The sequence below is a fragment of the Carya illinoinensis genome, chromosome 7 (genome assembly GCF_018687715.1).
Source record: "Carya illinoinensis cultivar Pawnee chromosome 7, C.illinoinensisPawnee_v1, whole genome shotgun sequence".
In the NCBI taxonomy this organism is placed as follows: Eukaryota; Viridiplantae; Streptophyta; class Magnoliopsida; order Fagales; family Juglandaceae; genus Carya; species Carya illinoinensis.
The window spans coordinates 34,811,825-34,883,913 of record NC_056758.1 but is presented as its reverse complement, the minus strand read 5'-3'; the positions used below and the strand labels follow the sequence as shown (position 1 = coordinate 34,883,913).

The following is a 72,089-nucleotide window of genomic DNA, read 5'->3' as shown; positions in this document are numbered from 1 at the left end:
GGGGATGACAAGATCTGGAATGAATGGTAACATTTTTGTTTTATTACCCTCATGCTTAAGGTGGCTGCACTTTGTAACCGCACTGGAATGGTCTTGCTGGTTACTTGTTATGATGTTTATTACTGATTAAAGGATGTCTGTTTAATGATTTTTATGAAACTTGATATTAATAGGATCATTTTGTGAGGTATATAGTTGAAAAGTATGTATGCAGATATCCTTAAGAAGGAAGCCAAGCGGTTAACTGGCATACGATGATACTTTTTTAATAGTCCATCTGTAGAATTCCTTGGTGGAGTGGGCTCTGGGTTGATTTTTTTATTTTTTTGGTCTATTCTCTTCCTTATTTCTTCCCCGAATAGAAATCTGATTAACACAGGTGAGGTAAAAATTGTTTTCTGATTATGATATTTTAAAGTTCCCAAAGATGATTTAATGCCTCAGCTAATGTGGGAGAGAGAACAACAATAACAATGCTTTCCTGTTTTTGGCCTAGTGAGAAAAATGGTGACACTCAAATTAGGCAATGCAATGCCCTTCTTAATGAAATTAGGTTATGCTGTCAATACAATATGTGAAAAGCAGGAGTCGTCTTCGCATTCTTCTTGTTCACATACCTACCTCGTCAGAAGCACAAGTTTTTGCGTGCACGCGTTGGAGTTTGAATACCAATAATCCAAAGTGTTCACTACCGCTACTCCTTTTGACTATATTTCTGGTTAAATTTAGTCGAAGAGGAAACTATTTCACGTCGGAGTGGGGGAATGCTTCAACTAAGGCTGATTATTCCCTTGGAAAATCACTGCACATATCATGTTAAAAAAATAGATTGAAGAGATTTATTCGTTTATTTATCTTAATCAATCTTGTTCGTAAAATTTTATAATATTACACATACAAATACAATGATTCTTTGGCTACAAACAAACTGCAACTTTCAGTTAGGGCTGAGCAAAAATATAAAAATTCGGCTCCATTTTGATTCCGAGAAGTTGGAGGTGAAGTCTGATTTTTTTTCCCACCAAAAGTTGGAGGCACACAAACTCTGACTAGGGGGAAAAAAATCAGTGAACTGGTAAATTAGACTAAATTCACAAGTTGGTCTGATACCAGGTTTGGTTCAGTCTGGTGCTAATTTCATTTTTCTCAAAATTGGCCCGGTTTCCATTTTTTTTCCTAACATCGGACTGAACAGTTTTATATATATATTTTATTGTATAAAACATTTTTATATGATTTTTTATATTATATATAATTTTTATATATAATAATTTGTATTGTATAATAAATTAATAATTAATATAATATTAAATTTTAAAATCATATATTAATATATTCTATATTATAATACAACTATAATATATATTATAATATACTACATAATATATTGGAAAAATCAGACTGAATCGGACTGAAACTGGAAAAACTGGAAGTATCGGAATAGGGGCGTAATTGATGCAGTATCGATTCTTCAAATTTTAAGACTGGTATATACCAGTTCAGTTCTAAAATATGTCCAAAATCAAACTAAATCAGACCAGTTACAACCCTAATTTCGACTCTGATTTTACCCTCCGACTCCAATATTTTACATATTTTTATAAAAATATATGTATTTTATATATATTAATCTAATGACATTAACTACGAATATATAATAAGTAATCTATAATAACATTTAATACTAATGTATTATGTAGAAACACAAATATATATAAATTTATAATAAGTTATATAACATGTAATACTAATGTATAAGAGCAAAAGTATAATAAAGCTTCTTAAAAAAAGTATAATAACATGTAATGTATAATAATCAATGTATAATAACATATATCACTAATGTATAAATATTAAAGTATAATAACATGTAATAGTAATGTGTAGTAATCAATCTATAATAACACGTAATATTAATGTATAAGTGCTAAGCCACTAATGCATAATAACATATTAACACGTAATACTAACATAATAACTAATGTGTAATCACATTTAATACTAATGTATTATGTATAAACACAAATGTTTAAATTTATAATAAGTTAATCACATGTAATAATAATGTACAAGAACAAAATATATAATAACATGTATTAGTAATGTAATCAATGACTAATGTATAAACATTCACATATAATAACATGTAATGGTAATGTATAATAATCAATCTATAATAACATGTAATACTAATGTATAAGCACTAAGCCACTAATGTATAATAACATATTAACATGTAATGCTAATGTATGATAACATTTAATACTCAATTTAGTATATAATTAAATTAGAAATAAATTAGAAACTAATATAATAACATGTAATTAAAACTATAGTATAAGTTTATAATAAGAATAAGTTAAAGATTACTATAAAATATTATACTAAGTTAATATTTAATAACATGTAATACTATAGTATAAGAACATGTAATTAGATATGAGTTAAATGGTAATTGTTAATAATCAATAATAAGATTTAAATTTAGTAATAGAAAGATTATAAAAACCATAAATAAAGAAATTTATGATTAAAACAAATATTACAATTTGTTTAGAATTTGATTTAAGGTTTAGGAAAAATGAAAAGAAAAAAAGAATGATCTCGAAAGGGCTAAAACAGAGTCAAAATGGTATCGTTTGACTATGTAATCGTTTTGACTCTATTTTAATCACAAAACGGCAAAATGCCACACTCAAAGCAAAATGATGTCGTTTTACTTATATTAGACGTTAAATCACCATTGTACAACATCATTTAACATTTGGCCATGCTTACTCTCCCCTCCTCAAAATGCGAATCTTCACTAGTTCACTTCTCTTTAGTGTCTTCAACTCTTCAAACTTTGGGCCCACAACCTCCGATCTCTTCTCTCGTCTTCTCTCTCTCTCTCTCTCTCATGGAGACAAGGCTGAAGCTCTCGCAATCTCTGATCTCCTCTCTTGTCGCCTTTCTTTGTCCCTCTCTTAATTGAGTCAACTGTAACGAAATTCGAGTGAGTTTTTATAATTAGTTGTTGAAATGTCATATTGATGATTAGTCAGTGTTGGTAATTATGTGTTGGGTCTATCTATATACCTGAATGTTCTTCTTTGCGTGGATATTGATCAAACACAGAACAATGAGGAATACGGGGAAAAGGGATCTCTTATATATATTGGAGAAAAATAAAGTGAAGTCATCATTAGTTCTTCTAGCTATATGTTAAGCAAATGGTTAAGTATATAATATTTATATAAGATATATATTCATGTACTTAATATTGTTGGGTGTATTTTTTATTATATTTTTAGAATATTTCACTATTATTTATTATTTTATTATTACTTTTCATATATTTTTTCTATTTTATACTTTATTTATTACTTTTTAGTACTTTTTTATTACCATTCATAGAGTATATGACATCATCTCACTGCCTAAACACAATAAATTCACTTAGATTAGATGTGAAGAGACCTGAAATTGGGGTTAATCCAAGTGCATTCTAGTAGTTCCGTAGAGCAAGCAACCAAACTCTTGATTATTTCATTTTCAAAGCTTCAGAGAAATAGCAACGCCGGATAGCACTAATAAACGAAAAATTATTAAGATTTTTTATCCGTGTGAGAATTTTTTTGAAGAAAATTGGAAACTTGTTACGGCTTTCATATTACGTGATGATCTATATTCAATCATGATATTGTAGCTCGGGAGAGAAGTTTGCATGTGAATTAGGATATAACTTAAATAATTACACTTTGTCCCTTTAAACTTTCATTTAATTTACAATATACTTCCGAAACTACTAATTGAATCAAAGTGGATTCTCGAACTTTCAAAACTTCTCAATTCTCCATTCTGTCTACCAAAAGCGTTAAATTTAACGAAAATTCATTGCACGTGTTACTTATGTGTATAATATTCACTGCAAAGATATAATTTTCATTTAATTTATTATCATTGACCATATAAAATATAAAATAATATATGCTATCAATTAATAATAAATAATAAACCATTAAATAAATTTTTTTATTAATTTATATATGGTTAATGAATATAAAATAATTTAATTGTGTACATAAATCATTTATACTTACTTGCAACTTAGGTATAAATTAATTTTATATATGGTTAATTATTAATGATCTATTATTAATTAATAGCATATATTATTTTATATTTTATATGATCAATGATAATAAATTAGATGAAAATTACATCTTTGCAGTGAATTTCGTTAGATTTAACACTGCTGGTAGACAGAATGAGGGATTGAGAAGTTTTGAAAGTTTGAGCGTCCACTTTTATGCAATTAGTAGTTTTGGATGCATATTGTAAATTGAGTGAAAGTTCGAGGAGACAAAGTGTAATAATTTCTAACTTAAACCTATAAGTCGGTTGACTTTACTCCCGATAAGCAACTTACATTAATATTTGTTTAAAAAAAAAAACAAAAACTTACATTAATATTTAACAAAGAAAAAGTTTATTTATCATCTCCATATACCACACATCACATATAATTTTTTAATTTTTAATTCTTTTTTTACCAAATATGTAATGTATGGAAGATAAGTAGAAGAATTCAATTAGTTTAGAAATAACAAAATCAATTTTAAAAAAAAATGTGGTGTGTATAAATGATGAGTAGAAAAATCTGTATTCATCAGTAACATTGTGCAATTTGAAATGAGATGGTTTTAGATGAAAATTAAAAGTTAAATAAAATATTATTAGAATATTATTTTTTAATATTATTATTATTTTATAATTTGAAAAAGTTGAATGATTTATTATATTTTGTACAAGAATTTAAAAAAATTATAATAATAACATGAAAACTCTATGAATCTAAACTAACCCTTCGTTTATAATTAAAGAGAATGAAGTTCATTAATAAAACACCTATATAGTGCTTTTGAAGAGAGGTATTGATAACCTGAAGGGGTAGTCAAACTAAGTTATAAACCTAGACCCACGCTAGGGTTGCCGCTGCTCTCTCTCTCTCTCTCTCTCTCTCTCTCTCTCAAGTTTCACCTCTAGCAAAAATCAAGCCAGAGGGGTAGCTCCCTCCTCACATCTGTTTAGACTAGACAATGTATAGTGGTTGTATTTTTTTATTTTATTTTTTCCCAATTTTTTGTTGTATTTTTCGTTCAAAGTGTGGCGAAAAGCCTATCCGATGCTCTTTAGAGCCCAGTGACCACCACATGCCCTACAACAGGATTCCCAAGTCGTTGATCCTTCAGATGGGTGAAGAATTTCGTCGAACAGAGCATTGTGTGAGTCACACTCGTGGGTCAAAGTGAGTGAGTTCCACGCACCGTCATATGGGGAAGCTCATGCTGTCGCCACGCACAACAGGGACCAAGGTCCTTGATTTCTTCAGAGCCAACCGTCAGCTACACTTCTAGGATAGCACGTGTCCCTCACACGGTCACGTGCCACCACGGTCTATTTGCTTTTGTATTTTTTTCCTGCAAGGCTGAAAATGTGGATCTAAAATTTTCAAATTAAATTCGTTATTTTCACATCTATCTGTTTATGTTTGTTCTTTACTTTCGTTTAAGTTTAAAAAAATAGTCTATTGGACATTTTGTCTATAGAGTGCAAGTTCTCTCTTCCTCTGGAGGGTGGGGTTTGGAAGCCCTTTTCTCTTCTGGAAGGTAAGTGATGAAATCTCTACTTTAGTCAGAGTGTTGTCTCTCAGACGTTTGTCTGTAGAAAGTTATAAAAGTTAAGATCATACTAATTATAAAGGAATTTGTATATTGGGAGAGCCTCAACTGTGAGTAATTGGCTTCTAATTATATCAGGTTATAGATGTAATTACGTGTTTATGAATGAATGAAGTCTATTTCTCAAAAAAGAAGAAGAAGAAGAAGAAGAAGAAGAGAGCTATTGATGGATTGAAATACAAGGGTGACCATACACATCATCACGATTAAAGGAGGTAATAATAATTAATCTGAACATTGAGAAATTATAAAGCCCAAAGCCGAAATCGCCCGATTCTTTTTGGTGGGTTAAGTTGGTTAACACTCACAAGTCACCACGGTCGGCTCTAACATCTCATTGTCGTTCTCTGCTTCTCAACTCACACCGCCACCAAGCAGAAAGCTCTCATCACGCCGCCCTTCTCTCTCACGTTGCCAGCCTCCCTCACTCCCACCTCTCGGCTCTCTCAGTCTCCTTCTCTGAGTTATCTCTTACAGTCTCAAATCGCACCCTCAATTCAAATCACGCCACCCCCACTCAATCCCACCTTTCAGAGTCTCACGCCGCCCCCACTCCCACCTCTAAGGCATATATAGTTGCTAAATACTCTTTGATTTGTGATTAATGTATGATATTGGTGTTGGTTTTGGTGTGGGTTATTTTTTAAATATTTCGATTGGTTGGCTATAGATTTTCCTGAGTTGTTTTTGGGTCTTTGCGGACGTGGGTTATTGTTGATTTGTTGTTTCCAACTTTGAACTGATGTTTTTTTTTTTTTTTTTTTTCAGTTTCAATTGATGTTTCATGAATCATGATTCGGGTGTTTGGATTTGTATTACAATTTGTAAAGCGGAATTCTAGGCTGTGCGAAAAGCCTGCTTGCACTTTTGAGGAGGTTTTGATCGCTTTTGTTTTGCCTAAACAGATACTACAACTAGGAATGGCTGATGCCTTTGATGGTTGGTAATAGAAAAATTCCAGGAGAGTAATGCTTTGGTTATACAATTCAAATGAAAATATACGAGATGTTTTGTTAAAAAATAAATAAAATAATATTATAATATAATTTTTTTAATATTAATTTTGTTTTGAAATTTAAAAAAAAAATTGAATTTTTATTATATTTTATGTAAAAATTAGTAAAAATTATAAAAATTATATGAGATGAAATAAGATAGTTTAGATTTAGATATCTAAACTAGTCTTAATAGTAGTTAAAACAGATAATTTATATTTTTTTAAAGAAGTAGATTGAAAGTGTTGTTTTTGTGCTCTAATTGTGTTTGGCCACAAGAAATTTTCATCTCAAATATAAAATTGCCATCTCATCATTACAACTTTCTCAAATCTCCATACAAAATATAATAAACAATTTAACTTTTTCTTAACTTTTTCAAATTTCAATACAATAATAATATTAAAATATTGTTGCCCAGATGACTAACAAAAGAGGAGGGGTGAATTGAGTTGTATTAAAAAAATAACAATTATAAATCAAATATATAATATAAAATATAAACAAAATATGAAATAACAATAAATATAAAGAGTAAGGGTAAAAGAGAAGCAAACTCAGTATATTAACGAGGTTCGGCCCCACTGCCTACGTCCTCGCCTCAAGCTACCCCTTGAGGATTCCCAAATTCACTATTCAACCTCCTTCAGGTGGAGATAGAAACCTATTACACCTTTGAACAACACCGCTACAAAGGATCCGTGTAGAACACTCTCTACACTTGCAATCATCTTACACGTGGTGATTCAACTATTCCCTGTGTAGAATACTTTCTATACACACAAGGGTTATACACATCATTTTTCTGATACAAAAGCTGATAGTGGGTAGGTTATTAGAAAATACTCCTCAATGAGTGAAATAAGAACAATACAGCGCAAACTATATCTCTCAAAATGAATAAAGATTAAGGCTCAATGTTTAGAGAAGAGAGAATGAAAGTTTTGAATGAATATTATATGCTCTTGGTGTTGTGAATGTGAAATTCTCAAATGATCTATTTATAGGCATATGAGACTTCATATTCAAATTTAAAAAGATTCACATATCAAAGACAACATCATTCACTTTTTCAAAAAATTCAAATAAAAGGTTCTTCTTTTTCAATTGTCAAAGACAACATCATTCATTTTTTTTCAAAAAAATCAAACCTAATCTTTTACTTTTGGCATATGACAAAATGAGCACACTTTTCTTTTCAAAAAATTCAAACCTAATCTTTTACTTTTTGATATGACAAAAGGAGCAAACTTTCCTTTTTAAATTTCTCAAACAAAATCATCTACCTTTTGTATAAGTCTAAAAAAGCATCAATTACTTTTGAAAATATTCAAATAAAACATGCACATGTGAAAGATGACAATCAATCATCTTTAATATTTTCAAAGTTCAACCCTTTAATCAAGGCATGTACATGTAAAAGATGACAATCAATTATCTTTCAAAATTTTCAAATTTAATTTTCAAAAATATTCATGCACATCTGGAAAATGTATTTTAATACTTTATGATAAAATATTAATTTTGAGCATTAATCCTAATTTCGAATTTTAAGAGATTTACAACATTACTCTATGAATTTAATGTGAACTTATTTCCTTCTTGCTCATGCTTGGTTCTTTGATGTGCTTGATTCCATTGTGTGAACAACTTGAGATTGAAACTCCTTTATTCTTTGAATTCATTTGTTATCATCAAAATCCATGTGTAGATTTATAATCACATGAAACTTGAAACCTTAGATTCAACAATCTCTTCCTTTTTGATGATGACAAATACTTGATAGAACTTGAAACCTGTATTAATACTTAAACTCCCCCTAAAAATATGCGTTAGTTTTTCAAGCAAAAGTATAAATATAATTCCAAATATATATAACAAGTTTAGCAATTTAAATAATGTTAATGTTCTAGTTTAAAACTTCTCCCCCTTTTGGCATCATTAAAAAGGATCGGCAGCAAGCAAAATGGATTGAAGAAAATGATGCGTTTAATAGTCACTGTAGATAGTTGAAAAAGGAGCCGTCCGTGACCCGACAAATGCTGCAAAGTCTCGAGGCCTAACTCTATGAATTTAGTGCGGTTGGAGATTTAAACAATCGTCTGATGTTGTTGACAAACGTGATTGAAGGCTCTGAGTTGCTATAAAAAAATGATCATTTTCATCTATCAGATGCCAAAAAAATAATCGCTTCTTGACCTGACTTCTGTTTTTCCACAACGATAGAATGACTGAGCAATTCTCTTCCACTAATGTTCTAGACTTGAATCAGGAACCCTTGACGCATCAATCATCAATCTTCTCTCTTGAGGCCGTCAATACCATGATAGGAGCAGTGAACCGTTTTTCTAGTAAGGCTGATTCTGATATTATTGCAGAATCAAGAATGCTCAGTAGTCAATATGCTGTCTCTGTTACGATCATGTCTCGGAGGTTAATGGCGAGAGTGAATGAGATTGATCATCTTAACATGCAAATATTTGAGTTACGACAGAAGCTTGCTAATAAGGATAGTGAGAATAAAAGGCTAAAGCAAGTAAACCAAGAGTTGAAAAAATTTACAGATTGGTATGCTCATGATCTGCAACCACGAATAGAGGAGCTGGAACGAGAAAGGGTTCAGATACAAGGTCAACATCGGCAGATAACAGCAGAGGTTCATCGTTTACTAGAAAAATAGGGACAATCTACTGTTAATCTCGCTGGCTTAGTAAGAAAACTTTTGACAATGTGTGTCCAGCATATCTTGTATTTCTTTTAACTAAATAAGATTTGAAGAGACAATAATTTGTCTTATTCTTTATGCTATCTCTATAAAATCAGTCCTGAAGTTCATCCAATCCGCATCAAGTTTTCATCTCATCTCTATAACTCATCTGCATTTTTTCAGCATTCTCGTTTTAAGCCTTCTATTATTTTCTCAATGGCTCATTCTTCTAACATTTTTCTAGATCCATTCATGAGGCATTCTGCATCTCAACCTCCTGTCCTTTCTGCAGCTGCCATTGGTGCCATGTTGCAGCAAGAAAATAATAATCTGACTAATAAGTCAGATTCTGATGCTATTTATGACTTGGTGAGTCTTGGGACTCGCTACTCTTCCTCTATTGTTGCTTTTTCTCAGCGGCTACAAGCCAAAAATCACAAAATTGAAAAGGTCAAAGAACAAATTGTTGTATTTCAACGAATTATTCAAGAGTCTCACACAAGGGAAAGAATCATTCGGCAGAAGAATAAACAGTTGAAATCTTTATTAGATTCTTCATTTCGCTTGCCGGTTCCCATGGATAAGAATGACATGATATTGTATGAAGAAAATGAGCGTCTTAAATATGAGGCTAAGAATCTCAAGTTTATGTAAAAGTATTTAAAAAATCTATCTCTATTTTTATTAACTTTGTTTTATCTTTTAAGAGATATTCATAGCATGCATCATATCTATTTATCTCCTGATCATACATAATCTATCTTCTGGTAAAGGTTTTGTGAAAATATCTGCTTAACTGATCGTGTGTGTTTGTGAACTCTAATATTATATCGCATTTCTACACATGATCTCGAAGAAAATGATACTTTATTTCAATATGCTTAGTTCTAGAATGTTGTATTGAGTTCTTTGAAAGATTTATAGCACTTGTATTATCACATTTGATTGGAATGTGATTATACATGAGTTTAAAATCTTCAAGTTGTTGCTTCATGTAGAGAACTTGAGCACAACAACTACCTGCAGCAACATATTCTGCCTCAGCAGTAGATAGTGCAACAAAATTTTATTTTTTACTAAACCAGGAAACTAGTGCATGACCTAAGAAATGACATGCTCCACTAGTGCTTTTTCGATCTATTTTACAGCCAACATAATCTGTATCTGTGTAGCTGATTAGATCGAAAGATGTGTGCTTAGGGTACTATAACCCTAGGTTAATTGTACCACTAAGATATCTAAGAATGCGCTTAACTGTAATTAAATGTGATTCTTTTGGAGATAATTGAAAGCGTGCACATAAGCACACACTAAACATAATATCTGGTCTACTGGCTGTTAAATATAATAAGCTACCAATCATACCTCGATATATTTTCGAGTCAACTGGCTTACCGGATTCATCTTTATCACGTTTAGTTGATGGGCTCATTGGTGTTCCAATTTCCTTAGCATTTTCCATCCCAAACTTATTCAGTAATTCCTTAATATATTTTGATTGATTGATGAATGTCCCACTTTTTGCTTGCTTAATTTGCAATCCGAGAAAGAATATAAGTTCTCCCATCATGCTCATCTCAAATTCTTCTTGCATAGTTTTAGCAAAAACTTGGCACATATTTTCATTAGTAGCATCGAATATTATATCATCAACATAAATCTGAATTAAAAGAATATCATCATTTTCATATTTAATGAAAAGAGTTGTGTCGATTTTTCCTCTTGAAAAACCTTTTTCAATCAAGAAATCACTGAATCTCTCGTACCAAGCTCTAGGAGCTTGTTTAAGTCCATATAGTGTTTTTGTGAGTTTGAAAACATGATTTGGGGAAATATGATTTTCAAAACCTGGAGGTTGCTCAACATACACCTCTTCATTTATAAAACCATTTAATAAAGCACTTTTAACATCCATTTGAAAAAGTTTGAAATCTTTATAATAAGCATATGCAAGTAGCATTAGAATAGCTTCTAATCTTGCGACAGGTGCATATGTCTCATCATAATCGATTCCTTCTTCTTGATTAAAACCTTGGGCTACAAGTCGAACCTTATTTCTAGTAATGACTCTGGACTGATCTTTCTTATTTCTAAAAACCCATTTTGTTTCAATAATAGTATGATTTTTGGGTTTAGGAACAAGTGTCCAAACATCATTTCTTTCAAATTGATTCAACTCTTTTTGCATAGCTAGAATCTAAGATTCATCAAGAAGTACGTCATCAATATTTTTAGGTTCAATTTGAGATAGAAAAGCAGTATGATTGCAAATATTTCTAAGAGATGATCGAGTACTTACACCTTATGAAGGTTCTCCTAAAATTTGTTTCATTGGATGATCTTTCACAAATTTTCACTGTTTGGTTGCACCTTGTATTAAATTTTGATGATCTTTCCTGATGGCTCCATGTTGAACTTCCTCTATTGTTTTCTCTTTGTTGAGATTGAGACTTTTCGTGTTATTTATACCTCCTGTTTCTTCATCAATAGATTTCTTGGAGAGTGGAGAATTAGATTCATCAAATACTATATGCATAGATTCTTGTACAGTCAAAGTCTTTTTATTGAATACTCTATAAGTTTTACTATTAGTAGAATACCCGAGAAAAATACTTTCATCAGATTTTGCATCAAACTTGCCTAAATTATCCCTGTCATTCAAAATAAAACATTTGCATCCAAATACATGAAAGTAACCAATGTTGGGCTTTTTCTCATTCCAAAGCTCATATGGGGTTTTATCTAACTTAGACCTTAAAATAACTCTATTTATAACATAACATGCAGTACTTACCGTTTCGGCCCAAAAATAACTAGGCAAGTTGTTCTCATTGAGCATTGTTCTTGCCATCTCTTGAAGAGATCTATTTTTCTTCTCTACTACCCCATTTTGTTGAGGAGTTCGAGGAGCAGAAAAATTATGCACAAAACCATTTTCATCACAAAATGTTTCAATATTTTTATTAACAAACTCTTTTTCCCTATCACTTCGGATACTTGAAATAATATAGTCCTTTTCATTTTAAATTCTCTTGCATAACTTGGTAAAGACATTATGTGCCTCATCTTTATGAGCAAGAAAGATGACTCAAGTATATCTAGAGAAATCATCAACAATAACAAATGCATAATATTTTCCTCCTACACTTGCAACTCTATTTGGTCCAAAAAGATCCATGTGTATCAGTTGCAATGGTCTAATAGTGGAAATATATTTCTTAGTTTTAAAAGAAGTTTTTGTTTGTTTACCAAATTGACAGGCATCACAAATTTTGTCTTTAAGAAAATTTATTTTTGGTAAACCTCTCACAAGATCATTTTTTAAAAGTGTGGAAATAAGTTCCATGTTGGCATGACCTAATTTTCTATGCCATAACCAACTAGTTTCATTTTGAACTGAAAAGTAAATAGTATCTTGTGAAGTAATTTCTTCAAAATCAATTGTATAAACATTGTTACTTCTAAAAGTAATAAAACAAATATTACAATCATGATCATTTAAAATAATGCATTTATCAATTTTGAAAGTAACTTTAAATCATTTATCACATAATTGACTTATGCTCAAAAGATTATGTTTTAGACCTTAACAAGTAGAACATCTTCAATTATGAGAGAAGATTCATTACCAATTTTACCTATTCCCCGATCTTCCCTTTCGAGTTGTCTCCAAATGTCACGTGTCCTTCTTCTTTAGAACTAAGATTAAAGAACTTAGTCTTATCTCCCGTCATGTGTTTTGAACATCCACTATCTAAAAACCATTTGTTTTTGCTTGTGGAAGACTTCATGCATACCTATAAAAACAAATAAAATGATTTTTCTTGGTATCCAAGTTCTTTGGGTCCTTTATTATTTTTATGAAAAGAATTTTGAATATTAGTTTTTGATGTAGAATGATTATCAAAGAAATTTTTATAAAGTTTGTATTTTTGTTTTGGCATATATCCCAAACCTGCATTGTCAAAAACACATTTTTGACTACCAAGAAGTTTTTCAAAATTTCTTTTTCCATTCGTAAAGTTTTCAACAATATTTTCTAAATCGATTTTCTTCTTATTCAATTCAAGATTTTCATCTTTCAAAATGATACTTTTTTTCTTAAAATTTCAATTTCATTTGTTAAAAAATAATTTTTCTTTTTCAAAGCAGTATATTTGATACTCAATTTTTCAAATTCCTCATAAACCTCTTCTAAAACATTTTGCAATTCTTCATATGAAAGATTTTTAATATTATCAAGATTTGTTACCTCAATGTCATCTTTAGCCATAAGACAAAGATTTGCTGATTCTTCATTGCTTGCTTTACTATCTGAGCTACTTGAATCATCATCCCATGTAGCTTTCATTGTTTTCTTACCCTTGTTTCGATCTTTCTTTAGTAGAGGACAATTTGGCTTGATATGACCAGGTTTATTGCATTTATAACAAATTAAAGTGTCATTTTTATCTGAATCTTTCTTGGAAAACTTTTTGAAGGATTTCCTCGGAGGAGTTCTATTTTTCTTCAAGAACCTCTGAATTCTTCTTGTTATCATCGCAACTTCTTCATCTTTATCGTCATTTTCCTCATCTTCATCACTTTCACTTTCATGAGGAACAACTTTAAGTGCTAAGCTCTTCTTTGGCTTTCCTTCTTCTTCTCCTCTTTTCAATGTGTACTCATGGGTGATAAGTGACCCGATGAGTTCATTGACTTCGAGCTTCTTGAGGTCTTTAGCTTCAAGAATCGCTGTAACTTTTGATTCCCAATGTTTTGATAAAGAGTTGAGAATTTTTCTTACTATCTTCACCTTGGAATAAACTTTGCCAAGAGCTGTCAAGTTGTTTATGATGTTAGTAAAACGAGTATGCATACTAGAAATAGATTCATCATGATTCATCTTAAACATTTCATATTCATGAGTAAGAATATAAATTTTTGATTCCTTGACTTGCGAAGTTCCTTCATAAGTTACTTCCAAGTTATCCCAAATTTCCTTTGCCGCAGCGTAATTTATTATTCTATTAAATTCATTTCCATTAAGAGCATTATATAATAAATTCATAGCAGTTAAATTTAAAGTATAAAGTCTATCGTCTTCACGATCAAACTCTTCTTCTTCCTTTTTGACCTTTACTCCATCAACCACTTTTGTTGGAATATAAGGTCCATTTACAATACATTTCCAGATTTCTCTACCTTGAGCTTGAAAAAATATTCTCATTCTAACTTTCCAGAATGAGTAATTATCTCCACAAAATAGTGGAGGCCGACTGCTAAATTGACCTTCACCAAATGAAGCTGCAATGTTAGCCGTAAGATCTTAACTCAAAAGATAGTTAATCTTATAATAGAGCTCTTAGCTCTGATACTAATTGTTGCCCAGATGACTAACACAAGAGGGGGGGTGAATTGAGTTATATTAAAAAAAATAACAATTATAAATCAAATATATAATATAAAATATAAACAAAATATGAAATAACGATAAATATAAAGAGTAAAGGTAAGAGAGAAGCAAACTCAGTATGTTAACGAGGTTCGGCCCCACTGCCTACGTCCTCGCCTCAAGCTACCCATTGGAGATTCCCAAATTCACTGTTCAACCTCATTCAGGTGGAGATAGAAACCTATTACACCTTTGAACAACACCGCTACAAAGGATCTGTGTAGAACACCCTCTACACTTGCAATCATCTTACACGTGGTGATTCAACTATTCCCCGTGTAGAATACTTTCTACACGCACAAGGGTTATACACACCCTTTTTCTGATACAAAAGCTGATAGTGGGTAGGTTATCAGAAAATACTCATCAATGAGTAAAATAAGAACAATACAACGCAAACTATATCTCTCAAAATGAACAAGGATTAAGGCTCAATGCTTAGAGAAGAGAAAATGAAAGTTTTGAATGAATGTTGTATGCTCTTAGTGTTGTGAATGTGAAGCTCTCAAATGATCTATTTATAGGCATATGAGACTTCATATTCAAATTTAAAAAGATTCACATGTCAAAAATAACATTATTCACTTTTTCAAAAAATTCAAATAAAAGGTTATTCTTTTTCAATTGTTAAAGACAACATCATTTATTTTTTTTTCAAAAAAAATCAAACCTATGCTTTTACTTTTGGCATATGACAAAATGAGTACACTTTCCTTTTCAAAAAATTCAAACCTAATCGTTTACTTTTTGCATATGACAAAAGGAGCACACTTTTCTTTTCAAATTTTTCAAACAAAATCATCTACCTTTTGTATAAGTCTAAAAAAGCATCAATTACTTTTGAAAATATTCAAATAAAACATGCACCTGTGAAATATGACAATCAATCATCTTTAATATTTTTAAAGTTCAACCCTTTAATCAAGGCATGCACATGTAAAAGATGACAATCAATCATCTTTTAAAATTTTCAAATTTAATTTTCAAAAATATTCATGCACATGTGGAAAATGTATTTTAATGCTTTATGATAAAATATTAATTTTGAGAATTAATCCTAATTTTGAATTTTAAGAGATTTACAACATTACTCTAGAATTTTAATGTGAACTTATTTCCTTCTTGCTCATGCTCGGTTCTTTGATGTGCTTGATTCTATTGTGTGAACAACTTGAGATTGAAACTCTTTTATTGTTTGAATTCATTTGTTATCATCAAAATCTATGTGTAAGTTTATAATCACATGAAACTTGAAATCTTGAATTCAACAAATATTTAATCTTAAAACTTAAAATTCTCATCTGAGAATTCTCAGTGGCCAAGCAAAAGCAGTGTAGTGGGCTAGTTAAAGTTAAATTTTAGTCAAAGAATAACTAAAGTGTTAAATAAAATGCAATAGTGGGCTCAATAAATGAATATTATTTTTAATTTCAGATCATATGGCTGACCAAATTTGTCGAGTTGAATGTGCTAGCCAAATATTATTTTTAGATTAAAAAATGATCTTCCCGAATGCCAATACTAGGATTCAGTTTGATTTTCTTTTACCACTAGTTTGTTTGGTGGCTGAGTAAGATATTGGTACAATTATTTTTTTTAGTGGGCTGTGATTTTTTTTTTCTTAATTTAGTGCGATTTTGTTTGCAATTTTTTTATTGGTATTTTCCCTATCGGACTATTAATCCTTATAGACATAATTTGATTTTGCACCTTTCTAATTTGATGTAACTACCATGGAGTGATTACAGTCATTAAAATAATGAAAAGTTAAAAATTAATATTTTAATAAAATAATGAAAGATTTGTTGAGTCTATTATTTAGTTTAGTAAAAAGTAACTAGTTAAAATTTGTAAAAGTAAATTTTCTAATCAAATTTTAGCCAAAATTTATTGATGCCACTACTAGTGCTCTAGGAGCATTCACATCCCATTCTCTATAAAATTTCTTATAATTTAGTTAAAAAGTACATTTCCTAAAATGTTTCTCTAGATTTTACTCATCTTTCAAAAATCTCATACATTCCATTCTCTATCCTTTATCTATTTTATTAAAATAATATTTCTCTATTATTTTTTTATTACTTTTTTCTCTCATTTCCATTTACAAACTTAACTACTCAATAGTTTTTCTTATGTTTTGAACTATTACTCTAGTGAATATTTTAAATAAAAATTTAAATTATTTTTTGTGTGGATATGATAATACTTTTCAAATTAATTTTTTATACTTTCGTAATTAATTAAATTATTTTCAAAATTATTATTTAAAACTATAATAAATATGAGTATGAGAGAAATTTTAGATAATTAAAAAAATATTTATTATATATATTAAAATAAAATATTGATAAAAAATAATTTAAGAGATAAATAGTGAGTCTTTACTGTGTATTTTCTAATTTTTTTTTTTCCTAAAATGAGAATCTGGATGTGAGGGATATTTTAATCAAAATCTTATAATAAATATCAAATGATGAGAAATCCGATGTTTTGGAGAAGAGCAGTGCTGTGCAGTGGTCGGGTTGCTTTTCTCATTTTAGCAGCCCTCCTATCAATGCATGACACGTAAGCAATTATAACTTAATTCAACTATACCTCACCACACACAAGCCACTCTCCTCCATCAAAGATAGAAACCCACCTACGTTATTTTCATTTTAGATTTCTTGAGCTTTCCGAGCGAGGCATCTACGTTTATTCGAGCCAAGTATTTCACTTCACAAAATCGGATCCATCATCATTATCATGGAACCTGTTGCTTGTTACGGGTAAGGCATTTGGGGACATTTTCGAATAATAAATCAGATGCGTTGAAGTCGAGTGAAGTTTATCTGAGTTTTGGGGTAGATTGGTTGGAGTCTGGAACCAGTCCACCTAGTCGGCAAGAACACTATTTTTCATGGCTGAGAAAGCTTATTTTGGTGTTGTTGAGGTAATTTTCATGATTTTCATTAATCGTCACCGACTGGGTCTCCGTCACCTTCTAACTCGATCTGTTCACTGTCTGGGTAGAGTTGGGTAGCCGTCTGGGTCCGTAGAGCGAGAGATTACCGAGAGAGAGATGAGATTCGTCTGGGTCGAGTTGGATAGTCGTCTGGGTTGGTAGAGAGAGAGATTACCGAGAGAGATATGAGATCCGTCTGGGTAGCCGTCTGTGTCCGTAGAGAGAGAGAGATGAGATCCGTCTGGGTCGGTAGTCGTCAAGTGCCCAACTCAATCCGTCTGGGTTCGTAGTCGCCTGGGTCCGTAGCCGTCTGCTCGTCAACCGCTGCAGCCGTCTGGGTGAGACCTCAATCCTTAGGGAGGGAAGAAAATTAGGGAAGGAATGAGAACGAAGATGGGGTCTCCTAATCAGGTGGTCAGGTGAAAGGAGTTACAAGAAAAATTTTTGTAATTACCTACGTGTCGGGCATTGATAGGTGGGCTGTTAAAATGAAAAAAATAACCCGACCGTTGCGCAGCTTTTCTCTTTGAAAAATTGAATGTGAATGCTCTAAGATTACTGAAAAAGCACGTGTTTTGGAAATGCACTTGGCAGCTTTGGGCGGACCACCTGATTAAACCTTATTTTTTCCTCATAGGTAAAACCCTTTAAACCCTAACTCTCGTCGAACAAATCTTATAACCCAGTCCTCTCCCATGGCTCCGGCTTTTGTTTTCGAACCCCCAAGCGACGAAGAACTTGATCACTTCGATGCCGAAGAAGAAGAAGAAGAAACAGAAGAATTAGAACAAGTAGCAAAAGAAGAAGAAGACGACGAAGACGAAGAAAAACGACAGCGACCTTCTAATCACAAATCTCAATCTCCATGGGACTTCGGTTCCTACTCCGAATCAGTGGCTGAAGAACACGCTCGTCGCAGCACAACCTCCGTCGACTTTAAGATCTCCAGAGCACTTCAAAGCCGCTCCGTTCCAATCACCAACAATGATTCCGATAACGCCGAATCCGAGTCCGAACCCGACAAACAAGTACCTAACCTCCTTCTCTTTTTAATCCCTCAATTCAAAATTCATGCTTTCTTTATCTATGAAAATTCGTAAATCTATTTTTCCCTCTATTATGTAGGAAGATTATAACCCCGAGGATGAAGATGATGGGACCAGTAATGCCGGTGAGAGTAAACCTTTCTTTGAACCTTCCGAGGGAGCCACTTTCCATGCCAATTCGTTCATGGAGCTAAATCTATCTCGCCCTCTGCTTCGGGCTTGCGAAGCCTTGGGGTACATTAAGCCCACGCCAATTCAGGTTTCTCTTACGTTATCCTTTTAGTATTTTAACTTTTAATAGGCAAGCTCAGGAAGTATATAAATTAAAATTTTGTATTTTAATTTTTAATTTTTAAAAATTTAAATCTTGCAGTTCGTATTCTTTTATTTTACGCAATTCTGGTTTTCTGAGTTTTAGGGTTTTGATTGTAGGCGGCGGTCATACCGTTAGCATTGACCGGGAGAGATATCTGTGGGAGTGCAATCACTGGTTCCGGGAAGGTAAATTGTCTGAAATGCTGTAACTTCCTTCTTTTGTTTTTGGAAATAAACTATTCTACCATTACTGACATGCATGCTGCAAATCTTATACAAAGTCAATATATGAAGTTGGGAGGGCCATGAATTTAAAGTTTTTGTGTCGTGTCAATTTAGTTGGAAGTAATGGTTTTCTGCAATTGTTCCATTTCACAGACTGCTGCCTTTACACTACCAACTTTGGAGAGGTTATTGTTCCGTCCGAAACGTGTGCCAGCGATAAGGGTTCTTATTCTTACTCCAACTCGAGAGTTGGCAGTTCAGTAAGTGCTTTTTACCCCCAACTTTTTTTTTTCATGCATACAGCACGCTCTTTTATAGGAAGCTTCCATTTAGGTAATGCATTGAAGTTTGAAACTTCCATTTGTGCTTCCATGCAGCACACTATGTTACATGCAATACATTAATCTTATTCCAGTTCAATTCTTCGTTATCTTCAATTTGTGTTGATGATTATGAAGAAGCTTTCTATCATGAATTCTGAGACACTGCTTGACATCTCAAATCCAAGTTAGGCACAATATTATATATATATATATATATCTTCTTTTGATAGGTTAACAAAATTTATATATATATATATAAGTTATACCAGCATTAAAAACCATCTTCGAGAAAACTTATATGGAGAATTTGACCTTTCACTACAGGATTTGTTCCTTTATCATACCTCACTTGTCAAAGAAAATAGAAAAACAAAGAAATTGTTGTTTTTACCTTCCTGTTTTGATCCTAATCTATCAATTGAAATTTGATTTCGTTATGCAGGGTTCACAGTATGATAGAGAAACTTGCTCAATTTACTGACATAAGATGTTGCCTGGTTGTAGGTGGACTTTCAACGAAGGTTTGATCATAAATTTCATTAATAATTTCCACACACCTGGTGTGATGTCTGAATACATTCCACTTTTGATTGTGATGCTTTCAGTAAAACCTTATTTTTTTTTCTTTTCCACTTTTTCTGTTGTTATTGTAAACTCATGAAATCAAATCTATTTGAACAACCTGAATTAGATTCCAAGTATTTTTGTGTGCACATTTTCATTAAATGTTTAAAAAAAAAAGGAATCCTGGGTTTTATGATTATTTTTTTGTTTTTCAACTTCATTATATGGTGAAATGCAATAGCGAACTTTAAGGGTAAAAAAGAGTACCTATGTTTACTCTTCCTCTTGTTCTTGAAATGAATGAACTTTTTATATTTATCTATCAGAAAATATTTCCCCAAAAAGCAAATATAAACATTTTAAACACTAGTATGAGGGCACCATTAGTGAAAGTTGAATGACTTGTTAACTGATAGTAAGAATATGTGTATTGTCGTATCACTAGAACATCACACCTAGGCTTTGTTCTTGTAGATGTTCTGTGTAGTTGAACTCTCACCTATCCTTATGATCAATAAAATCTTGTTTACCAATAAAAGAAAAAAAAGAAAAATTCTATTTATAAGCTAGTGTGGATAACACGTCAAATCACTTACATGGCATGCTTTGATTTGGAAGACGTTATAAAATTTGAATCTTACAAATCAAATCTTTTCATTTAAGTGATGTCTATGGTATTCTACACACTGGCTTGCAAGTAGAAAAACTCTAAAATATATGTGTTTTTTCCCCGTATAGCTTTTCAGGGATATTGCAGTAATAGTATTTCTATATTAGGTGCAAGAGGCAGCCTTGAGATCAATGCCCGATATTGTTGTGGCCACACCAGGACGCATGATAGATCATTTACGCAATTCTTTATCTGTGGATTTGGACGATCTTGCGGTTCTAATTCTTGATGAAGCTGACCGCCTTCTGCAGCTTGGATTTAATGCTGAAATCCAGGAGCTGGTATCTTGTTGTCTTTTATAATTGTAAAAATTCTGAGTATAGAGCTGAGTTATTTTTAGTGTTCTGATTTGTTTAATCATGAGCTCTACCCACTGATTGTTTATTAACAGGTCCGTCTATGTCCAGCAAGAAGACAGACCATGCTGTTTTCAGCTACAATGACTGAAGAAGTTGACGAGCTTATCAAGCTTTCTCTGACCAAACCTTTGCGCCTCTCGGCTGACCCTTCCACGAAACGGCCTGCAACATTGACAGAGGAGTAATTCCTTGATTGAAGTTTCATTTGACCTAACTTTAATTCTCTTTTTGCTTACAATGCTAGTTTCTACTTTTTTAGCTAAGATGGTTCTGGAGAGTGCTTTGTTGAACAGATAGTTATCATCTGAATCATCCTCTATAGTTTTTGTGGTATCCTTATACTACATTTCCATCTAAATCATCAAGGTATATGATTTCTGTTGCGTAGGGTGGTTAGGATACGTCGTATGCGCGAAGTAAATCAGGAAGCAGTTCTGCTTGCATTATGCTCAAAGACTTTTACTTCCAAAGTGATCATCTTCAGGTTCTAACTACTGCTACGTTCATTTAGATTTATTATCTTCATGTGTGAATGGTGAGTTTGATTGTTGCCTAAATTGTATCTGTGAAATCTTCATGTTGGGATGAATGCATCTAAAGCTGCATTCAAGTATATGGTAAAATATTGTTATAAATACATATTTTTTTCAGTCTAGAGTAGACGTTTATATTATGACATGGTGAACCCGGTGAGATGGCATTGCTTTGCAGCTTCAAACAATCCTGTTTACCCATTACATTCAGTCAAGTCTTGAGCTTATAAACTTTACAGACTGACCTTAGCTCCTGAGCTTCAACCAATTTAGGCTTATGCTCCCTTCCCTACTGATAATTTTTTTCATGATTATGTCACTTCTATTAACAGCGGAACAAAACAGGCTGCACATCGGTTGAAGATTCTATTTGGATTAGCTGGTCTTAAAGCTGCTGAGCTTCATGGAAATCTTACACAAGTCCAGCGCCTTGATGTGAGTATCTTCTATGAAGTGCATTTTGTTTTTCTGGATTCGTTAGATCACTCTTAAATAGAGATAATCATATTCTTCTTGTACTAAAATGTTGAAGCTTTTTAGAGAATGCTTTATGTTGCATGCCTATCTTTTTGGTTTTATGAATCTATATTATTGTTTCTTTGTAGGCTTTGGAACTCTTCAGAAAGCAGGGAGTTGATTTTCTGATTGCAACTGATGTAGCTGCTCGTGTGAGAACAAACTCTCAAACTTTTTTATCTTCTTCTCTCTAAGAGTTCTTATGATTTCACATTTTTGTTCGATAATCTTAACTCTTTAATTATTGTAGCCTCTTTCTAATAAATTATTGTAGCCTCTTTCTCTTCCCTCTTATGGTGGGGTAGGGTGTTAAGTTAATGGATGAATTGATAAGCCTTTGTCTTTTCCCTTCCTTTTTTCCTTTCCATGCTTTTTGCAGGCGTAAGTAAAAGCCTAAAAGATCCCAGTGTTACTAAGTTGGGTAATAATAAACTTTATTGTTTTGGTGACACTATTTGTTGCTTGCCTTTCATAGGGGCTTGATATCATAGGTGTTCAAACAGTTATAAATTATGCATGTCCTCGGGATGTTACCAGGTAGATACTTAACCCATATCAAAGTTGTGATATGATGCATAATTGGGAGCTCACTTTCTGCATCCTGGTGAAAGCTATTTCCATCTTTTGTTCCTTTGTGCAGCTATGTCCATCGTGTTGGTCGTACAGCTAGAGCTGGTAGGGAAGGATATGCTGTTACATTTCTAACAGATAATGATAGATCTCTTTTGAAAGACATTGTGAGCATCGTTCTCTTCCTCATATCATGCTGAGGATTTTTTTATCATCTGGAAAATAAGTAGGATAATCTGCTTTAGCATTTAGGAAAGCTGCTTTGTTTTTTTTTTCAAAAAAGAAAAGAGGTGGGCTCCTTATTTGTTCCAGTTAATTAGTTGGAAAACTCTATCTTTCTCTCTATATCTCCTCTTCTTTTTTCTTCTTTATTGATTTAAAACCTTGCTCCTTATAGCTACTTCAGCTCCATATTTCTCGATTTTACGACTGGTTGTCACCTTTAATTAGTCAATCTTCTTTTTTCCCAACCATCTGAACTCCATATCAGAAGTTTTGCTCTTTATAGTTTCTTTTATATTAATTACATAATTATTCTTAAACAAATTTCCCTTATTGAGAATTTTCTTGAGGTTTTCTTCCATCCACTAGAGAGGTAGAGATCAATAAAAAATTGATGCTACTTGTCAAAAAAAATAAAAATAAAAAATTGATGCATTCAAAAAAACCGTAAATTTAATTATAAAAAAAAAACCCTAAATAAGATTTACCTGAATTCTGATTTTGATTTGGTAGGCTAAGAGAGCTGGTTCAAAGCTGAAGAGTCGAATTGTTGCTGAGCAATCAATAACTAAGTGGTCTGAGATAATTGAGCAGATGGAAGATCAAGTGGCTGCAGTTCTTCAAGAAGAGAGGTCTTAGTATTCTGGTTTTAAAACTTTTTCATCTTATTTCTCCTCATTGGAATGCAATAATAGATTTTGAATATATACAGTGAAGAGAGAGCCCTACGAAAAGCTGAAATGGAAGCAACAAAGGTTTGTAAATTTACATATGTGCTACTTTTCATTTGAAATCATTTGTATACAGTTGTACTTCCATCATAAATGAGTTGAATATTTGTATGTGATCTTTCTATTATTTTGACAAAGTTGGCGTTTTGAAGCTCTGTATTCTCACTTCCAAAGTATCCCTTGTATTCTGATTTTTCTTTGGTTAATTGTAATTAGTTGATCGTTCAGATATCTTTTTTTAGCTGACATAAGTTGGTGCAATTCTATGATGTGAACAGGCTGAAAATATGATTGCATACAAGGATGAAATTTATTCACGGCCAAAAAAGACTTGGTTTGTTACAGAAAAAGAGAAGAAGCTTGTCGCAAAGGCTGCAAAGGTTATTTATAAACACCTCCCTTTTATATTATTTTTCCAAATTTTGAAGAGTTAAGTTTTGCATCTTGACTAGTACGTGACTTATTGGATAAATGGTTGGCTCATCTTTTTCCGGATTATTGACAATGGCCTTGACATGGTCAGTTGAAAACCACATGCATACTTCTCAATTGTTTTTTATTTTTTTAAGTAAAAATATATTAATATCAATAGGCGTAACCAAGTACACTGGGTTCTCAATTGTTTTTTTTATTGGCACCGAGTGTCCGAGAACAAAGTCCCGACTAAATCCCGGGAGTGCACAGGCTCTCCGCAAGGAGTTTCCTGCAAGTGCACTTCGGGTAATTCAAGGGGAAGTTTCTCTAGTCCAATGGCCCCTAGAAATTGTTTGCACCCATGAGGATTTGAACCGTGGACTTGGAGGGAGCAATTGTGCTTAATGTCTCTGCATGATAGTTGTTGCAGTTTCAATACCATTTGATTGTTTTAGTCTTTTAGAAAATATCGTTTCTGTATGATGCAATAAAATTTTATGACCCCAGAAAACCTTCTCCCCAGTAATGTCATTTTTTACATCACTTCTCCCAAAGGGTGCTTATACAAATAGTGTTTTGTTCCCTACTGGATATTCAAATTCCCATGCAGCCCTTGTTGGTCAGACACGGTATTACTTTTTGTATCTTGTATATTCTCCTTTACTAGGGTTTGCCCTTTTCTTTTGAGGTCCTCCTATGGTGAGATCCAAGTGTTCGATCTCTTTCTTTCAAAGAGAGCAAAATCTGAGCACTATTTTCTTAACTATAGCTAGCCATTTTTTATGGTGAACGTCTGTATCCCTCTCTATTTGCTCCCTGCCCCCATGCTTCTTTCCAAAACTTCCCTCTCTACTTTTTCTTTCCCCTTGTATTGTCTTATCTCCAGTGGAGTCCTCTCTTTCCAAACACTTCCATTTGGATTTTAGTTTAACTTACTGAGACATGGCATCTGCAACATTATCAACAGGCATCTTTGGAAAAAGAAAACAATCCTGGAAAAGACTTAATCAGTGTCCAACAGGCCGAAGACCTCAAAATGAAGGAAAAAAGGAAGCGAGAGCGTGAGGTGCTTATATCTTGTGTATCTGAGCTTGTTTATTTGATGATTTTTGTGAAAACTTTTGTTGATATAAAACATGACTCATGCTCTTGAATGCTATATGTTGAATAGAAAAATTTGCCTCGGAAGAAGCGTCGAAAATTGGAAGCAGCTAGAGAAATGTTGGAGGATGAAAATCAAAATAACAAATTAGAAGAAGTATGTTTCTCCTGTCACTTTGTGTGTGTGTGTATTTGTTGATTCCCATAAATATTGAATGATTCTTTTACTTTTATCCTATTAAAAGGCAGCTTTTAGCAACACAAAAATTATCTGGATTAACAAAAAAATAATCAGAAGCTTTCTGGGACAAGTGGATGACTAAACCTATGCGTAGTACCATGGAGAATGTGCATAATTGGATATTGTAACCTAAAAGAGTAACAAGTTTTGCTAGATTTTTTTTTGAATTGCCATTGTCAAATTTTGGTGCAGCCTTTTGATCTGCCTGTGTTATTATGCATGCCAGCAATTCAAAATATATGTCTATATGATTCTTACATTGTAACATTTATAAACATTATCTATGCTACATTGGCACATGCATCCACACTCGCACAACTTTCTCTGTGATCTGTGGCTTCTCTCTGTTTCCCGGTCTTTATAACTCAATATCTGAGCTGTTTTTTGGTCCAAGGTTACTTCCACTTCTTTGTGTCAACACAATTGCCTTGCATGCCCTTTCAAGTGATATTATTATCAACTGCAGCTTTTTTGTTTTTCTTTTGTTACCTTACATTTAAGTGTAGGAGGTTTTATTAAGTCTGTCATAAGGTGGCGCACACTGTCTAATTTGTAAGAATTGCAGGGCAATAGGAAAATTAATAAAGAAAAGACTGGAAAGTCACTTGTCGATGTGGGTTACCGACGGGCAAAAGCAGTGAAGGCTAAAAAGAGGGCGCAAGATGCTGGCAAGATTGTGAAGAAGACCAGTAAGAAATCAAAACCTCTAACCCAAAAATCTCAATCAAGAACAGAAGAGATGCGGGATCTATTCCAGAGTGACATGAGCGAGAGAAAGCAAAAAAGAAACGTCAGTGCACCCAAGAAAAAACCCAAAAGTTCATTTAAGAGCAAGTCAAGGTATGATTTTGCTTGCAATCCTTTTCACCTTTCTAGATCAGATTTGTGTTCGAAGGCATTTCTCCTTCGTCTTCTTCTTCTTTTTAAGAACTACGTTATATTCTAGCTCTAGTTTATATTTTAATTGAGGACTATGTTTAAATGCTTATGTGGTGGAGCCGTTGCCAGGTATCTTCGCCCACTGTGAACTTACGTATACTTACCGTTGTATTCTATGTATGGTCGGGGAATTTGCATTGATAATGATAATGCCACAATGCTTGCTGCATGGGAAAACTCACCGTTATTCAATTTCTTTCTCCAGGTTCAAGCGCAGGTAGCAATATCAAGTCGGTGGCTAAGATTTCCAATGACATACCTCTGCGAAGGAAATGGACTTGCTATGAAATTTTATCATTTGGGCATTTATCATCATCATCATCATTTTTGTTTGTTTTATAAATTATTACGATGTAACGTCAAGCGTAACATTAGCAGTAAAGAAAAGGTTGAGGTTTCCAAATATTTATGAAACTGAAAAATTTATTTTGTTCTCCCTGCAATGTTAAGTCTAGACCTACGCCAGATCGTAGACCAGAATTATTATTTAAAGTTGCACCGATGTTCGCCTGGATCCCAACCAGGAGAGCTGTCAATTAGGTGGCAGATGAAACTCGCGTTCCATGCGGTTTCCAGCAGGATCCAAACGTGAAATTTTCAGGCCCCATGTCCGGAAAATTCTAGCAGTTAAGATCGGGACAGATAAACCATTGAGAAAAGCCATACGTGTAACATGAACTTGATTTATTCTCTTGAAACTTGAACGGGAGTACACCATAAAACAACGGAAAAATAGAAGAGAAGTTCCTATAAATTTCTGTGATATAGAGAGACAGAGAGAGAGAAATTACAGCTAAATGTACCAAGCCTTCCATGACTACGATGGCCATCTATGAAACACAGAAAAGAGAGTAAACCAGAGTTAAAACATTAAACCTAACTTTTTCCCTTCAGCAATTAATGGCAAGAATCATATTACATTCACAATTCCCCTGGCTTTATTCAGTTATAATTCCCCTCCCACTAAAGCCAATGGCTCACCTAATATTCTGGATCATTTGAGGCATTGAAGCATCAATTTGCTTGGTTGGATTTATGAACTGATTCACAGAAAGGAAGAAGCTTAGACAAATAAAACGCTTCTATTTCCACGGAGGCTGCTGATGTTTATAGTTAAACGGGTAGGGTTCCCATGCACTATCTGGTTCCTTTCTTTTAGCAGCATTCCCAGAGCTTGAAGAGGGTTGTTGTAAGTTGGTTCTCAGGTGCTCCTCCATAGACCTAGCTGGACCAGGAATGAAAAGCTGCCTCAAAACCCCCGAGTCTCTATTCCCTCCCTCCATCATGAACCCAGTATTCAGGTCAAAATTTGGACGAGACTGTCCAGCATTGCTTATACCTGGCTGTACACCACTCATGCTCATGATGAATGCTGACTGTGGGTAAGCTGACGGAACAGCTGATGCAGACCCCACAATTTGAGGGACAACGGTGGCTCCTCTAGAATCCATCATATAGGGGATTGAGCCCGCAGCTCCATAAATAGCTGGGGAGAAAGACATGGTGGGTCCTGTTGTCAATCCCATGTTCCCAAAAACAGGAGAATGGGTATAAGACATTGTGGGACCCATCCCCAAAAAACCCCCTGCTCTAGTCATGCTAGCATCCATTGTAGGCTCTGTAGACTTGCCATTTGGCAAAGATGGAGTTTGAGAGGGGAAATCTTTCCTATTGACTTCCACTCTGGTGCCCATGAGAGAAATAACAGGAGCATCTGGTTTAGGTCCTCCATACGCATTTACAAATTTATAAGACTTGCTAGGCCCGTGATCCAAAGTGTCACTGTGAATATTAGGTCTGTCATTCAAATCAATATTCCTCAAAAAAGGCTGCATTGATGAAGATGACAAGGCAGGAGATGGGCTGCGATGGTTATTGCGGCTGTTGAAGAGCTGTTCTCCCATAATTGTATCCAGAATTGGAGCATCGCCATCATCACCAATACAGTTCAAATCCAACTTTAGCCTCCCCGATCTCATTGAGCCCACTTCAACTGAAGATTCCCCAGAAGGAAGGCCAGATGATGCGGGAATTTGTTTTCCCAACTCATCTCCACCTTCAGCCACATTCAAATCAATGTCAAGGCAATCATGCCTCTGCTTTGAAGCATCATCAGTTCCTCCAATTGAAAGAGTCATCCTATCACCATCTAGATTTCGGCGGGGAGATGCTGGGCGGAAAGCGCTAGTAGCAGCACTTCCTTTCCATCCAAGACTCCCCTCAAACTGCAAAGGGGCTACAGGTAATCCAGGAACTGCAGCCGGCCTTGAAGCAGCAACCAAGGAAATGGGTGTAGAGGGGTTCGCTGGACACTCTGTTTCATCAGAGGATACTTCTTGATTCAGATCAAAGTCACACGGGCCCTTCTCTATGTTAACCTCTGGTTCTTGAGCCGCTTCAGTCACCTGAGAGGACTCCATATCATGAGTGGAATTTTCTGGTCCATTGTCCAGATTAGCTGAATTAATAATTGAGCCTTCATCCCCCTCAAGATTTGTCTCCACAGAATGACTTTGCCCAGTTGGTACCGTTGGTACCTCTTGTGGTTCATCTATTGGGAGCTCATGCTTTCCATTTATAGAGCCTGGGCTACCTGACTGCCTGATTCCACCTTCTGATGTTTTCTCTGAAGACGAGCTGCTGAAAGGTTCTCTATAATCCACCACCTCTCTCTCTACTTCTTGAGCAACCTGCCGAGCAACTTCTAAGGCATCAACCATGCCATACTCGCGTTCAATATTGAACCTTCTTTTGTCAATCACATCAGGATTCTTGGTATCCATTGCTGCTTTAGGAAAATCAGAAGCTTTCATTAAATCATCGCCATCATCACTTGTATGCTCCTTATCTTCATCAGCTTCGACAGTGTCTTCCATCCTAGAGAAACTAGTATCTAAATCCTCAGCTTTTCCTGAAATACCTCCGTTGGCAGACAAGTCCTGTAGAGCATTAGAACAACATTCACTGCCTTGACCAGTAGTCTTGAATATGTTTCCACTGCAATGCTTTATAACTCTCGTATCATCTAACCCACTCTTAGAATCAGAAGCAGGTGTCGTCACATCACCAACAGCACTGATTTTTGAACAGACATCCCTCTCACCTGCAGCAACACTGTTCTGCAAAGCAGGTTCCCTCACAATCTTCTGCATACTTGCATCATCATCACCTGTACAAGCAGCTCCAGATTCTGATGCATCAGAGGTAGAAGAGATCTCCGGCATGCCCAACTTATCTGAAGAATCTTCAAATTTGTGGACCTGCTTTTCGTCTTTAGATTGTTCATTCAACTTTAAAACATCAGAAAGTACCACATCATCAGTGCACTGCTTTGTAACGGGAACCCCACAAGCCCCAGTAGAAGTGGTTCCTTCTGCAGCATGTATGGGCGATACTTCCTTTATAGAAGGGTTTTCTTTTAGTGTGTTTGACAAGGAGGCTAAAGGGTCAGGATTTCCATCTTTAGCATCATCATGGTCCAATTTTTTGTGAGAACCAGGCTGATCATTATGAGCTGGAACCTGTTCATCTTCACTCTTTTCTGGCTGAAGCTCATCTAATCTTCTCAATGGCAAAATTTTATCTTTGGCATGTTCTAACACGTTATTTTCTTCATTAGCACTTCCTCTGGTGATGGGATTATCTAAAGTAGATTGCCCACCATCCTCTTCAGCAACCCTTCTACTTTTATCCTCAACATTCTGGAGAACTGAATCAGAATCCTCACCCTGCTTCCAGCTATCAAATAAAATTCTTGCTCTATCCTGAACCTTAGAGCTATTGTGGCCAAGAAGATTCTTAACGGTAATCCAAATCCCTGAAGATATTGATCTCTCATTGTCTATTTGAAGCTTTTCAAGTGCTCGTAGCAGAGCAGTGATCGACTCTTCCACGAAACTGTCACTTGTGTCATTACTAAAATTTTGAGCATCCTTCAACCATCCATCAATATACCCAAGCCCATCTAACTGAATAAAAAGATCAAGACAATCTTTATTCTCTGTGGCAGCAATAGTACTTGCAACAGCAGCCCACTGCCTGGTTGCATCGCCAACATTCTTCATGACAGAATCTTTCTCCTTCTGCATTACATTGAGTAGTTCTGCAACTCGAGATGGGGCAGTGAGCCCATCTTTCATCTCAGTCAAGGTAAAGAAATCCTCCAGAGTCATCCTGCTTCAAACACCAAGTTTCCAAGCATCAAATAAATCCTTGAGACATGCTGATGCTTTTTTACCCATTGGAAACTGCAGTAAAATCTCAGGACACAGTTCACCAATTACCTGCAGAGCATAAAATTACTGTAAGCATAACCCTCCCAACTACAACAATAAGTCATCCCCAAATTACTTTCACCCAAAGGGGGTGTAACAAGAAACCTAAAGCAGGCCTACAAAAATGTTCAACCAATAAAGTTCCCATAACACACGATCATCTTTGCAATTTTGAGTCTTTTCAAATAAACTGGTTGGCAGAGCTTGCAAGTCACAACACTAACTTTGGCGTTTAAGTGTATTTGCAGATCAATTGGACACCAGGAAAAAGCCTCAGCCATGATCTATAAATTACAAACATTAAATCTACTAAGAAAAACATAACATCAAGCAAAACCAGTAAAGTGAGATGGACTTTTTTTTTTTTTTTTGATCGATAAATAAAAATTTATTGAGCATAAAATAGACAAAGGCCCAAGTATACGGGACATATACAACAGCATCGCCTATCATGCTAGTTTAGCGATACTTATCAACAAGTTAATATTTTCACAATGATAATGTCTAACTCAGCAAGTGTCCCAAAAAAATTGTTGATCTTAAAAGATTGAGTCAACTGCAAAGGGAGAGATCAATTAGGGAAATTAACTAACCTAATTAGGAATTCAATCAACAAATTAGGAAAAATCAACTTCAATCAGGGACTTTGTTCCTCCTCCTGGAAGAGATGCGAAAACAGTTTTCAAAGTATATATTCATAAAAAAGTAATCATCTCCACAAAATTATTTATTTAAAGAAGTCCAAAACTCATGAGAGGATGATACATGAGAAAATAATAATATATGAGCAGGAGCATTAGTATTTGCGGATCCATTGATGCGGATTAAAGCATTTTTTGAAAGCATTGCAAGGTACACATTTATATTGGTGGTAATTTGTAATATTACGCGTAGTTTAACTGGATAAGAGTATGCACTAGTTCCAGTCATCACACCTTCAATAAGTCATGTGAGCACTTGAAACAAGTACACTTATTTTTTGGCACATTTCTATCAGTCAGATACAGTTGACTTTCCTATTTGTTTATTGCCAGTTCACAAATTTGGAAAACAGAAATTTTACAGTATAATGCCCCATACATGGCAAGCTTGAACATTAACTAAACAAAAAAAAAAAAAAAATTGACAGGTAAATTAAAGTTTTGTTGAAAAAAGTAAATAGGCATAGCCCCAAGTACACAGGAAGTATACAACTGAGCACACCTAGTTACCATTAACTAAACAAAGTTCTAATGTAATTCAAATTAAACAAGGGAAAAAAAGCTAAGGGTCTTGAGATGAGGCATCTGTGATATGATGATAAATGGTCAAGTTACCATGCAACTTTGGCAACGTACTACAAAGTACAAACATCATGAAGCAGCTAATATGTTAAAGTCGAACATAAATGATGAAGTAAAAAAACTCAGAAAAGTACAAGGGCATTCATTGATTACACAACTTCAAAAGAAATTAAGCCTTTATACAAAATCCAAGAATAATAAAAACGTAATAAACTTGCCCAATTAGAAAGTAGAATGAACAGAAAAGCTGCCAGAACTATACTAATAGACATACATAAGAAGAACATACGCTAAATATGGGATAAGAATAAGTTAACAGAGACCATGACTCCACACAAATGCAAGCCCAAACCCACAAAATTAAAAACCTTCACAAGAACTAACTAACCCCACAAAATGGTTTTAGAGATTTTTTTTTTTTTTTTAAAAGGGACAAAAGTTGATCACATTTTACACAAGGACAATGACTTCTAGAGCATTTTCAATTACTAATGGTCCCACCAAAAACAGCCGTAGTAATGCAGAAACTGGTTGTCAGCCCCAATTGAATTCCGTGCAAAATACAACTGCACTGTTGCCTTTGGACAATGTAACATTACAGACCCCAAATTGCAAGATCTGATTTAGGTTCTCTTGGTAAGTATTGGGCTTTTATCATGCTTGGTAAATAAGAGCTGCTAAATTAAAATGTAGTATTAGATCATCAGTTGTCCAATGACTTCCTAGGAGGTGTTGAGATGATATGGACTCCCATAGGTTAATGAACAAATTATGTTTGTGGTAGACTTTCTTGGGCTCTTTGAATATTAATTCTCAGCTACCCTTTTTCGGTTTTTGCAGGTTTAGTCATTTGTGTCTTTCCCTGTATGTAACAAATAACCCATGCAATGGACATAAAATGAAAACCCTTTTTCTTACTTTAATCCGTCAACTACTGAACAAGACAACATTCCTGTGTTGTGTGTAACCCCAATAAAGAAATACCAAGTATAATAACGTCTGTCAATCTGTGTTGCAAACCATTTTCTAATGTTGGAAGTCCTGTTCTTTCAAATCAAAATATTAACAAGAACACAAGGCGAAGAGAAAAAAAAAAAAAAGACCGAATCAGCTCGCATTTATAACAAAACACACGTGCATGTCCATCAATCAAAAAAAAAAAAAAAAAAAAGATTGAGGTTCCTTCAAACCTATCATTTACAAATAGTTTCCACTCTGCCAAATCATTTTTGTCAAAGTTCACAAAATTTTTAATTAGGGAAAAAATAATGAAGTGGAAAACTTCAAAAGGAAATGAAAGAAGTCCAAATATTTGAAAAGAATTCAAATCACCTGATATTCTAATGCCTTGAAATGTCGAGAAAGTTGAAACTGAACCGCCTAGAAAAAGGTAATTCAATCCTGAATCGACCAAAGGGTCAACATATCAAAACCCGAAAAACAAGCTATATGTGAATGGAACATTAACAAAACTCAGACTTGCTAGATCAAAAGCAAGCATATTTCTAAACCAAACAGCTCGAAACCATACAGAAACACTTTCATCTTCTCTGCAACAATACACTCCCAAGAAAGGCAAAAAAAAAAAAAAAAGGAAGCACAAATTAACATAGGCATAGAGCACCAAAACCCTAGAATTCAAAAATAGCAGAAACAAGAGGACGAACAATCCTTGGGCTGATGGCACGTTTCAGACGTGATATGAAGATAAACAAATTTAAGAATTATACAAAAGAAATAATTATAATTAATGCCTTCAGTCAGGGTGATTAATGACGCTAATAATCGGAAATTAATAAACATCACAAAAATTAAAATGCAAAAATAGAAGCAATAATTACAATCGAGGCGTGTAATTCTTTACCTTGGTCAATGAATTCGAAACCCTAGCTCCGACTCGGCCTTAACCAGGAGTAGAGCTTAGCCCAGCTTCCTCTCTGTGTACCTCCCTCTATTGGTACTTTCTGTATCTTTCTATGGCTTAGATTTCGCTCACGCTCTTCGCAAAACCCTCGCTTTGTTCTCCGTGAAGCTAATTTTTCTTATTCCCGAAGCAGAGAAACGCTCAACGTTTCCCAGTTTTTTCCTACCTTGTAAATGCTTTTGTTTTTAAATTTCCGTCTCTCTCTCTCTCTCTCTCTGTTTTTGTTTTTAAGGTTTTTCTGGGTCGGCCGGTTTTGGTTTCCAATTGGTAAACCATACTGCATGTGAGGAGCGTGGGCGCAGGCCGTGACTCGGGCTAATCGGCTCGGGAAGGACCGGATGAACCGGTAACCTTTTTTTTTTTGGGGGGGGTGGGGAAGAGAACGTGAAAAGATACATGTACGGTATAACAATAATAATAATAATAATAATAATAATAATAATAACTGTTAGAAGGTATTTTCGTCAGGCCTAAAGTTCACGATATTGCTTCATGCTCATTATTTCACTGGGCCTCATGAGCTTTAGGAATATCGACCAGAGTTCGAAAGGATCCCCTGGTATCTTGGGACGAGTTAGATAGGCTTCAGACTTATGCGAGTCAGAGGTAATCATTAACATTAAGATGAAATGTTGCAGAAGGGTGCAAGAAATCATAATCAGAGAAAATAGAAGAGGCAGCAGCTGACAATTCTTCCAAAAGACCCATGGGACGGTGGAGACTTCGGGGAGATGTGTCTCTCTACCCCAGAATACAAGACTTGGCCCTCTTAATATAGATGACCCAGTATAAAAAGTCGCCCAGAATTATAAGGTAAGAGAAGATGAATTTAAGTCTATTGTCAATTATACACAACTGTTATCTTCTTCTTTAAAACATTTTTATATCTTCTCTATACTAAATTTGGCATTAGAGGTTCTCGGGCCGCGGCAAGGCCACCCCTCTCCCTCCTCAGGACACACGAGTGAAAACTCACGTCATTAGGTAACCTAATCCAAAGACGTACAAAACACGACGTTAAGAATAATAATAGAAAAATGATATTTATCGTTATGAATATGTAAATTTTATATAATTATTTTTAAAAAAATTTAAATAAATATAAGATTTATATCAAAAAATAATAATTTTTAAATAATAAATTATATATTTTTTAAATAATTATTTAATATTTATATATTCTATTACTGTTTATAATAATAACAATAGATTGTTGGAAGAAAATAGTCGAAGAGGTTGGACACGGTCTCAGCCCAAAAGGGAAGTACGTGGCGTACTTGGATAGTCGCCGTTGTCTCAAGTTGGTTCCCCAGATGAGTCACATGCTGCCACACGTGATAACTTTTTATTAAGAAAAAATGGAGTTGTGCAACGGAGGAGGGGACAAGGTACCATGTATTAATGTCCCTTTTAAACACCCATTAATGCTGACTACATGTAGATTACTAGAACACTAAAACTATGGGGGCAAATATCTCTCTCTCTTCCCTAAAGGATTCACACATTATCATATTTAAGCCTAGAAAGCATATATTCCATCCAAAAAGGAGGATAATAGTTATTACTAGTTTTTGTTCTTCTTCTAACCATTTTTTTTTTTTTTAATTTGCAGTCATTGTCTTGAAGGGCTAGTGCCTATTTTGGAGGTGGCATGCTGAATGTTGATTGAACTGAAGACCATGTTGATTTGTATCTTCCATGTACCAAATACATACATACATATATATTAGTTTTGTTATTTACAAGCGAATTTATATATCAATATGTGTATTAATATTAATGTCTTGATATTTCAAATTTAAATTAACACTATTTTTAATAAAATTTACTTTCTGACTAATCACATTAGATGTGTGTATGTATTAGTGTGTAAAATCACTTATAACTAAATTTTTTCCACATATATATAGAGTCTTACTACACCCACCGATGATGTAACCCAAGGATGAGTCCCGATAAGGCCATTTGGATTTTTTATTTTTATTCTTTTTATTCATTTTTTTTATAACTTTACACATTTAAAAAAAAAAAAACAAAATACAACATCATTCAAAAATATTTTCCTAATCACTAAGTGAAAAAAATAAAAAATAAAAAAATGTAATGACCCAATTGTCGGGACAAGTAGCATTATTCGTATATATAAGTACTCAAATCTAGAATTCAGGTATCTATATCATCTTGTAGATTACATTTTTACCCCAATTACAACGAAGGCCTAAATCATGTTAATTGTTGTGGATCAAATGCAGATTGCACGCGATGATATAAAAAAATATATTTATTCAACCGGCTTATGCAACCGCTAGGCAGTCTCCACATCACTTTAATAAAATGGTGTGTTTTAATTAAAGAAAATTCTGGTTGCAAGCCCCGTATGCGGGACTGGATTGCAGGTCTTAAATGAAACGGTGCGTTTCATTTGTATTAAATGAAACTCACCATTTCACTTAAGAAAGAAAACACACGGTTTGATCGATTGAAGAAAACACAAACGACACTGCCCATCAACGAACCCCGGCCCTCCCTAGCCCCATCACGGCACTGCCCAGATTTCGCTCGTCGCCCGATCACGATAATTCAGACATGAAAATAGCTGAATCACTGTGTCATCAGGTAGGCTAGTCCAATCTACATCTCATTCACGCTTCAAACCCAAATCTTCGTCCTATGTTTCAGTATAAATTGGTGCCAAATCTTCGTCCTCTGTTTCAGTATAAATTGGTGAAACAACCTTCCCCTTCCTCGCCAGCTTCCGCCGCACCCTACGACTCATGTCTCAATCAATTCACAAAGACACAGATGCCAATGCTGCTCAACCTCAAATGCCGAAATCATATAATCATAGACACAGACCAAGAAGTATATACCATTAACCTCAGCTACCCAAGTCTTAAAATCACTGAAGGAATACAAACAACCCAGAAAGCAATACTCTTTCACCTCAAATACCCTGAAACTCAAACAATTCACAAAATTGTAAACATAATTTAGAAAACTAAGGATTCATAGTATACTAGAATGCAAGGCCATATTCAATACCCTGGAAAAATATGGAATCATAAATCATTATAGCAGGCAAAATCAATGATTGTTTTTCCTACCTGAGAGCTGAGGTTGCGTGGGTTTGTGGGCAACTCTTAAAATATTCAAGCTTGTCGAAGAAATTAAATGCCTCTTTTGGAATTACATGGAAGAAGCACCAATGGAGCTTTCAATGAATGAAAGAGGGATAGAAAGAGAGAGAGGGAGAGAGAAAAAAGATACAGTCGAGGAAGGCTCGGAGAGAATTCAGATGGGCATCAAGACAGATGGGGAACAAAGCCAAACCCTCAAAGCAGGTGTCTACGCCTCTCCCCTATGTTTCTTTCTTGGTTGTTGTCTTCGTCATCGCTGTTGTTGTGCACCGAGAAAGAGGATTGTATCGGTGGGGATATGGGATGGGAAGAATAGAATTGAGAAGACAAGAATATATATAACACCCCTCAAAAAACTGCAGCAGACAAAGAATTGCAAAAACAACAAAGGATAATATTGTAAATTTATGCTTAAAAGTGGGGATAATATAGCCATTTCCCATGCTGAGACTGCAATACAATCCCCTTTAGGGGACTGTACATAGCAGCGCCCTTTAATTAAAGCTTGCAAGAGGTGATGAGATGAATCACACTGCTGGCATTTGGTCTGTCATCTTTAATGAAACAATGTGTTTCATTTAAAGACACCATTTTGACTCCTCTTCTTCCATCCAATGGTCTTCTCCTTCTCATTTCTTATTTCTCCCTTCTCCTTTTTTCCTTCTTCTCTGACTCCTTCCTACTTCTAAGCTAGTTTTTTGTAAGGTCATCTACATTGAGACCGTGTCCAGTTGGTTCTGGTGCTCGCCGTTTCAGCTAGACCCTATGGACCCAAAAGACGTGGTCTTGATGCCAATACGGTTCCCCAAATGCGAGAATGTATGCCTAGAGCTTGAGAAGGACCTTGCGTTGAGCTAGATTATGATTGAATCGGTTGGACGACGGGTGGTGAACCTCTCGAGCCACAAGGCAGTGTCGGTTCAATGGCATTAACTGAGCGGAGAGATACATGTACATTTCACGATGATCCTGGTCGGTGAAAGAGGATCCTTGTTGGAGTTTGCACAATGCAGGATTGTGGTAACGTGCGATAGATTGGAGGGAGGAGACCTATAGCTAAGGGAGGTAAGCTTCCAAGTGGAAAACATGGATGGGAAGCATTTGAACGGGAATGACAATTTGACAATACTTCGGAAAGTATTGTACCAAGATTACAGTTTCCGAGATTATTTGGAGAGAGAAGAGTGAGAAAGCTAAGAACGAGAGGGACATTAGACACATTGTGTATGGCATTTGGGGTCTTGGTATTTTCCAGTTTTTGAATGTTTGTCTTGTGTATATAAATTCACGTCTTTATTTATTTGTTTGTTTCTAATTTCTTTAACTCTGGTTTTCATTTATTATGTGCAATTAAATAAACTATACTCCGATGATCTTCTTGATTTTAGTCCAATAAACCAAGTCATGCAGTACTTCTTCTTTCATTCTGGGTTTCAGTCCTCTATTCGTTTTGGGTTCTAGTCCAATGGTCTTCTTGGTTTCTTTTTTTTTTGAAAGGGGTCTTCTTGGTTTCTCGATTGTCATTTCTTCTTATTTTTTTTAATGTTTTATGTCGGATGCTGACGTGGCAAATTGTCATGTCATCCTATTATACAGCGATTTCTTATGGGCGCTTGTACGTAATAGAATTGGATAACATATAGATGAGAAATAATAGAGTTTCACGTAAACATGAGATGTACATGTTATAACCCATTGTAGTGAGAATCCATCAACATCTTTTTTATTGAATTTGCTCTTTACAACTCCATGTAAAATTAATTTTTGCAACTCGATATGATTAATGTGTGTGTATATATATGTGTGTGTGTGTTCCAACAATTGGTTAGGTAAAAATACTTGATTTTATATAATGTTTTTCATTCATTCTTGCGGAATGCGCATACATGTGACTGTTAAATATTTTAATATGAACTTAATAATTGAATCTTTGATTTTCTATAATCCTACATGTGACTAGCTAAATTTCATGTGCTGGATAATGTTGGAAATGTTGTCGTCAGGGCTGTGCATATGTCCACACGCACCATGAGGTAAAAATCTTGTTACAATAAATTTAAGAGAGTTTATGGTGTTTAATGCATAGTGAGTAATGTTAAATATAATTATAAATTGTGTAAATATTGTGTATTTAAAAAAAATAGTCAATTATTAAAATTGAATTTTTTTATATAAATTTTTTATTTTATTTAAAAAAAAAAAAAAGAGAGATGTAGGACGTCTATGCAACCCATTATTGTAACTATTATTTCTATTGCTATGGTCGATACAGATGTTCTTTTTGTTGGGTTTGGTCTGCCATTCTGTTGCATTATAGCATTTTATTATTAATGTCCGGCCGACAGAAAAAGAAAACACAAATTAAGAGCGAGGCCGAAGTTGTTGCTCTGTGGCGAGTGCTTTTAAAAGTGTCTAAAAACATAATTTGAAATGATTAGGAAAAAATGAGCTTACAACGTTCTGACAAGACAAGATTAAAGTGAATGATGACAGGGTGAAAAATAAAGGGATAAGAACAAAAAGGTTGAGCTAATCAGTTTTTTTTTTTTTTTTTTTTTGAAATAGAGCTAATCAGTTGGGATTGGGACGTTGAAAGCAGACAATTATCTCTTCCATCAGTCCATGGTCACAAGCATTATGGCGTGCTTAGAATATAATGTAAAGTTTACAGAAAGGTATTTATGACCCACTTCACTGAATGTTCATGTGGTCCACGCGACGTCAGGTCAGGTCTCCCCATAGCACCAGCAGACGCAGACGCGCTACAACTTTCTCTTCCAATGAAGGACGGTGCTACTCTGCCGCCTAGAGTGCACCGCTCCATTTGACCGCACGGTCAATTTTTTTTTTTTTATATATTTTTTTATATTTTTTTAATATATTTAAACATTTTTAAAAAATATAAAAAAATATCAATATACTTAAAAATACTTCCTTAATTATTAAGTAAAAAAAAAATTAAAAAAAAAAAATTTTGTGACCAGCGGTCACTTTGAGGAGGCACGGTGAAAGGGCACACAAGCATTTTCCTCCAATGAATCAATAATGCCCTTAAAAAAGTAATATTATATAAACTTAGAATCATCATACATAATTATTAATTAAAATTATTAAGTTATTAATTAAGATTAATCTCTAATAATTAACTAAAACTATTAAATCATCAATTAAGACTTAAGATATACTTATTCCTTTATACTCATATATATATAGATATCATTCAATTGTATATAATTAAATTTTACATTTGAATAATAACTTTTTTTCTTGCAATATCCTTTCTTTCTTAGTTTCATAACACGTCATCAGTACGAAAGTTCTAATGATTTTGAAGTTAGTAGTCTTCTACTTAAAGTAAGTTTTTCAATATATTTTTATAGTTTTCAAAATGAATATGAAATGTTACGTTACTTATTATTACTTGATAAAAATTCTATATTTATTTTTTTGATTTTCTAAATGTATTTCTTATTTATAATATAAACATACTTACAAAATTAAAATTCGTTACTCTTGACATTTCTGGAAAAAATTATTTATCTCAGATCTTTGATGCTCAGATCCATCTGGATGCGATGAATCTGGGAGATACAATTAAAGAAGGAAATCAAGGATTCTAATAGGACCGTACTAAGGCAATGATTTTCTTTCGGCACCATCTTCATGAAGAATTAAAAACAAGTATCTCACGGTGAAAGATCTACTTATTTTGTGGAATGATTTAAGGGAGAGAAATGAGCACCAGAAAACTGTAATCCTCCCAAAAACTCGTTATGATTTGATGCACCTGAGATTGCAAGACTTCAAGAGTGTTAGTGAGTATAACTCTGCACTCTTTAAAATTAGCTTACTATTGAAATTATGTGATGAAAAAGTTACTGATGATGACTTGTTAGAGAATACATATACTACTTTTTATGCATCAAATGTGCTCCTGTAACAGCAGTATCGAGAGTGAAAGTTCAAAAAATATTCTGAACTTATATCTTGTCTTCTATTGGCTAAGAAAAATAATGAAGTTTTATTAAGAAATCATCAATCACGTCTTATTGGTTCTATATTATTCCCTAAAGTGAATTGTACTAGATTTACACTATTCCCATAAGCGAATTGTGCATCTTTTAAAAAAAACCAAAGGCATAGTCGTGGTAGGAAAAACTATAGAAGTGAAGGTCTTAGAAGCAACCATACTAAAAGGAATAATAATATATATACACCATACCATCACAAATGGTTCAACTCAGAGAAGGGTAAAGGTCCTCAAAATAAATTTTTAAAGAAAGATGAAAATGTATGCCATATATGTAGTATGACTGGACATTGGTCTCGTACCTGTCGTACAGTTAAGCACGTAGTTGACATAACTAAGCTTCTGTAAAAGAAAAAACAAAAAAGTTTGAAACAAATTTTATTAAACCATTAGATGCTTTAGTTTCTATAGATAAAGAAGATATTACAAGCCTTGATGTTTCTTATTTATTTGAAAATTCTAGTGGTAGAGTTGATCATTTGATTAGTGATGAAAATGTTCCTTTTTAATTAATGTATTTTCTTCATTTTATTATAATTTTTTTTTTATATTTTGCAATGTTTTGTAGTAATGAAAGTTTTATATATTTTGTAGAATCATGAGTCTTACTGATGAACTTTCTATCTCTAAGATGAATAATAGAGATGTATGTCTGGTTGACAATTCTTAAAGATAAAAAATATTTTCAAAATCTAACATTGAGTAAAGTCTACGTTCATACCATATCTGGTTCATCGAATCTAATTGAAAGCTCCGGAAGAGCTCATATTATGTTGCCTGATGGCATCAAATTTTATATTGATGATGCTCTATTTTCTTCAAGATCCAAAAGAAATTTATTGAGTTTTAAGGATATACGTCATAATGGTTGTCATGTTGAAACCACTAACGAAGATGTGATGACCCGTTTTTACGTGTATTTTCACTGAATAGTTGTTTTTAATTTAATTAATATATTGGTTTATTTATTTTAAATTATTGTGTTTTAAATTGGTTTTTAATTTATTTGATGTTGTGTTTTATTTCTTTTAGTTGTTTTGTGGTTTTTAATCTCTTTTCGGCGTGTTTTCCAGAGTGAGGACTGGACCTCATTTCTTTTCACATCTTTTTCCTTTTTCTCTATTTCCTTTTCCTTTTTTCTCTTTTCTTTTTTTTTTTCTTCTTCTTTCTTTTTTCCTTTTCTTTTTCTTTCTTTTCTCTTTCTTCTTCCTTTCCTTCCGTCCCGTGCGTCTTCTCTCTTTTTCTCATTCCCGTTGCCGCCACTTTGACTGGCCAGTTCTCCGCCGTCCGGCCACCGTTTGATGCACCGTCACCACCATTCTCTTCCCTTTCCACCAGAGATCATCCCTACCAATTTTCAGAGCCATCAGACCAGCCGTTAGCTTTCGAGAGCCGCCGGAAGTCGCTGCACCTGCTCTGTTTTTGCCCCTGTCGCCGGTTGCTTTCGCAGCCCAGAACCACCGCTCGCCGGCGGCGTGGCCGACACCACCCACCCAGTTTTCTTCCCCTCTCACCGGTGAACATCCCCACCAAGTTTCACCTTCATCCGAGCCACCGTTAGCCGCCACGAGCTCCTCCAAGCCATACAGTTTTTCACCGTTTCCGGCGCCGTCGCACCACCTCCGGCCACCATCTTTTCACAGCTTCTTCCCCTACCTCTTGCCGACCTAAACCACACATTTCCGGCCTCGATCCGTTGCCGGAGCAGCTCCCACGAGCTCAACTCCGTTCAGCCCTTTTTTGGCCTTCGACCGCCATTTCCACCACCACCCACGGCCAAAACTCATTTCCCTTAACTTCATAAATATCTTAAGGCCATTCCCTATCAATCCCGAGCCTTGGTTTGTCCCCGTTCGAAAATGGGTAATTTATTACCCACGACAACAGTGTAAATTACACTGTTACGTTGCTTTTTCTCCGCCGTTTGCAACGCCGGGTGTTTTCTAAAATTGCCATATAGCGCTGTAAGTATTTTCCAAACCCTATTTTAAAATTTAAATATATATCGCTCATTCAATTTATTTATTGTTGTTGGTTGTTGATTCCGGACTGAGTCCGAGGAGTTTCGGGGGTCGGATGGATGGAGGACGGAGTTGCCTGTTTAATTGTTTTAATGTGTTTGATTATTTTATTATGCATTGTTATGGCATTGCATGGTGCATGCACATGTGTTTTTGTTTAAGTGTAAAAAGTCTGTGTATTGGCGTAAGTGGTCTTACAGGTGTGTGTGTATCACGACCCCAAGCCGGGATGGGGTATTATCCTGGTGGAGCTCCTCTGATCACTCGGGAGCGGAATAAACTGAGTGATGTCCCCTGAGTTGTCGCTAGACGACGGGAGCGAGGGCTAGGGGTTGCTTGGCTACGAACGCGCTGGGCGCGGAACCGGGCATCGCCCTACGCACCGACTCCGTGGCCCTTCGCTGGTGAGGGCTAGAGGATGCTTGGCTACGAACGTGCGGGGCACGGAACTGGGCATCGCTCGTTAGGTGTCACATGCATGGTGGTACTCTGCGGTGTGGCACTGGAGCCAGGGTGTGCGGATGACCCCTAGGGGAGGTCATGGTGCATACGGTTAATATGGATAATGGTTTGAGACGGATAAAGGCTAAATGTGACTTTTGGCGTGTTTTTCGGAAAGGATGTGTTTTTGGGTCAAATGAGTTTTTGGCGTGTGTGGAAAATTATGTTTTTGGGTTTTGTGCATCGGGCATGCTTCATGCATTTTGTTTGAGTTCTATGTGTTTTTATCTGGTAGTGTTTGGGTTTTACTTACCTGCGGTACCATTTTGGTTCCGTAGCTTTTGGTGCAAAGTTGGAGGACGAAGAGGAGGAGGCTGAGCCCGAGGATGCGGCTCCACCGGGTTGCTGATGCTATGCTTTATATTTGGTTTAAAACTGTATTTGTGTTTTTGTAATATTTTATCTATGTATGTTTTAAACAGCTTGTATTATGTTAAGAAAAATTCTGGTACTTAGTTATGACTTTCGTTATCCGTTGTGTGTTTCTTTGTACACTTATATTGCCTTGCACACACTTGACACCCGTCGATAGGATGGTGACCCGGGTTGTCACCATCCGGACGTCTCGATTTCCCCGTGTTCGGGCGTGGGGATTTGGGGGCGTCACAGAAGATAATAAAGAGTATCTTCTCATTAATAAAATAATTTTGAACCAAAAGCTCGTATTAGAAAAACTATCCGCTCTCTCATCTAGATTGTATTATACAGAAATGAGAAAAATTGAATCACATGTAGTAATGCACCAGAAGTGCATTGACCCTAAAGTATTTATGGCTTGGCCCGCCTTGGACATCTAGGATCAATAATGATGAGACAAATAATTGATAATTCATATGGGCATCCCTTAAAGAATCAGAAAATTATCTTACCTAATGAATATCCATGCTCTGCATGTTCTCAAGGTAAATTGATTATCAAACCATCTATTTTAAAAGTTTTTTTTAATCTCCATCTTTTTTATAAAGGATTCATGGGGATATATGTGGGCCTATTCAACCATCAAGTAGATCGTTCAGATACTTTATGATTTTAGTTGATGCATCAAGTCAATGGTCACATGTTTGTCCACTTTTCACTAGAAATATTACTTTTGCTAAACTTCTTGTCCAAATAATTAAAATACGAGCACAATTCTCTAACTATCTAATTAAAACTATTCGATTGGATAATGCAGGTGAATTTACATCTCAAGTTTTTTATAACTATTTCATGAAATCAAAACTTCTTATTTCTGCCTGGAGATATGCTATACCTTATGCAACATCTTTGATTCAAGTTAGGCTATCAACATATCATAAATATTCTCCATTACAGCTTGCATTTGGTCAACAACCAAATATTTCTCATCTTCTTATTTTTTGATGTACGATATATGTTCCAATTGCACCTTCACAACGTACAAAAATGGACCCTCAGCGTAGACTCGGGATATATGTTAGGTTTGATTCTCCATATATTATTAGATACCTTGAGCCTCTTATAAGGGATATGTTTAAGGCACGTTTTGAAAATTGTCATTTTGACAAATCCATTTTTTCAACACTGGGTAATAAGAAGTCGGTGCTTAAAGTACAACAGGAAATTATTTGAAAAAATAAAACTCTTTCTCAATTTGATCATCGTACAAATTATTGTAAACTATATATTTAAAAGATTATTCATTTGCAAAGTGTTGCAAATCAATTATCGAACGTATTTACTGACACTAAAGGTGTGGTAAAATCATATATTCCTGCTGTTAATGTTCCAGTAAGGATTGTAGTTCCTGAATGACAAGTTGTCAAAACAGCAATAGGTGAGTTTAAGATACGCCTGAAGCGTAGACGGTCTATTGGTACTAAAGATAAAATTCTTTGGAAGAGAAAAATACAAAATGAATTTGGTACTCTTAAATAGTTCACACCCACAACACAGACCATAAGAGTAATTGATACTCCTGAAGAGATTAAATTTTCTGAAAAAGAACTTCCTAAAGAGGTATTTAATGAAATGTCTTCCCTTAAAAAGGGACAAGTACATGAAAATAACGAGATCTTGATATATTTCATGAGTACTAGAGAAATTTTGAATATAAATAAAACTGTTGTCGGAAACATATTTTCATATAAAATGGCCCTCGATATTACCAGAAATAATGAAAAAATTGAGTTAAGAACTGTCGAAAAATGATGACGTAGAAACGACTGGCCAAAATGGAAATCGGCTATTGAAACTGAATTAAACTCACTAGCAAAGCGAGAGGTCTTTGGACCAATTGTATAAACACCAAAGGGTGTAATGTTTGTTGGATATAAATGAATATTTATACGTAAGCGTAATGAGAGCAATGAAATTGTGCGATATAAAGCACGAGTTATTGTATAAGGTTTGCTATAGAAATCGAAGATTGATTATGAGAAAACATACTCTCTTGTTATGGATGCAATCATATTCAGATTTTTGATTAGTTTGGTAATTACAAAAAGATTGTATATGCAGTTAATGGATGTTGTCACTACATATTTATATAGATCATTAGATCTTGACATATATATGAAAATTTCTGAAAGATATAAAATGCCTGAAACTTCTAATCTGAGTACATCCAGAAATATGTATTCTATTAAATTTCAAAATTTTTTATATGAGTTAAAGCAATCCGGACACATGTGGTATAAATGCCTGAGCAAATATCTATTGAAAGAATGATTTAAAAATAATCCAATATGCCCATATGTTTTTATTAAGAAGTCAGATTCCAAATTTGTTATTATTACGATTTATGTTGATAATCTAAATCTTGTTGGAACTCCTGAAAAGATCAGAAGAACCGCTACATATTTAAAAATTGAATTTGAAATGAAGGACTTAGCAAAATGAAATTTTGTCTCGGCCTGCAGTTAGAGCATTTGCAAAATGAAATTCTCATTCATCAGTCAAATTATACAGAGAAAGTTTTGAAACACTTTTACATCGACGAAACTCATTTCCTGAGTATTCCAATGGTTGTTTGATCACTTGATATGCAGAAAAATCCATTTCGTCCTTGTGAAGACGATGAAGAAATTCTTGGGTTTGAAATACCTTATCTTAGTGCAATTGGAGCTCTGATATATCTTGTAAATTGCACTCAGCTTGATATTGTATTTTCAGTTAATTTATTTGCAAGATATAGTTCCACACTAACTCAAAAACATTGAATATGTCTTTCGATACCTCCGAAATATGGTTAATATGAGATTATTTTATTAATATGGTTTAAGTCCACAATTAGTTGGATATACAGATGCAGGTTATTTTTCAGATCCACACAGAGGTAGATCTCAAATTAGATATATATTTACTTATGAAAATTCTGTTATATCATGGAGACCTGTCAAACAAACACTATATGCTACATCTTCAAATCACTCAGAAATCATTGCATTTTATGAGGCAAGTTGAAAATGTATTTGACTAAGATTAGTGATTCAATATATTTAAGAAAAGTGTGGTCCTCCAATGATTAATAATAGTCCAATAATTTTATACGAAAATAATGCTGCTTGTATTAGTCAAATTAGAAGATGATATATCAAAAGTAATAGAACCAAATATATTTCATCTAAATTCTTTTATACCCATGAACTTCAGGAGAAATGTGAAATTAATGTCAAACAGATACGGTCAAGTGATAATTTGGTAGATTTATTCACAAAAGTATTACCAACTGCAATATTTAAGAAGATTTTGCAGAACACCAGAATGTGGAGACTTGAAAACCTATTATCATACACTTTTCAGTGGGAGTAATGTCTTTAAGACTTGTACTAATCGTACTCTTTTTCCTTTACTAAAATTTTATCCCACTGGATTTTTCTTTGTAAGGTTTTAATAAGATAATCTTAATGTACTTAGAAATATATATGAATATTGTAGTCTTTTTCCTTTGCCATTGATTTTTTTCCACTGAATTTTTCCTTGACAAGGTTTTAACGAGGCATATTCTTTATGTATAGTTATCCAAATGGAAAGTGTTATAAATTTATTTGTATGACCATACATAACCATTAAGACTATTGAGTTATCAATTAAGACCAATCTTTAGCCATCAATTAAAACTTAAGCTATACCTACTTCTTTATACTCCTATATATACGAATATCATTCACTTGTATATCATCAAGCTTTATATTTAAGTAACAATTCTTTCTCTTGCAATATCCTCTCTCTTACAATATCATTTCTCTTTTAATTTCATAACAAATATTAAATACAAGTTTCAAATAAATAAAAATTTTATATACATTTTTTTATAAAAAAATTGAATTATAAAAAATTTTATTTTTCTATAAAAAATTATTTATTTAAAATTTGTACAAACCATTAACCAGATTTCAAATTTTACGCCTCCTTCATTTCTCCAATAACTTTTAATTCCGACTTGTTCAACTCAACTAAAATAGTCCTTTTTCACAGTTCTTTCTAATAAATGCTACAACTATACCTTTATTTTATCATTATCTTACTGAATTGATTGAGGTGACTTCATCAAATCTAAAACTACTTTTTAAGAAATAAAAACTGATTTCTTGATTGATAAAAAATACCAACGCAATAAAATGAGAATAGAGAACGAGATGGTGATGTAGTATTTTATTTTTTTGGTAGCAAACCCAATGGTAGGCTACAAATATAACAATGGGCAGCTGGTAGTATGTCCATCGTGATCAGCCACAATGTAGGACATTGTGCACGACGGTGGGACACAAAGATTGAGATAAACCCAAGTGTACACCACTCCCAGGGCGAACCGATTTCACCAACGCTCAGTTGTAGTTTTGTAGATGCATCTAAACAATCCCCCACCTCATCTAACTACCAGTTTTAGAGTGACCCGACTTCTTAATCTTATATAAATAGCTTGGGCCAGTACCGACCAAAAATAAAGAATAAATCGGCGTGGGACATAGGAACTGTTTGTTGTACTTGGACCTATGCTCAGACAACGCCATACTACCGATCAAAGCCCACAACTGTCCCTACGCTGTCGATCTGTAGCCCAAAAACACTGCATTTTTTTTTTAAATTAAAAAATCCCAAGGCAGATTTTCGACCGAGCCATGAGCTCGAGACTACAAACAATTGAGAGGACAAAGGAATCTCCCAAGTCTAAAACCTAAACCATGGAATCACGAACATTTTAGTCATGGAGGTGCACACAAGTTAGACAGAATAAACGACTGAGAGTTCAAACATATTGTGTAAAAGCTTTAGAGCTGCCTGCAAAGTCCCACCTATACACCAAACCGAAAGAAAAGAAAAGATAAAACAAAAATAAAGGGAGCCGTTTTTTACTCCTGCTTGTAAAACAGCGTTGCTATATTACGGGGGAGGATTGATCTTAAGTAGGCGCAGGAGAGCGATCCTACCCTGAGTTGTTTTTCTTTCATCCATAGCCAGTTTCCTTCCGGGTCTATTGCTCTGCATATGATTTAAAAGAAATATACAATAATATTTCCTAGAAGACTTGTCCTTTTCTTATTTCTTCAGATATATTGTCGGTAAATCGTAGGCCAAAATGAAGCCACAAGGCTATTTTTGTAGTGTGTCCATTCCCACCTTATGAAGAGTTCCTCCTACTTCACTACTTGGGTGTTAAAAAAACATTGTTTTGGTTCCTAATTCTACGTCAGTGAATTGAGGTACAAACTTGATTTTATCAAATTTACCTCGACACTTGGAATATTTTGTTTCCTTAGTGCCTCAGACAGGAATAGCAAACTAAAAAAAAAAAAACAGCAGAATTGTCAAATTTACCTTTGGTTTCTCAACATCATCTACAACGCCCAAGGCACTGAAATCCCTCACCAATATGGATGATGCAGGCAAAAGTCTCCTAATTTTTGGCAATAAAATGCAAATAGATTCAGGAACAAAGATAGAGATCCACCTTGAAAAAAAAAATGTAAACTTAATAGCCTCAACAAGATCCAAGGCAAGACACATTGTGACATGTCAAGTTCAAATATGGAAGGCAACCCCGGTTACCTTTTTGGTTTCTCGAGTTTTCTGGAAGAATCAACTCTTGGTTCAATATTTGGCACAACATCAGCATCGCATTCTTTGGTAAATGTAACCTTTTCCTTTTGTGATTGAGGTGGATCCAACAAATCCTATAAAAGATAAAGAACAAGAAAGAGAAGAAAAGAGAGCATATCAAATTTATATAAAGCCTTGCATCATATTATCCATATAAAATTATTTTTCATTTAACAAATGAGAAAATGTGTTGGCATTCCCATGATCATCTCAGAGAGATCGCAAAACATTTTAAGTGAATGTATATGCATAAAAATAGCAAAGAACAGGGAAACACACAAACAACTTACCACTGGCTCCATAATCCCATCTTCAACATCCAGTGCACTGCAGTCCCTTGGCCATATCGAGGATGCAAGCAAAGGTTTCCTGATTAATTGTGAGAAGCTCTGTCATCAGCATTGAGATTATTAAGGAAGACAGTGTGTGCAGCCAAACACTTTGAAAATGAAACGACAACCCACTGACCTGCTTAATTTCTCCAAATTCAAGTCTCTATAGGGAGTACCAGATATAGGTTCACTATCCAGCACATCAAGACCACTGCGTGCTTGGGTAAATGCAGCATCTTCTTTAGGTGATGGTGGCAAATCCCAAGATTCCTAAAAAATGATCCAAAGAAGAAAAAGAACCATGAAACCACTTTTTACTCTGTATGCATGCATCTAAAGGTACAAAGTTTCCCAAGAATGATTTTCAATTCGCAAGAAAAATATGTAAGTTCTATTAAGGGACCAATAACTTCTTCAATTCTTTTTTTTTTTTTTTTCCTTTTGATTGGCACCGGGTGTCCTGAACAAAGTCCCAACTAATTCCGATGGTGCACACACCCTTAGCAAGAAGTTTCCCGCAATTGCACCTCGGATAGTTCAAGAGGAAATTCCCCCACTCCAATGGCCCTAAGAGTGTGAATCCAGAGCTTCAAAACAAGAACATCTGGTTTATACAGCTCGCCCCCAGAGTAACTTCTTCAGTTCAAGAAGCGTTGAATTATCTTTTAATCAATTTATACCTTAGTTTTAATTGTAAATAAAGTTTTAAAGTCTGTGGGGATGACCTGACAATGGCCAAAATAATCAGATGTGTGGGTGTTTCTATAAGCTCAAAGCAATTCATTTTAGGGATAGTGGCAAAGCCAATTCAGGTCCCAGCTTGGTAGCCTTGCTCTTCTGCTTTTAATGCAAGCACCAAGTTCTTCAGGTCACAACGTATGCTGTTATTTGGGTAAAAAGACTAATGAGAAGCAGTATAGGCAATTGAATATAACTAATGCGCGAAAAAAGTAGTTAAATGAAGCAGATATATGTATGTAATGACAGAGCAGTATTTTTTCATGTGTTTAGCTGGATATCGAACTTGAAGAAACATTACAAACTAACCATCAAAGCAGAAAAAACACACATTTCACATAAAACCTGAGGAAAAAGCACCACTTCAGATCAAAGAATAAGTCATGAAAGAGAATTTAACCTTATCCTCCTTGGTAAGAAGTTGGTCCAGCTCCACGGATGAACAGCTGTCATCTCTAACTATGCCATGTGACCGAGAATAGCTGATAGCAACCTCTGAAAGCCTTGAACTTGTTACTTACAGATAGAAACCAGGCTGAAAAATATACTACTAGATAAGGAAGAATGGCATTAATCATAGACCATACTATTGGGATCCAAATCCCTTCGGATTAGCTAGGGCTACCTTCTAAACAAAGCCCATTAGAACAACTTCATATGGAAAAATCACAAAAGATACATTAATTGCTAACAACAAGATCTCCTGCATCTACCAGTTCTGAAGGACACATTGGTTATCTAGATCCTATAAACTATTCAAAATAATTCAAGCATCTAACTACCAATGGTTTCCATATCATAGAACAAGTAGTCATTATAGCACAATATGCACACAAAAAGAAAACTTTTTGAATCAAACCTGTTACATTAGCATCTGGATAATTATATTTGACTCCCAAAGATTTAGACTCATTTAAATCCCCCAGGTCATGTCTGATCTTGGGATAGATATCACCTACCTGATTACACAATGTCAAAAATATGTTATACCCCCAACTATTCTCAACACACATGAGAGTAAAAACAAGTTCTTTCTTTCCTAATATAAAAAATTCCCAACTTCAACAGTCATACCTGATAATTCTGCTGGTTACAGTTTTCAACACAAAAACGTGAAGCATTTCGTATGTCAACATCAGAACTACTCTCCTGAAAACTCGAGAAAAAAGTTTCACAATATCAAAGGATTTCACATAAGGAGACACCAATAAAAAAATATAAGGTGACGCTTCCTTACAGTGGCATCAGATTCTTGCTTATTGTCAACACAGTTGAATCCACTCAACTTTAAGGAAAAGTTTCCACCTTTTTCCTTGAAATACAATCCAAATACTGTTATATTGCCAAAAGCACTAAAAAGAAAGAAAATAGAAATCATATTTGAGAGATCAAAAGAAACATGTAACAAAATGTACGAATAACTTTTTTTTTTTTTTTTATAAGTAATAAGAGATTTTATTAAAGCAAGAAAATAGGCGTATCCCAAGCAAACAAATAACTATTAACTCCCAGATCCACATGAGATAGTGTAGAATCATATAAGACCAGGGCCGGGACTTGATGAAAATAGATTGAACAAAATAATTGCAGAGATCTTTATACCTGTGAGAACACATATTTATCCTGTCTTGGACAGGAGTCACACTTTCCAAGAGTGTCATTGCAATTAGATGCCCTGAGGCTGGAAGAATGAAGGTCCACATCTTTCTGAACATCAAGTATAGATTATTTTATCAGAGCATAACTACATGTATATGATAAACAAAACACGAAAGTGAGTAGTTCCAGGAAAATATGCAAAAGAAGATTAAACAGCATGTTAAAAGGAGGGATGTGGTGTGGGGGGGGGTTTGTGTTGTTGTAGTGCAAACCTCTTCAACATTATTAGATCCATTTAATTCTACAATGGATTCTGAACTTGTGCATATTTTAACCAAGGAGGCATCACCATGAAGTCCCTTGGAACAAGTACAGCAGGACTTCAAATCCTCCAGCTCTTTTCCCAGCTCAAGACTTCTAGTCTTTTCATTTGTAAGGTTTTCTTTGAGACTCTGGATTTCACTCTCTGCCACCTGATCAGAACCAGAAATTTGGAATAGATTGTGCCAGGCAGTTGACTGATGAAATTGCATTGATAGAGATATCAAAACTTCAGGACATTCATGGAGATTGGATGCAGTTACTAATTCATGATCTGGCATGTACAGAATGAAAATGTTTAACCAAAACTTTTTTTTTTTAATTTTTTTTTATCGGTAAATAAGATTTTATAGATCGTAGGAATAGGTAAAAGCCCAAGTACATGGGTCATATACAAGAAAAAAAGTGTTTAACCAAAAATTACTATTAAATAATTAATACCTTGAGCTTTTGGTTATATTCCTTCAAGACGTTCCATATAGCTTTAGTGAAATTTTGCATGATCTGATGGTTTCTCTCTTTCTCGGCCAAGCCAGGAAAGTCTGACTTTCTGGTTGCATTTTCATTAACATCCAATCTGAAAATTTGAGAGGCCTCTGAAAAGAAGCAAATATACCAGATATTCTAAAAATAAACCAGAAAAAAAGGCAAGTCAAGTAACTAGAACAAAATGAGAAACCACAAAATTAATGCATTTTCTACAACCTTCCTCAGAAAGCCCTTGCTCCTCTCCAATGCACTTTCCTTCTTCAGGCTGAAATCAAATCAAAGTACAAGTGATGATAAATGTAAGCCTAAAATCACAGAAATATTCATAATAACAATCTGAAAAGTATGACCAACAACTGGATCTCAGGAATCAAATCCAACAGCAGATATGATGATCAAGGAAATCCATTTTCAGTCATTATGTGGAACAGGATATGAGTTTCACGTTTCATGAAAACGGAGGATGTTGCCCAGCAACTGCTATAAATTTAGATACTGCACATGCTGTGTTAGTATTAACCATTAATAAATATGTTTGAAGGAGCCTAGGGGAAAAAACATGTTTGAGTGTTTTTCTGTCTGCAGGACTGTAGATAGTAAGAAAATAAATCATCAATAAAACATGACTATGTAACAGTACATGAAAGAAGTATAAATCTTTCATTGGGCACTTTTTACACGTGATAGAATGAGTTATTTACAAGCCATCTAAACAAATATCAGATGTTGGTAGACAAGTGTTGTGTCCTCAGTGTTTGAACATATTTTAAGTTTGGGGAAGAGCACTGCATATCATAATTTAGTACCAATATTGAACCAATTTCTTGTGTATGTTCCATTGTGACATAATCCAACAGATTTAAATGGCAAGGATGAACTCAGAAAGAAATGAGTTCCAAATTGGAATGTACAAGAGTTTCAAAAAGAAAAATTCTATTAAATCATAGGGGAGGTTTTCTCCCATGCATGCCGTATTCCTCACTTCTAAAGCTATAAGCAAAAAGGCATTACTCAACCGGTTTTGCAATATTTTTTTAATGATGAGGGATCCCAAAGACACTGCAAATGCAACATATCTTTTTACCCATTAAAACTCAGACCCGTGACCACATAGATCAGGTAAATTATCGGCCTTTCACCAAACCTATCAAGAAAAAAAATATTACATCCCATTCTGGGTTCTTTATGTTGATATCAAAAGAAAAGCCTAAACTTCAAAAACAGTACCCATGAGACTTGGAAGCCAGAGTATAATTCAATCCTCATTGAACCTACATTACATCTTACGAACCCCATGCAAAGAAATGGACTTGACAAATTACAGTATGCAGTAGGCACGCCTAAATGCGGGGAGGAAAAAAATTAATTGATGTTAGTGATATGCACAGAATTAGAACTCTAAAAGGGAAACATTTAGGACACCAAAAAGGATGAATAAAATACCGCCTGGGCTTCAAGGCCACTAAGTTTCATTCTTTTCGGCTGCTCAACTCTAGGCAATGCTTGGACATGCCTCTTGTTACCATTCTTGATGGAAGACTCCTCAACATTATTGAACCTAAAATTATTAACATTACAAGACAGTCTTGATTTCTGGAAAAAAATACGTGTACTGCTATATTATTTTACTTGATTTTCATATATGGTGAAGCTTGTTTTAGCAAGTAGGATGTATCAAGATAGTCTTCTGCTCCGGCTCTAACTGTTAAAATCTGCAAGTGCAAAGAAAAAAAAAAGCATAAGATTTTTTCAGAAGCTTGTTGGAGAAAAGTGGAGTGAAAGCTAATTTCAGATTACTAAATTGGCAATGTAAGATCTCATCAAACAGAAAGCACCATTACCCATTACCACAACCTACATACCAGTGTCATCCGCTTCTTTCCTTCCAAATAATCTCGCAGGTATTTGGTCAACTGTTAAGAGAAAGAAATCACAATTGTAGCTTATATTTGATTCAATGAGAATGTGTTAATCAATCCAAGAGTAAAAAGACCAAAAGATTAGAAGACTGTGTAGCAATATTTTCTTGCCAACAACAAACCGAAAGGTTTCGCCCCTTGAATGGGAGATGTATTGAAAAAAGGGATTGTAAGCTAAAATGCATTAATAAAAGTAACATCTGAAATCATTACAAGAATCATTACCAATGAGTTCTGGAAGTGCTTCTGCAATGGCTTCTTGGGGTTCTTTTGGTGCTCCAACAGTGACTGTAAAAAAAGAAAGGAACTATATCACGTGCACACGGAAAAATGGAGATTGATAAAGAATGGAAGGAATAAAATGTATTCAATCAATAAAGTGAAACAATCAATGATTAAATGCTGAGCAAGTATAGCAACTAAGGAAAATTACGAAGATATAGCATGAATGACTACGAGATCCATGAACCAGATTGAGGATACATACTCTTAGACACAGGCCGAAAACCATTGATGTATTGTTGATAAAATTACTTTCAAGCAATCTTGTCCCCTGAAAATTGTCAGACCAAGTTAAGATTAGATATGCCCGACCAAAGTTGCAACACTATACATGTGACATTTACCCTTCAATGCTTAAGATAACGTCATGCAATCTTATCATGAATCCCTAAAGTCTTGTTCCAAAGATGTTCTTTTAAATCTTATATCGTAGTTTAAGCTTATATTTCTGATAATCTGGTAATAGTACTGGAAAATTTGGAGAAAAAACGGAAAAATGACTCCAATTATTGCCTAGAGTTCCAATGCTTCCCTAGAACATTACATGTCTACCATGAAAGAAATTTAGAACTGTATCCTGAATTAAAATTTTATCCCAGCTCCAAGAGACTGTTACCCTTAACGGAAACGTATAGAGCCCCTTCTGAGCTTCAAATCTTAGATAGTATCCAGTTTTAATGTGAGAAACAACAAATTACCAGGGTTATAGGAGAGCAATCAGGTAGATTATTAAAGCTTCTAATTGATGTATCATTCAAAGTTTTTGACTTGCTTATATTTTCTAGTTAGACTTAGTTCCAACATGTGTTTAGAACGGAACTAATTGTAGATATTTCTTTTGGCTCTGTAAACATAATTGTAGATATTTCTTTTGGCTCTGTAAACAGTGTATATACCCTTGTATTATTTTACTGAGGTAAGTAATAAGAAAGTATCTTTTCCTAATTACTTTCTTAATATGGTATCATATTTCTAAGACCTTCTACACGTTTCTTTCTCTCCCTCATGGCACCAATGCATTCTTCCTCTTCAAGGGAAGAACCAGCTAGCCCATTTTTCCTTCTCACAGGCGATAATCCTGGTATCGTTCTCGTCACCCAGCCACTTACTGGTGACAATTATCATATCATAATTGGTCCCAATCGATGCAAATGGCCTTGTCTGCAAAGAACAAATTAGGGTTTGTTGATGGAACCATCCTCAAGCCTTCAAATCCGACAGATCCGAAGCTTGTTTTGTGCATGCGTTGCAACAATATGGTAATATCCTGGGGTTCGTCTGAAATTTCTGCTAGCATCCTTTATATCAACACAGCATATGAGATCTGGAATGACTTAAAAGGAACTATTCTCCCACAATGGTCCTCACATTTTTCCGTTACAAAAATCAATCTCTGTTCTTTCTCAAAGGCAATTGTCTGTTAGTGCCTATTTTACAAGGCTGAAGGCACTTTGGGACGAATTAATCAATTACAAGCCGATCCCGGCTTGTTCTTGTGGGTTGTTCATATCCTAGATCGAATTATTCAGTTCTTTGTTGGTTTAAATGAGTTTTATTCTTCTGTTAGGGCTCGTATCCTTTTAATGGAGCCTTTGCCTCCTCTTAACAAGGTTTTCAGCATTGCTTTACAAGAATAGCAATAGTGTGAGATTTCGGTCCTCCCCGTTTCCTCATCTGAGAATCATGCTTTTGCTATAAAAGCTGATAATGCTTATCCTACAAGATCCATGTCCAACAACGAACGTCCAGTATGTAAACATTGTGGAGCCACTAGTCATGTTGTTGAGAAGTGCTTCGAGCTCCATGGATTTCCGCAAGGATATAAGTTCAAGCCAAGGCAGCAGTCCATGGCAAATCAGGTTGTCTCTGACAACACTTCTTCCGTTGCATCTCCCATTTCTTTGACTGAGTCTCAGTATCAGCAACTATTAGCCTTGCTCCAACCATCCAACTCTGTTTCTTCCTCTGATGTTCCATAGCACACTGCTAATGTAGTCACTTCTGTTACCTCTCCATTTGCTGGTATATTTTCCTTTTCTCATAATCCAAATCATCACATTCCCTCAGTTTTTTCCTCTACTAGCAGTAATACTAATAATCTTGATTCTCTTTCTTGGATTCTTGATTCGGGAGCCACAGATCATATGGCCAATGTGTCTTTCACTCCAGTCGTAAACGCTACAGTCAAACTTCCGAATGGCCAATGTGTCTCTGTCATACACATTGGCACTTCCCATATTTCTAACACTCTCATTCTTAGAGATGTTCTTTGTGTTCCAACCTTTTCTTTCAATTTAATCTCTGTTAGCATGTTAACTTCGTCTCTAACTTGCTGCTTTTTCTTTCTTTCCGATCTTGTTTTCATACAGGACCTGACTCACTCGAAGCTTATAGGAGTGGGTAGACAAAAAGGAGGACTCTACCTACTGCAACAATCAGGCTCTTTCCTCGATGACTTACATAAATCTCAGTCTTTGTCTATATTTTCTTCAAATTTAGCTAAAGAATTGTCTGTTTGTTCGAATTCATCAAAATGTACACTGTTTGAACTCGAGCATCATAGATTAGGCCATCCTTTTGTTTCAAGGATGAAATTTCTCAATAAACTTGTTCCTGACATGTCAGATTCTCATCTTCCTTGTTATGTTTGTCCTTTGGCCAAACAAAAAAAGCTGACTTTTCCCAATAATCCTCATTTTTCTGAGTTTCCTTTTGACCTCATTCACTGTGATGTTTGGAGGCCTTTCTCTACTCCCACTATTGAAGGTCACAAATATTTTTTAACTGTTGTTGATGACTATACACAAGCCACATGGATATAGTTCTTCAATTATTCAAGTTAATCACAACCCAATTACATACCAAAATCAAGAAAATTCGTACTGATCATGGTATTGAATTTTCATTATCATCTTGTCTCGATTCCAAAGGTATGCTACATCCACTTAGGCTAGGTTTGGATACAAAGATGGTTTTAACCCATCTCAACTCATCTCATCTAATCTTACAACTTTCTCAAATTTTCACAAAAAATACAATAAACAATTCAACTTTTTCAAATTCCAAAAAAATAATAATATTAAAAAATAATATTCTAACAATATTTTATTTAACTTTCAACTTTCATTTCAGCTCATCTCATCTCAACTTACTATCCAAACCTCACCTTAGTTGTGTTGGAATTCCTCAAAAGAAATCTATTGTTGAGCAAAAACACTAGCATCTCTTAAACACAACTTGGGCCTTAATGTTTCAATCCCATCTAATTCTTCCATTTTGGGGTGATGCCATTTTGACAGCCACTCACATCATAAACAAATTACCAAAACCTACATTAGGTCATAAATCTGCTTGTAAGTTGTTTTTTCATTCCCCTCCTAGTTATGATCATCTTAGAACTTTTGGGTGACTTTGTTTTGCATCTTCTTTACTTAGATCTCGATCTAAGTTTGATCCTAGAGCACGGCAGTGTATTTTTCTTGGTTATCCCTTTCGTATAAAGGGTTACAAACTCTTAGATCTTGCTACAAAAGTCACATTTACTTCAAGACATGTTGTCTTTCATGATCATATCTTCCCTTACAAAGTTGCTCTTTCCTTACCTTTTGTGTGCCCATCTAAATCCACTTCAGTGCAATCACCCATTATTCCATTGCCATTTCCAAGTCAATCATCACCACCTGAAATGTTTACTGTGCCTTCAACAGTCACTTTACCCTCTCCTCCTAGGAGTTTTTTCTTCTGCAGATACAGCTATAAACATAACCTCACCTGCAACTCAAGATCCTTCATCTCCAAATTCACATACAAATTATTCATCCACAAATTCCTATACAGTTTCCTTACCAGTCTGTAAATTATCTTGAATCCAAGGAGCTCCTGGTTATTTGCAGCATTATTATTGTAACTCATTTACTACACACTCTGCATCAAATTCCACAGGTTATGTTTCTATTCCAGCAGGTAATCAATATGCTCTTAATCATTTTGTTTCTTATCATCATTTATCTCCTAAACATAGATGTTTTGCTTTCTATCGTCAAGCAGTCAAACACTCTCGTTGGAGAGATGCTATGGCTGCTGAGATTGCAGCTCAAGAAACCAATAATACCTAGATTGTTACCTCCCTACTCTCAGGTAAATGAACCATTGGATGTAAGCGGTTCTATAAAATCAAATATAGAACTGATGGTTCTATTGAACGATATAAGGCGAGATTGGTTGCTAAAGGTTATATCCAATTTGAAGGTTTGGACTATTCTAAAACTTTTTCACCTGTGGCAAAAATGGTTACTGTTCACACACTGCTTGTTATAGCCGCTGTTCAGAATTGGTTTTTGATATAACTTGATGTGAATAATGCTTTTTTACGTGGTGATTTGCTAGAGGAAGTCTACATGACTTTACGTCCTGGTTTTCATACTAAGGGAGAGTCTAAAGTATGCAGACTAAACAAGTCCTTTTATGGCTTGAAGCAGGCATCACATCAATAGTTTTCCACTACACTTCTTGAGCTTGGTTTTACTCAAGCTAGAGCTTATTATTCACTTCTTACACATTCCAATGGTGATTCTTTTATTGCTCTTCTTGTGTATGTTGATGATATCTTGATTGCCAATAATGATTTAAATTCTGTTGATTAATTAAAATTGTTGTTGGACACAAAATTCAAGTTGAAGGATCTTGGACAGCTTAAATACTTCCTTGGTTTGGAAATTGCTCGATCTCCTCAAGGTATTTTACTGATTAATTACCTCAGTAAAATAATACAAGGGAGTTCATTCCATTTACTCTCCATCTTGAGGGGGAGTATTAAAGTTTCTAATTGATGTATCATTCCAAGTTTTTGACTTGCTTATATTTTCTAGTTAGACTTAGTGCATGTTTGAGATTGCGGTGGGAAATATATCTTATAGCTTTAGGGTTTATAGCTTATAACTTAAATAATAAGCTCTATACTTCAAAAGATGTTTACTGTTTGATAAACATGTATCTAAAGCAATTTTAAAGTTAGTTAAATTAATTTTTTTTAAATCTATAGTTATCTGCATGAGCTTTTCAATAAAAGTTTCAATTTGGTGTTTTTTATAAAAGTAGACTTTCAGCTTTTTTAGGTGATTAAAGCACTTTTCATAAATTTATCAAACATATTATTTTTTCTTTAAATGAGCTTTTAAACAGTTAAAAGCACTTTTTAAGCTTTCAAACTCAATCCCAAACAAGCTCTTAGTTCCAACATGTGTTTAGAATGTAACTAATTGTAGATATTTGTTTTGGCTCTGTAAACAATATATATACCCTTGTATTATTTTACTAAGGTAATTTTTTTTTTTAAAGTAAAAATATTATATATATATATATCAATACGAGTAACCAAGTACACTGTATGTATACAAGAAAACATCTAGCCCACACTATAGTGCCCCGAATCACCCAAAAGCCCGTGAAAACTACCCTAAATACACCAAACCTGAATTGGAATGGAACAAACCTCCCAAATCCCAACCTCTTGTTTCCCGTACAACTAATTCAAATCCCTCTACAAGACCGTCTCTTCACAATGCCCTCCCTTTAGTCGTCTCTGGACTTGAACTACCTCCCTTAGCATCGTAGTTAATTGCCCATGAAAAACGCTTTAACTCCCTATTTTTCTTGAAATTTAATTTGGTTTCAAGCGTGTGGCTCGCCTCAATCATAGTGAATAGAGCTTTAATTAGTCTTCACATGCATCATTTGAAATCCCCACGATTTGCTTAAACCCGTTAAATTTATTGAGAACCAAATCCGATGGTGAACCTACTATATCAGTTAACGGAGGAAGAGAAACTAGGGGAGCGGCATTATCCCCAGACACAGAGCCCACTACACTTCCAACTCTAAGCCTTCCTCTACACTAGGCACCAATGAAAAATCCCAAGTCTCCTCGACAGTTAAATGGTTGCTGTCCATTGTTTTTGTCACCATAAAAGGTTCCTCCCCTCCATCGATGATGGCATTGCTGAAATTTACTTCACCCCCTGACAATCCTTGTAGTTCCACTTTTTCCGACCCTACTGCTCCCTCAAGAATAGAATAGGTAGGGGAAGCGCTACCTTCTATTACCCCATTTGTATCTTCTGTTACCCCACTGAGGTAATTAATCAGAAAGTATCTTTTCCTAATTACTCTCTTAATATAGATAATCATACAGCCAGATATCATAATCAAACCCGCAAATATTTCAACAATTTGCAACTACTACTTTTATAAAAACAAATCAGCTTATTTTAAAGGAAAAGTACCTGATTCCCAGTCCTTTTTTCTCTTTCAGCTCCAGCAAGGTCAACAATGGTTAAGACAGCATTGTTACCAACTTCATCAACCTTGTTCACAACGCTGTTAATGTTAATGATACACTGCGACCGGCTGCAAAATTGTAAAAGAAGGGGAGAGCATAAACCAGCTAACTGAATATAGACAAGAGTCAGTGATTAATTCTAGATCTGATTAGCCAAATAGCTACCTAAACTGCTGTGTTTGCATCTAGCTACTAACTAATCTAACTGAATAACAACTAAGCATAACAGGAACTGATCATAGTGACAATTTAAATCTCTACTACTCACAACACTATTTTGATATTTCTTATCTAAATTAACTATAAAATACAATAACGATATCAGTGAAAAAATTAGTTTGTTTGTCATTCACCTTGACTGGCTGTTTGCATTAGTCATTCCTGTGGCACGTTTTAACATAGCACGGGCTATTAAAGACTCTCCCTGTCCAGCATCAGAAATAACAACCTGTTTACACCAATTGCAAACACAGACAAGTCATGTGATTAGTTTTATCTCCATCATCCGATCAGAATTTCTATCTCCATCATCAACATAGATGTTAATGTAAATCAGCAAAAGAACCAATGTTCACTAAAACAGAAATATCTATGAACCTCTTGTAGGCCTTTTATGGTTGATTGCTGCATGCTTAATTCAGTTCCATCAGGTGACAAATCATATGCCTTCTCTCCTTTTCCTCTTTCTGAATTTATTTCAAATATTGATATAGAAAATGACCTGAAAATACATGATACGAGAAGTCTCTTTCTTTACAACCTTGATTTGCTCCAGACATGTTAACAATTAGAATCATTGAACTACGAATGTACTGATAATGCTACCGCATCTGGGAAAAAATTAGACAAAAACCCCACATTCACAATGCATTGGACTCTGGCAAATTCAAAACTCTTAAATAGAATGTAGATATCTGTAGACGTAATTGCATAATTGCCAAGTACCTGAATGTCTCAGAATTATTTCCCTCTGACTGCTTAAAGATCTGTTGTAGCGCAAGCGGTACCATACCAGGTTCCCTAGGACTCCCGAAGACCGTATGAGTCTTACCGGAGCCACTAGGACCCGATGCAGCAAGCATTCCGCTTTTGCCCTTGAGAAAATCCTCCACCAGAGGCTTCAACATTCTCTCATACACTTCACCCTGTGTTGTCATCAGAGACAAATTCCAAAAGATCGTGATAATCAGTAACAAGAATGCTAATGAAAAAAAAATTAATATTTTTCCGCATCTAAACCAAACTAGTTAAGCGGAAAGTTCACTTCAATCAGAATATTCCGTGTTGTATATTCAGATACTTCTTATTTTAATGCATTTTCATGGTAACCAATCGGACTAGAAAAGCAAGAAACCTGAGACGAGTCGGGCGGAAACACTTGAGAAAACCCCCCGTAAACCTCAGACTTGATTCGCTTCGATTCTTTTAAAGCTAAGGGCGGCGATAGTATCACCGACTGAAAATCATTGACAGTGAGACAAGCTTCACCACTCTTCTTCATAGCGTTCTTGTCCCTCGCAGAGCCCTTATTTGCTAAGTTTTGGGGCCACGCGTTCTTCGCTCTCGACCTATGGTTCTGCTCCCCGGCGCCGCCGTTTCGGACCGTGGCCTTGGGCGGCAAAAGGGGCCGAATTCTGAGGTAGACTCTGAGGTTCTCGGAGACTGGAGCATCGGTAGAAGAGGACGATGAGGACGGGAGGTCCGGTTTTGTAGGGCTTTGGCCCTTCTGGGGGATTTCTATCGAAAGAATGTCCTGGATAGGAAATGATGGAATATCTCGGTCTATCGTCGAGGAAGATGAGGATGGGACGGGTATTTGGGGAGCGGTTGTGGAAGGGGTAGGCCTGGCCCTCCGGTGAGGGTTTCTCCGAACAGTCACCGTGTTCGGACATGGGAGAGGGCTTTTCGTCTCCATTTCCACACTCACTTGAGCCACTTCGCCTCTCAGGGACATGGGAGATGGCGGAAAATCACTTTGAATCGGACGAAGGATAAGCAGGTCATTTTACCCTTTCAAATACCTGCTTTTTGTTATTCCATGGGAGATGGCGGAAAATCACTTTGAATCGGACGAAGGATAAGCAGGTCATTTTACCTTTTCAAATACTTGCTTTTTGTTATTCCCAGACATTGCCAATAGAATTTTTCCTTTTTATTTACCACTCATTTTGCTTAAATAAAACAAAAATTAAGCAACTACAATCCAGGCTCCAGCACGCTGCACCTTCACCAGTGGCTGTCTGTAGAGCGACCCTTTTCATTAACACATTTAAAGCTACTTTTACTCTTAAAAATAAAAAATTGATGAATAATATTATTATTAACACATTTCGATGTTAAAGTAATTTTAGATGATTTAAATTAATTTATAAACCGTAATATTTTATAAATATTATTAAAATTTTATTTGAATGTAAATATATTATAATATGTGTTTGAATATAAGAAATAAATTCACATGAGTTTAATTTTTTATAAAAATTTAAAAAAATAATAAATCTTGTCAATAATTAATTTAAAATGATTAAAGTGATCTTGATATCTAAACATATCCGTAATTATATTATTTTATTAAGAACTATTTTTAATTTTATAAAATTACTTTTTAAAATACTTATAAAATAGTTGTAAGCTATTAAAATGAGGTTTGAATAATGAGTTGAAATGAAAGTTAAAAGATGAATAAAATATTATTAGAATATTATTTTTAATATTATTATTATTTTAATATTCAAAAAAAGTTAAAATATTTATTATATTTTATATAAAAATTTAAAAAAAATTATAATAATTAAATAAAATAAAATGAATTAAAAGACTTATTGTGTTCATACCTCCCATAAATAAATGAGAATTTGTTAAGTAGCATTGCGAAAGTTTGACCTCGTCTTGATGTGATACAAACTTTAATTATACCTCTCAAGAGGCAATAAAGGAATAATTTGGATACAGTTTGGACAGTAAGATAAAATGAGATCATTTTAAATAAAAATTAAAAATTAAATAAAATATTATTAAAATATTATTTTTTAATATTATTATTATTTTAAAATTTTAAAAAATTAAATTATTTATTATATTTTATATATAAATTTAAAAAAATTATAACGATGAGATAAGATAATACTTTCATTATCCAAACCAATTTGTACTAGTTCGCGTAACCTATTAATTCAATAGCTATGTGCCAATTTTTTTGGCTTATGTACTCATATTAATGTAATTATATTTATAGCAAGATTTCGACTTTGAAATGAAAATTATTGCCTTAACAATACGAGTATGCGGATCAACAACAAACAAAAACAATATATGAGTATGGGCTACGAATCTCCTTCAGTTCAAATGTCATTATTCACTTATCTTTTAAAAAATAATTAAACTGATTTGTTATTCAGATATTTTATTAAATTTGAAAACCGCTTGAATAATCGCCCAAAAATAACATACCATTCCGGGTTGGAATTGGAATATGGGTTTGAGTGTTAAGAAGTGTTAAGATATATTGTAAAAATTAATAAAAAAAGAAAAATTCTAAACATCATACTACTATCCTACTAAATATGATGTGGTATATTTATCAATATTAAATGATAATTTATTACATGTTCTTTTATCATCTAATGGTGATAAATGAGTCACATCTTACTTAATAGGATAAAAATAGAATAAGAATGTAGTGTATAGTATTACTCAAAATAATAATAAAGTAATAAATAGTAGTAGAGTATACTGAGAAGTATTAAAATACTTTCGATACCTAAACACAGTTCAAGGAGAGAGAGATCTATTTTCTAAATAAGTTTTGTTACATATTAGATACCGTTCACAACCCGCATGAATTTTGTCTTCCTTCTTTTTTTCTTCTTTTTTTATTTTCTTAATGCTGAAACGTTGTTTTGAGGAGAAGAAAAAATGTATTTCGGTGCATGAAGTTTTTAGTGTATAAACCTTTGATATTTGGTGGAGTTTCTAGGATAAGCTTGCTCCTCTTCCTTTTAGTTCCTTACCACCACTTTTCTTGGTTTAATGGCTGCCCCATTAGAGAAATTCTGCATAGAAAAATAAAGGGTCAGTGCAAGATAAGCATCTAAGAGATGGAGAAACTGAAAACTTTAAGCAACAAAATAGATAGAGAAGAGAGAGAGAGAGGAGCACAGATTTTGCCCTAGAATCACGTACAAATGAGTGACTCGGCTAGTGAGAAACCGTCTCTAATGAGTGTTTTTTATTTATTTCTTACTTTTGGTGATTTGCACCAAGAGGCTTTAAAGTGAGGAGAACATCCAGCACGAAGAGGGAGCCAATCTAATGATACATAAAGTGTGAGGTGTAAAATAAAAAGACTGGCTTATGAGAATAACTATTCATTTCCTAAACTCATTTCTAAATCATCTCAACTCGTTTGCCAACCACCAGAAGTCCCCAACCCATCCATGCAACATTCATCTTGGACTCATTTTGACAATCATTTTAATATAGAGTTTTTTTATTCATCATCTTTATATTAGATGCATGTTAAAAATAAAAAATAAAAATATGTGTATGGTGTAAGGATGGATAATTTTTTTTTCCCATTAAATCAAAGCATAATTAGTAAAATAATAATAGTAATAATAATAATAATAACAAAGATTAAGGTTGGGTTTCATTCTATTGGATAAAGTTTCAAATCAACTTTTCTTTTCATTTGTTTATACAGATGAAATAAGATGAGATAAAAGTTTAATAAAACATTATTAGAATATAATTTTTATTTTAGAATTTTAAAAAGTTGAATTGTTTATTATATTTTATGTGAAAAATTAAAAAAAATTAGAATAATAAAATAAAATTTTATAATTTGTGAAAACAAACGAGTGATTTGATTGGAAAGAGGGTGAGTTTCAATTGGGTACGTAAGTAGTGAGCCTCGGGTTATCTACTCTTTTGCTATCTCAATTATTCAATTTTGACATATATTATTGTTTGTTAATCCTTGGAGAATACAATTTATCATTTTTACAAATGAAAAATATATTTAATCCCAAGATATTCCGATGCATTAATGTGGATCTATTCAAGGTTTTTTCTTGACATTTTGTTATCACCCCAATGATAATACGAATTCTATCACGAGTTTCATATGAACTTGCATTCATATTAAATGAATCTGAATTAGCCAAAATTTTAAAAATGCAAACTACAATACTTAAAAAAACCAATCCTGTGAGAGGCATTTGGGGAAAATGAGCATACAACATCTTAAGGCAAGCCTCTATCCATTGCAAATTCAGTACAAAACAATCGACCACCATGACAAATCCAGAGAGTCCACCCACTCGTGGATCTCAATCATTTAAATTAACGAAGTGCATGCTTGAGGAAAAATGGTTAATTGCAAAATCAGCATTTGAGTTTTTCACATTTTTTACCCTAGTGTTCAACTTTTGAAGAAACTTATTACAATTATGTACCTCCATTAAATTTGTAGGTATCCATTTGGAAAAATAACAAATTGAGGGTTTGAAATACAAAAATAAAAATTCAATACTAATTTTGCAATTAATTAAAAATAAAACAATGGCTTTCGTTATTAAAAAGAAAAAATGTTAATGGAATAGACTGATAAAAGCAATCGATGCTTTATTATTTATTTATTTTCATAATGATTAAGGAAGTGATTATTAATAAATTTGTGTAATTTTTTTGATGTTTAAACAAAGAATTGGCTAATGTGCCGTCTAGGTAATTTTTTTTTTCTTTTAATATTTTTTAATATTTGTAAAAAATAAAAAATATATCAATATACTTAAAATCACTTCCTTAATTACTAAGTTAACAAAAAAAAAAAAAAAATTTACCATCAACTAGGGTGGTCAAACATGGGGGGGCATACAAGCTTTTCCCTAAAAACAAATGTGGGAAGAAAAAAAAAAAAAAAAATTGGAGCTGCAGTGATCGGTCTGTTTTATCGATTGGCCAGTACGTATCTGCGTCCTCCTTATAATCTCATGCATATGTCTCTCATTTTGTACCACTTTATATTATAATTTTACAACACATTTCAAATATGTTAGAACGAACATACGCTTCGTTTTCATTATTTTATAGTATTTTTATTGGAATTAAAAAAAAAAAGCATCATCCAGTGTGAACGTCCCTGATTTGTTGAATTTTAGTTTCTATCAATTAACCCATAAAGTTAGGGCTCTTTTTTGACATCAACAGATATATTTTTAAGAATAATATTACATATAGTTATAAGTTATATAAATATCGTATATTTATTTTTTTAAAAATAAATTTTATTATTTAAATAATTAATTTTTTTATAAATTTTATATTTACTCTTTTTATTTTAAGAGTAATGTACCGCATTTACACATTTTATGAAAACAAACATAATTATTTTAGTTGTAACCTATAAAGCACGTTCCACTACAATGGTATTTTGTTACAGTTGCTATTGTCGTATTTTAAGAATGGGTTAATGTACTACTAACGGTACTTACCCCATGGCCGATGCCTTGTCATATATTCTACTACGAATTGCAGCGATGGCCAAATCAAATGCTTCTCATTTATTGGATCTTCCATCATTTGTTCCCAATTGTTTGTTTTAACAGAGAAATTAAGGTTTCAACCTCTGACAAGGCCAGAAATTAAGAATGGGTTCCACCACTGCCAGCAATGAGGCCACGTCGGATGTCAGTGAGTTCTGTCGTGGCCATCCCGCGCTCCACGACCCCTATGCCGCCTTTGCTTACGTGGCTGTGTCTGCTTCGAGGCGATACCAATAGCAGAGCAGTGACGAACACTGCAATGCTCGCAACGAGCACCGGAGAACAAAACCTGCCGCGGGTTTGACTCGAATTCTGAACCACACCGAGTGAAGATGGGCAAGAGAAATGACTTTGGGGACCCAGATTTGGGTTTCCAGCGAATGAACTGTTATCGTATATCACAAAACTACTAGGAACTCTCCCCACCAAATCATTATTGGATAGGTCCAAGGTTACGAGGCTGCTCATGTCGCGCATTTCCTCTGGTATGCAGCCGGTGATCCGGTTACGGGAAAGATTCAGAGTGCTGAACACCGTCAACTTCGCAATGTCTTTTGGAATTTCCCCGAAGAGATTGTTTCGGCTGAAATCGATGGAGTCAAGAGAAGTACAGCGGGATATAGAAGTTGGGATCTCGCCGCTAATGTGCTTGTTGGCGCTGATGTTGATACTTGCCAAATTGGGCAAATCAAACAGTTCACTAGGAATCTCATCTGAAAGTCTATTCAATTCCAGTGATAAAGTTTGCAGGTTTTTGAGATTACCGATCGCAGGAGGGATTTTCCCGGTAATTCTGTTGTTGGAAAGTTTGAGAATTCCAAGAGCGTCCCCTGAGATTTTGGGGGGAAGCTCACCGGAGAAGTAGTTATCGTTGATTTCGACAACTTCTACCAAGGGCAAGTTAAAAATCCCAGCCGGGATCGTCCCGTTGAGTAAAGTTTTTCGCGATTCGGATTTTTATTAACGACTTGCAGACGCCGAGCTCCATGGGAATTGCTCCAGAAAAGAAATTTTCGATCAAAATCAGATTCTTCAACTTACCTCCCGCACACAAAGCCAGAGGAACCCTGCCGGTGAGTTGGTTCGTCGCTACATCAAGGAGTTTGAGTTTTCCATTCTGGCCCAGGTTCTTTGGGAGTTCAAACGTGAAGTTGTTTTCCCATACCTGAAGTACCTCAAGATTTGGAAGGTCACCAAAATACGCAGGGATTCGACCACGAAGGTGGTTTTTAAACAGATTAATTAGCGTGATATTTGTAAGCGTTGAGAAACTTTCAGGGATCTCCCCAGCGAGTTCATTGATCGAAAGATCCAGCTGTCTCAAGCTAAACAAACCAGATAATTCAGGAGGTATATGACCCGTGAGGCGGTTGATTTGTAAAAACAGTAACTGCAAGTTCTTCAGAAGGCTCAGACTCTTTGGAATCTCTCCGGTGAGGTTACAGCTCGCCATGTCGAGGACTTGAAGCGAGCTGAGCGATCCCAACTCCGGTGGAATACCTCCATCAAAAGCATTGAAGTACCCCACGTACATTTCCTTCAGATTACTTAACCGACCGAGACTCGCCTGAAACTTGCCAGTATGTGAGTTGCCGTTCAAGCCCAAGTACTCAAGGCTCTGAATCTCGGAGTAAACATCCGGAATCGGACCAGAAAAGAAGTTGCCGGCAAGACTAAGATGCTTGATCCTTTTCAGGTTCGCGAGCTCCGTTGGAAGCGGTCCGGAGAAGTTATTGTTGTAAGTGTCGAGAATCTCCAGCTCCGTCATTCCGAGGAAGATTTCTCCTGGGAAGTTCCTCATGAAGAAGTTGTTGGAGATGTTGAGGACCTTGAGTGACGTAAGGTTGGCCATCTCCACCGGAAGTCTCCCCTTGAGATTGTCATCGGCGATGGTTAGGTTGACCAGCTTGTTCAGCAACCCAATCTCCGGCGGAATGAAACCGCTGAGAGGAATATAAGACACGTTAAGAGAAACAACACGCGAGTCGTGGTCACATGAAACTCCGGAGAAGGAGCAATGGGCTGTAGGCGAAGAAGAGTTCTCCGGCCAGTCCACCCGTCCCGAAACATTGGGTCCAGTCATGGCTGACTTGAGCTTCAATAGCACCTCGAGGTCACTGCTATACGAAGAAGCGCATGCAAAAAAAAAAGAGGAAAACTACAGAAACATGGAGGAGAACCCAAGTTAAGTTCCTCATTTCTTTCCCCAGTATTTTTCGTTCAAGGTGATGGATTTTGCTGCCGAGAGTTTGGTTCTAACCAGTTGAGATTGGTACGATACGAAGGGGGTAGTTATCTTCTCTGTGGGTTAAAGTACGGAATATATTTGATAAAAAGTTCTCCAAGTCAAAATTCTTATCTGAAGAAAAAGGTATCAAAGATAAAGTGAAAAGCAAAGGAAACTCCTTTAACGATGATTATAGCAAAATCTGGAGTCAAGGTTCTTCAAAACGAACAGAGAATAGAGTCGGATTAGATATTGCAAATAATTGAAGGACCTGATGCCAACATCCATTTTGCTTTTTTTTTTATTTTATTTATTTATTTAAAATTTTTTATTATTTTTACATCATATATTATACACAATTTTTTATTTTATTTATTTCATCAAATATATAATATATAGGTGATAAATAGATTTTTTTTTTTAATTTAACAAGAATAAAATAAATAAATATAGTATACAATATAGAAATGATGAATACAATATTCCTTTCTTAAAAAAATGGCAATCATACGTGGCAAAACTCAAGTGTTTTCTTGTGCGTTTTTAACAAAATGAGCGATTCCATTGTTTGCAATAAATGGCCAAATGATGGAAGTGACTGAGACCACTTTAATTTAGGAAAACTATACACAGTAGCTTTATATTTTTTTTTTACATTATTAAAAAATATAAATTTATTATTTTATCCTCTTCTATTTTACACTTCAAAAATAATGATGTGTTAGATATGAGATTGCTGTGTAGCAGTTCTCTATAATTTATATATGGTAAGATACGATGGTGAAAAAATCAGAGTGCAGCATGAATTCTTGTTCCCCAGGTATTAGGATGGCATGCGAAGTGCCTAAAGTTTAAGAACAGTACCTTCGGCATATATTCGTTTTCCACTGCATCAATCCACTAGCTACGGGAATACAAATTCATGTTCTCGCGTTAGTAGTTAGTGGGGATATATATAAAACTTAAAAGAAAAATTATTAAAAAGAATTACATTTCAACAATATTTTAATTTTATAATATTTTTATTTAATTTTTTTTTTAATCTTTTCCCAATACATCATAAAACATTTTAATACAAATTATTTCATTGCTATTTACAAAATATAAGAAATAATTCAACTTTTTTAAATCTCAATTTAATTTTTTTAAATTTTAAAATAATAATAACAGTATTTTATTTAATTTTTATCTTTCATATAAAACTATTTTATCTTATTTTGTCTCCTTATCCAAACAAAGCTAAGATTTTTATATTATATATAAAAGAATAGTAAAATTAAGAGCTATTTTATTTTTAAATTGGTATATAAAATACATCATTTATATTATTTAAATTAAATTATGTTACGTAAATAATTTATTAGTATGTTGTGAGTACTGATTTGAAAATAAAACTTTTTTAAAATTAATGCATTTTTTAGATGCTACTGAAAAGGAAAAATACCCCTTCAAGTGAGATAGAGAAAGACGTGTAAAGTGACTGATAACGAATCCATAG

The 72,089-nt window shown here is 34.4% G+C and overlaps 3 protein-coding genes, 1 long non-coding RNA gene and 1 pseudogene across 11 annotated transcripts; 1 reads left to right on the top strand and 4 right to left on the bottom strand.

The window, feature by feature from the left end:
- Window positions 1-18,399: 18,399 nt before the first annotated feature.
- LOC122317407 (DEAD-box ATP-dependent RNA helicase 28) lies at window positions 18,400-27,015 on the top strand. Its single transcript, XM_043134494.1, has 19 exons — window positions 18,400-18,831; window positions 18,929-19,108; window positions 19,282-19,350; window positions 19,543-19,649; window positions 20,155-20,233; window positions 21,054-21,227; window positions 21,338-21,486; window positions 21,694-21,789; window positions 22,171-22,273; window positions 22,444-22,506; window positions 22,830-22,891; window positions 22,995-23,091; window positions 23,660-23,778; window positions 23,859-23,901; window positions 24,156-24,257; window positions 25,259-25,357; window positions 25,463-25,549; window positions 26,199-26,473; window positions 26,778-27,015. The coding sequence occupies exons 1-19, from the start codon at window positions 18,499-18,501 to the stop codon at window positions 26,791-26,793; spliced, it is 2,253 nt and encodes a 750-aa protein (XP_042990428.1). The 5' UTR covers window positions 18,400-18,498; the 3' UTR covers window positions 26,794-27,015.
- A 220-nt stretch (window positions 27,016-27,235) lies between these two features.
- On the bottom strand, window positions 27,236-34,298 carry LOC122317406. Of its 3 annotated transcripts, none has more exons than XM_043134492.1 (3): window positions 33,994-34,298; window positions 33,462-33,530; window positions 27,236-30,855 (listed from the first exon to the last, which is right to left on the bottom strand). In XM_043134492.1, exon 3 carries the CDS (start codon window positions 30,742-30,744, stop codon window positions 27,655-27,657), a length of 3,090 nt encoding a protein of 1,029 aa, XP_042990426.1. In that variant the 5' UTR covers window positions 30,745-30,855; window positions 33,462-33,530; window positions 33,994-34,298; the 3' UTR covers window positions 27,236-27,654. The 3 variants fall into 3 exon arrangements, with proteins under 3 accessions (XP_042990426.1, XP_042990427.1, XP_042990425.1); XM_043134493.1 differs by lacking the exon at window positions 33,462-33,530 and adding an exon at window positions 31,440-31,504; XM_043134491.1 differs by lacking the exon at window positions 33,462-33,530.
- A 2,554-nt stretch (window positions 34,299-36,852) lies between these two features.
- On the bottom strand, window positions 36,853-37,496 carry LOC122317283. Its single transcript, XR_006244412.1, has 2 exons — window positions 37,158-37,496; window positions 36,853-37,006 (listed from the first exon to the last, which is right to left on the bottom strand). It is a non-coding gene; the product is annotated as an uncharacterized LOC122317283 (long non-coding RNA).
- Window positions 37,497-48,845: 11,349 nt separating this feature from the next.
- Window positions 48,846-63,874, bottom strand: LOC122314680 (kinesin-like protein KIN-6). 6 transcript variants are annotated; one of them, XM_043130187.1, is made up of 23 exons: window positions 63,174-63,871; window positions 62,765-62,964; window positions 62,417-62,540; window positions 62,173-62,267; window positions 61,764-61,887; window positions 55,688-55,753; window positions 55,426-55,488; window positions 55,144-55,194; window positions 54,911-54,993; window positions 54,728-54,839; window positions 53,498-53,546; window positions 53,234-53,388; window positions 52,744-52,944; window positions 52,475-52,579; window positions 52,110-52,184; window positions 51,947-52,021; window positions 51,732-51,831; window positions 51,273-51,367; window positions 50,271-50,404; window positions 50,093-50,171; window positions 49,752-49,876; window positions 49,521-49,599; window positions 48,846-49,184 (listed from the first exon to the last, which is right to left on the bottom strand). In XM_043130187.1, exons 1-23 carry the CDS (start codon window positions 63,771-63,773, stop codon window positions 49,086-49,088), a joined length of 2,889 nt encoding a protein of 962 aa, XP_042986121.1. In that variant the 5' UTR covers window positions 63,774-63,871; the 3' UTR covers window positions 48,846-49,085. The 6 variants fall into 6 exon arrangements, 2 of the variants coding, with proteins under 2 accessions (XP_042986121.1, XP_042986120.1); XM_043130186.1 differs by having other exon boundaries at window positions 54,725-54,839; window positions 63,174-63,870; XR_006243856.1 differs by lacking the exons at window positions 48,846-49,184; window positions 49,521-49,599 and having other exon boundaries at window positions 49,860-49,876; window positions 50,093-50,191; window positions 54,725-54,839; window positions 63,174-63,873.
- Window positions 63,875-68,235: 4,361 nt separating this feature from the next.
- Window positions 68,236-71,464, bottom strand: LOC122316360 (annotated as a pseudogene).
- Between the last annotated feature and the right edge of the window lie 625 nt (window positions 71,465-72,089).

Coding starts and splice junctions, on each gene's coding strand:
- LOC122314680 (XM_043130186.1), bottom strand. CDS start 63,773: ATGTCCCTGAGAGGCGAAGTGGCTCAAGTGAGTGTGGAAATGGAGACG. Junction 62,965..63,173: donor TTCCGCCCGACTCGTCTCAG/GTTTCTTGCTTT, acceptor ATGACAACACAG/GGTGAAGTGTATGAGAGAAT. Junction 53,547..54,724: donor GTGGCCTTGAAGCCCAGGCG/GTATTTTATTCA, acceptor ATTTGATTTCAG/CCTGAAGAAGGAAAGTGCAT.
- LOC122317406 (XM_043134492.1), bottom strand. CDS start 30,744: ATGACTCTGGAGGATTTCTTTACCTTGACTGAGATGAAAGATGGGCTC.
- LOC122317407 (XM_043134494.1), top strand. CDS start 18,499: ATGGCTCCGGCTTTTGTTTTCGAACCCCCAAGCGACGAAGAACTTGAT. Junction 19,650..20,154: donor ACTCGAGAGTTGGCAGTTCA/GTAAGTGCTTTT, acceptor TTCGTTATGCAG/GGTTCACAGTATGATAGAGA. Junction 21,790..22,170: donor TCCAAAGTGATCATCTTCAG/GTTCTAACTACT, acceptor TTCTATTAACAG/CGGAACAAAACAGGCTGCAC.